This window comes from Leuresthes tenuis, unplaced genomic scaffold (assembly GCF_036924035.1).
Source record: "Leuresthes tenuis unplaced genomic scaffold, fLeuTen1.0.hap1 SCAF_5, whole genome shotgun sequence".
Taxonomy (NCBI): Eukaryota; Metazoa; Chordata; class Actinopteri; order Atheriniformes; family Atherinopsidae; genus Leuresthes; species Leuresthes tenuis.
In genome coordinates this window covers 23,915,472-23,976,419 of record NW_027325359.1, presented here as the reverse complement: position 1 = coordinate 23,976,419, position 60,948 = coordinate 23,915,472, and the positions used below count along the sequence as shown (strand labels likewise).

The 60,948-nt window shown below is 43.9% G+C and overlaps 10 non-coding genes across 10 annotated transcripts; all 10 read right to left on the bottom strand.

Moving 5' to 3' along the window:
• Nucleotides 1-11,038: 11,038 nt before the first annotated feature.
• On the bottom strand, nucleotides 11,039-11,152 carry LOC140308273 (U5 spliceosomal RNA). Its single transcript, XR_011916235.1, has one exon. It is a non-coding gene; the product is annotated as a U5 spliceosomal RNA (small nuclear RNA).
• A 411-nt stretch (nucleotides 11,153-11,563) lies between these two features.
• On the bottom strand, nucleotides 11,564-11,754 carry LOC140307972 (U2 spliceosomal RNA). The gene has a single exon (XR_011915989.1). It is a non-coding gene; the product is annotated as a U2 spliceosomal RNA (small nuclear RNA).
• Nucleotides 11,755-12,039: 285 nt separating this feature from the next.
• LOC140308125 (U5 spliceosomal RNA) lies at nucleotides 12,040-12,153 on the bottom strand. Its single transcript, XR_011916099.1, has one exon. It is a non-coding gene; the product is annotated as a U5 spliceosomal RNA (small nuclear RNA).
• Nucleotides 12,154-34,779: 22,626 nt separating this feature from the next.
• On the bottom strand, nucleotides 34,780-34,893 carry LOC140308272 (U5 spliceosomal RNA). The gene has a single exon (XR_011916234.1). It is a non-coding gene; the product is annotated as a U5 spliceosomal RNA (small nuclear RNA).
• Nucleotides 34,894-35,303: 410 nt separating this feature from the next.
• On the bottom strand, nucleotides 35,304-35,494 carry LOC140307957 (U2 spliceosomal RNA). Its single transcript, XR_011915975.1, has one exon. It is a non-coding gene; the product is annotated as a U2 spliceosomal RNA (small nuclear RNA).
• Nucleotides 35,495-35,802: 308 nt separating this feature from the next.
• LOC140308124 (U5 spliceosomal RNA) lies at nucleotides 35,803-35,916 on the bottom strand. The gene has a single exon (XR_011916098.1). It is a non-coding gene; the product is annotated as a U5 spliceosomal RNA (small nuclear RNA).
• Nucleotides 35,917-36,327: 411 nt separating this feature from the next.
• LOC140307895 (U2 spliceosomal RNA) lies at nucleotides 36,328-36,518 on the bottom strand. Its single transcript, XR_011915918.1, has one exon. It is a non-coding gene; the product is annotated as a U2 spliceosomal RNA (small nuclear RNA).
• Nucleotides 36,519-36,824: 306 nt separating this feature from the next.
• Nucleotides 36,825-36,940, bottom strand: LOC140308365 (U5 spliceosomal RNA). The gene has a single exon (XR_011916319.1). It is a non-coding gene; the product is annotated as a U5 spliceosomal RNA (small nuclear RNA).
• Nucleotides 36,941-37,352: 412 nt separating this feature from the next.
• Nucleotides 37,353-37,543, bottom strand: LOC140307894 (U2 spliceosomal RNA). The gene has a single exon (XR_011915917.1). It is a non-coding gene; the product is annotated as a U2 spliceosomal RNA (small nuclear RNA).
• Nucleotides 37,544-37,851: 308 nt separating this feature from the next.
• LOC140308346 (U5 spliceosomal RNA) lies at nucleotides 37,852-37,965 on the bottom strand. The gene has a single exon (XR_011916302.1). It is a non-coding gene; the product is annotated as a U5 spliceosomal RNA (small nuclear RNA).
• Between the last annotated feature and the right edge of the window lie 22,983 nt (nucleotides 37,966-60,948).

Sequence of the window (60,948 nt, the reverse complement as noted above, 5' to 3'; positions counted from 1 at the left end):
CTGAAAACAGTAGTAAGATCTTTAACCAGGTTTTCTCCTTAGCACCTGCCCTGTCCGGGGGTTCAGTCAGTGAGCTCGTCAGTAGCTTTAATACTAAAATGTTAAATGTTATGGATACTATTGCTCCCATTAAGGTGAAGGTTATCTCTGGAAGGAAGAAGTCTCCATGGCGAAATTCCACACTGGTGAAAAATGGGAAAAGAGTGTGTCGGAAAGCTGAGCGCCGATGGAGAAAAACAAATCTCCAGGTTCATTATGACATCTATAAAGAGAAACTTCACTCTTATAATTTACAACTGAGGAATGCAAGGAAATCCTACTTCCCTGACATCATCACCAAAAACAGTCATAATGCTCGGGCCTTATTTGCTACAGTTGACAGGCTAACAAACCCTCCTGTGTCAGTGGCAAATGAACTCCATTCCACCATGGCCTGCAATGACTTTGCCAAATTCTTCATAGACAAAGTCCAAAATATTAGACAAGCAGTTGGTACATCAGCAGCAGGTTCAGCATATGTACTGTGTCCACCGAAAACCGGTTTAAACACCATGACACTATTTCAACCCATTAACAGTAAAGACCTGGAGGACATCTTACGTCACCTGAAGTCCTCCTCTTGCTGTTTAGACATCCTACCAACAGGTTTTTTCAAAGGGGTCTCAAAGACTTTGGAGTCAGACCTGTTACTGATTGTGAACCTGTCCTTAACGTCAGGTGTGTTTCCAGAGCCACTAAAAACAGCTGTAATTAAACCTCTGCTGAAAAAGGACAATCTTGATAAGACGCAAATGAACAACTACAGGCCCATCTCAAATCTCCCATTTTTAAGTAAGATCATTGAAAAAGCGGTTTTTCAACAGCTTAATTACTTTTTAACACAAAATAACTGCTATGATACCTTCCAGTCAGGCTTTAGACAGCACCACAGCACTGAGACTGCTCTGACCAAAGTGTTTAATGACATATGTCTGAATACAGACAGTGGAAAAATGTCAGTCTTAGTTTTACTGGATCTCAGTGCTGCCTTTGATACAGTTGACCACAATATATTACTCAAACAACTGGAGAACTGGGCTGGTCTTTCCGGAACTGTACTAAACTGGTTCAAAACATACTTAGAGAACAGGAAGTACTTTGTGTCAATAGGTAACTTTACATCTGAGCAGACAAGAATCACAAGTTCCCCAAGGTTCCATCCTGGGACCTCTTCTGTTTAACATCTACATGCTCCCACTGGTACAGATTATAAAAAACAACCAAATAAACTACCATAGCTATGCAGATGACACACAGATGTATATAACAATGTCACCAGGAGACAGAGGGCCTGTACAGGCCCTTGGAAAATGCATTGAGGAGATTAATGACTGGATGTGCCACAACTTCCTCCAGCTAAACAAAAACAAAACTGAGGTAATTGTCTTTGGAGCCAAAGATAAACGATTGAAAGTCACCACAGAGCTTCAATCTATAAATCTAAAAACGACCAACCAGGCCAGAAATCTGGGTGTAGTGATGGACTCAGACCTAAATTTGGACAAACACATTAAGGCATTAACAAAGTCAGCCTACTATCACCTTAAGAATATATCAAGGCTAAAAGATCTGATGTCTCAGCAGGACCTGGAAAAACTAGTCCATGCATTCATCTTTAGTAGGCTTGATTATTGTAATAGCATCTTTACAGGTCTGCCTAAAAAGTCAGTTAGACAACTGCAGCTCATCCAGAACTCAGCTGCTCGAGTCCTCACTAAGACCAAAAAAGTGGAGCACATCACAGTCCAGCTCTCAAGTCTTTACACTGGCTGCCTGTCCATCAGAGGATAGACTTTAAAGTTCTGATGCTGGTCTATAAAGCTCTGAATGGTCAAGGACCAAAATACATCAGTGACCTCCTGACCCACTATGAACCTTCCAGACCCCTCAGGTCATCTGGATCCGGTATTTTATCAGTTCCCAGAGTCAAAACCAGACATGGAGAAGCTGCATTCAGCTTCTATGCTCCACATGTCTGGAACAAAGTCCCAGAAAGCCTCAGATCAGCTGAAACACTCAGTGTATTTAAGTCCAGGTTGAAGACACATCTATTTTCAGCTGCATTTGAATAAGCTTGAGTTTCAAAACGGAATCATGTTTTAACTATTGATTTTATCTTTCATATATATAATTTTTTCTGATTTTATCTATTGTTCTTATTTCCTTCTTTTGTTTAAATTTTAAATCATGCTTTTTATTTCTTCTGTTTTAATGTCTCTGTGAAGCACTTTGAATCACCTTGTTGTTGAATTGTGCTATACAAATATACTTGCCTTGTCTTGCCTTGCCTTACATTGTCGGGCATTCGCACCTTGTCTTACCCGCTTTTTACAAACTATAGTCAGACATCCACACCTTCTTGCAGCTGAACCACCTCCGCTTACTGTTTTGATCATGTATGGTCTGGCAATACTACCTTTTCTTACCCGTTTGTGAGTAATTATGGCTGGACATTCACACCTACTTTCAGCAGAACACCACCTCTCTCGCTTTTGATGATGTATGGACCGGCATTCTTACCTTTTCTAACACATTTTTCAGCAATTATGTTCGGAGATTCACACCTACTCACAGACGAACAACTCCGCTCCCGCATTTGATGGTGTATAGTCGGGCATTCTCACCCTTTCTCATCAGCTTTTTGCAAATTATGATCTGACATCCACACCTACTTGCAGTTGAACAGTTCTGCTCCCGCTTTTGATTATGTTTGGTTGGATATTCGAACCTTTTCTTAACTGCTTTTTACAAACTTTGGTTGGACGTTCACACCTTCTTGTAGCCGAACACATCCACAGCTGCTTTTGATGATGTATGGTTGGGCATTCGCACCTTTTTTTTTACCCATTTTTCAGGAATTATGGGTGGATATTCACACCTTCTTGCAGCTGAACACCTCCTCTCCCACTTATGATCATGTGCGGTTTGATTTTCGAAATTTTTACTTTCATGTTTTCTAGCAATTATTGATGGACATTCACACCTTCTTGCAGCTGAACACCTCCTCTCCCACTTATGATCATGCGCGGTTTGATATTAGAAATTTTTACTTTCATGTTTTCTAGCAATTATTGATGGACATTCAGACCTTCTTTGCAGCTGAACACCTCCGCTCCCGCTTTTGATCATACATTGTCGGGCATTCATAACTTGTCTTACCAGATTTTTACAAACTTTAGTCGAACATTCACACCTTCTTGCAGCTGAACACCTCCGCTCCCGCTTTTGATGGTGTAAAGTCGGGCTTTCGAGCCTTTTCTTACCCGGTTTTTAGAAATTATGGTTGGATATTCAGACCTTGATGCCGAACACCTCCGCTCCCTCTTTTGATCATACATTGTCGGGCATTCGCACCTTGTCTTACCCGCTTTTTACAAACTATAGTCAGACATTCACACGTTGCAGCTGAACCACCTCCGCTCCCTGTTTTGATCATGTATGGAGTGGCAATACTACCTTTTCTTACCCATTTGTGAGTAATTATGGCTGGACATTCACACCTACTTGCAGTCGAACAGCTCTGCTCCTGCTTTTGATTTTGTTTGGTTGGATATTCGAACCTTTTCTTAACTGCTTTTTACAAACTTTGGTCGGACGTTCACACCTTCTTGCAACCGAACACCTCCGCTTCCGCTTTTGATCGTATATATTCGGGAATTCGAACATTATCTTACCCGTTTTTTACAAACCATGGTCGGACTTTCACACCTTCTTGTAGCCGAACAACTCCACTCCCGCTATTGATTGTGTACAGTCGTGTAGTTTAACCTTTTCTTACCCGCTTTTTACCAACTATGGTCGGACATTCACACCGTCTACAGCGGAACACCTCCGCTTCCGCTTTTGATGGTGTATAGTCGGGCATTCGAACCTTTTCTTACCCGCTTTTTACAAACTATGGTCGGACATTCAAACCTTCTTGTAGCCGAAAAGCTCCGCTCCCTCTTTTGATCATACATTGTCGGGCATTTGCACCTTTTCTTACCCGCTTTTTACAAACCATGGTCGGACTGTCACACCTTCTTGTAGCCGAACACATCTGCTCCCGCTATTGATTGTGTACAGTCGGGTTTTTTTAACCTTTTCTTACCCGCTTTTTACCAACTCTGGTCGGACATTCACACCTTCTTACAGCGGAACACCTCCGCTCCCTCTTTTGATGGTGTATGTTCGGGCATTCGAACCTTTTCTTACCCGCTTTTTACAAGCTATGCTCGGACATTCAAACCTTCTTATAGCCGAACACATCCACTCCTGCTTTTGATGATGTGTGGTTGGGCATTCGAACCCACTTCTTGCCCGCTTTTCATTAATTATGGGTGGACATTCACACCTTGTCGCAGCCAAACACCTCCGCTCCCTGTTTTGATCACGTATGGTTGGACATTCGCACCTTTTCTCACCCGCTTTTTGCAAACTATGGTCAGCAATTCACAGCTTCCTCTCCACCATACTTGTATGGTGGGATATTCACACCCACTTGCATCCGAAGACCTCCGCCCCCACTTTTGTTGATATTTAGTCGGTCATTCGCACCTTACCCGCTTTTGGCAAACTATGGCCTTCTTGCAGCCAAACACCTCTGATCTCGCTTTTGATGATGTAAGGTTGGGCATTCAGACCTTGCTTCCCCTGCTTTTCACCAAATATAGTCGGACATTCACACCTTCTTGCAGCCGAACACTTCCGCTCCACCTTTTAGTGTTCTATCACACCTTTTTTTCACCGCATTTTATAGATTATGGTTGGAAATTCTCAACCACTCTCATCCGAAGACCTCTCCTCCCGCTTTTGTTAATATATTTGAACTTTAGTCGGACATTCACACCTTCTTGCAGCTGAACCACCTCCGCTCCCTGTTTTGATCATGTATGGTCTGGCAATACTACTTTTTCTTACCCGTTTGTGAGTAATTATGGCTGGACATTCACACCTACTTTCAGCAGAACACCACCTCTCTCGCTTTTGATGATGTATGGACCGGCATTCTTACCTTTTCTAACACATTTTTCAGCAATTATGGTCGGAGATTCACACCTACTCACAGACAAACAACTCCGCTCCCGCATTTGATGGTGTATAGTCGGGCATTCTCACCCTTTCTCATCAGCTTTTTGCAAATTATGATCTGACATTAACACCTGCTTTTGATGATGTATGGTTGGGTATTCGCACCTTTTTTTTACCCATTTTTCAGCAATTATGGGTGGACATTCACACCTTCTTGCAGCTGAACACCTCCTCTCCCACTTATGATCATGTGCGGTTTGATTTTCGAAATTTTTACTTTATTTTTTTCTAGCAATTATTGATGGACATTCAGACCTTCTTGCAGCTGAACACCTCCGCTCCCGCTTTTGATCATACATTGTCGGGCATTCGCACCTTGTCTTACCAGATTTTTACAAACTTTAGTCGAACATTCACACCTTCTTGCAGCTGAACACCTCCGCTCCCTCTTTTGATTATACATTGTCGGGCATTCGCACCTTGTCTTACCCGCTTTTTACAAACTATAGTCAGACATTCACACGTTGCAGCTGAACCACCTCCGCTCCCTGTTTTGATCATGTATGGTCTGGCAATACTACCTTTTCTTACCCGATTGTGAGTAATTATGGCTGGACATTCACACCTACTTTCAGCAGAACACCACCTCTCTCGCTTTTGATGATGTATGGACCGGCATTCTTACCTTTTCTAACACATTTTTCAGCAATTATGGTCGCAGATTCACACCTACTCACAGACAAACAACTCCGCTCCCGCATTTGATGGTGTATAGTCGGGCATTCTCACCCTTTCTCATCAGCTTTTTGCAAATCATGATCTGACATCCACACCTACTTGCAGTCGAAGAGTTCTGCTCCCGCTTTTGATTATGTTTGGTTGGATATTCGAACCTTTTCTTAACTGCTTTTTACAAACTTTGGTTGGACGTTCACACCTTCTTGTAGCCGAACACATCCACAGCTGCTTTTGATGATGTATGGTTGGGCATTCGCACCTTTTTTTTACCCATTTTTCAGGAATTATGGGTGGATATTCACACCTTCTTGCAGCTGAACACCTCCTCTCCCACTTATGATCATGTGTGGTTTGATTTTAGAAATTTTTACTTTCATGTTTTCTAGCAATTATTGATGGACATTCAGACCTGCTTGCAGATGAACACCTCCGCTCCCGCTTTTGATCATACATTGTCGGACATTCATACCTTGTCTTACCAGATTTTTACAAACTTTAGTCGAACATTCACACCTTCTTGCAGCTGAACACCTCCGCTCCCGCTTTTGATGGTGTAAACTCGGGCTTTCGAGCCTTTTCTTACCCGGTTTTTAGAAATTATGGTTGGATATTCAGACCTTGCAGCCGAACACCTCCGCTCCCACTTTTGATCATACATTGTCGGGCATTCGCACCTTGTCTTACCCGCTTTTTACAAACTATAGTCAGACATTCACACGTTGCAGCTGAACCACCTCCGCTCCCTGTTTTGATCATGTATGGAGTGGCAATACTACCTTTTCTTACCCGTTTGTGAGTAATTATGGCTGGACATTCACACCTACTTGCAGTCGAACAGCTCTGCTCCTGCTTTTGATTTTGTTTGGTTGGATATTCGAACCTTTTCTTAACTGCTTTTTACAAACTTTGGTCGGACGTTCACACCTTCTTGCAACCGAACACCTCCGCTTCCGCTTTTGATGGTATATATTCGGGAATTCGAACCTTTTCTTACCCGTTTTTTACAAACCATGGTCGGACTTTCACACCTTCTTGTAGCCGAACAACTCCACTCCCGCTATTGATTGTGTACAGTCGTGTAGTTTAACCTTTTCTTACCCGCTTTTTAACAACTATGGTCGGACATTCACACCGTCTACAGCGGAACACCTCCGCTTCCGCTTTTGATGGTGTATAGTCGGGCATTCGAACCTTTTCTTACCCGCTTTTTACAAACTATGGTCGGACATTCAAACCTTCTTGTAGCCGAAAAGCTCCGCTCCCTCTTTTGATCATACATTGTCGGGCATTTGCACCTTTTCTTACCCGCTTTTTACAAACCATGGTCGGACTGTCACACCTTCTTGTAGCCGAACACATCTGCTCCCGCTATTGATTGTGTACAGTCGGGTTTTTTAACCTTTTCTTACCCGCTTTTTACCAACTCTGGTCGGACATTCACACCTTCTTACAGCGGAACACCTCCGCTCCCTCTTTTGATGGTGTATGTTCGGGCATTCGAACCTTTTCTTACCCGCTTTTTACAAATTATGCTCGGACATTCAAACCTTTTTATAGCCGAACACATCCACTCCTGCTTTTGATGATGAGTGGTTGGGCATTCGAACCTACTTCTTGCCCGCTTTTCATTAATTATGGGTGGACATTCACACCTTGTCGCAGCCAAACACCTCCGCTCCCTGTTTTGATCACGTATGGTTGGACATTCGCACCTTTTCTCACCCGCTTTTTGCAAACTATGGTCAGCAATTCACAGTTTCCTCTCCACCATACTTGTATGGTGGGATATTCACACCCACTTGCATCCGAAGACCTCCGCCCCCACTTTTGTTGATATTTAGTCGGTCATTCGCACCTTACCCGCTTTTGGCAAACTATGGCCTTCTTGCAGCCAAACACCTCTGATCTCACTTTTGATGATGTAAGGTTGGGCATTCAGACCTTGCTTCACCTGCTTTTCACCAAATATAGTCGGACATTCACACCTTCTTGCAGCCGAACACTTCCGCTCCACCTTTTAGTGTTCTATCACACCTTTTTTTCACCGCATTTTATAGATTATGGTTGGAAATTCTCAACCAATCTATCCGAAGACCTCTCCTCCCGCTTTTGTTAATATATTTGAACTTTAGTCAGACATTCACACCTTCTTGCAGCTGAACCACCTCCGCTCCCTGTTTTGATCATGTATGGTCTGGCAATACTACTTTTTTTTACCCGTTTGTGAGTAATTATGGCTGGACATTCACACCTACTTTCAGCAGAACACCACCTCTCTCGCTTTTGATGATGTATGGACCGGCATTCTTACCTTTTCTAACACATTTTTCAGCAATTATGGTCGGAGATTCACACCTACTCACAGACAAACAACTCCGCTCCCGCATTTGATGGTGTATAGTCGGGCATTCTCACCCTTTCTCATCAGCTTTTTGCAAATTATGATCTGACATTAACACCTGCTTTTGATGATGTATGGTTGGGTATTCGCACCTTTTTTTTACCCATTTTTAAGGAATTATGGGTGGACATTCACACCTTCTTGCAGCTGAACACCTCCTCTCCCACTTATGATCATGTGCGGTTTGATTTTCGAAATTTTTACTTTAATTTTTTCTAGCAATTATTGATGGACATTCAGACCTTCTTGCAGCTGAACATCTCCGCTCCCGCTTTTGATCATACATTGTCAGACATTCATACCTTGTCTTACCAGATTTTTAAAAACTTTAGTCGAACATTCACACCTTCTTGCAGCTGAACACCTCCGCTCCCACTTTTGATGGTGTAAAGTCGGGCTTTTGAGCCTTTTCTTACCCGGTTTTTAGAAATTATGGTTGGACATTCAGACCTTGCAGCCGAACACCTCCGCTCCCTCTTTTGATTATACATTGTCGGGCATTCGCACCTTGTCTTACCCGCTTTTTACAAACTATAGTCAGACATTCACACGTTGCAGCTGAACACCTCCGCTCCCGCTTTTGATGGTGTAAAGTCGGGCTTTTGAGCCTTTTCTTACCCGGTTTTTAGAAATTATGGTTGGACATTCAGACCTTGCAGCCGAACACCTCCGCTCCCTCTTTTGATTATACATTGTCGGGCATTCGCACCTTGTCTTACCCGCTTTTTACAAACTATAGTCAGACATTCACACGTTGCAGCTGAACCACCTGCGCTCCCTGTTTTGATCATGTATGGTCTGGCAATACTACCTTTTCTTACCCGTTTGTGAGTAATTATGGCTGGACATTCACACCTACTTTCAGCAGAACACCACCTCTCTCGCTTTTGATGATGTATGGACCGGCATTCTTACCTTTTCTAACACATTTTTCAGCAATTATGGTCGCAGATTCACACCTACTCACAGACAAACAACTCCGCTACCGCATTTGATGGTGTATAGTCGGGCATTCTCACCCTTTCTCATCAGCTTTTTGCAAATCATGATCTGACATTCACACCTACTTGCAGTCGAAAAGCTCTGCTCCCGCTTTTGATTATGTTTGGTTGGATATTCGAACCTTTTCTTAACTGCTTTTTACAAACTTTGTTCGGAGGTTCACGTCTTCTTGAAGCCGAACACCTCCGCTTCCGCTTTTGATGGTGTACAGTCGGGCATTTTAACCTTTTCTTACCCGCTTTTTACCAACTATGGTCGGACATTCACACCTTCTTGCAGCTGAACACCTCCGCTCCCGCTTTTGATGGTGTATAGTCGGGCTTTCGAGCCTTTTCTTCCCCGGTTTTTACAAATTATGGTTGGACATTCAGACCTTGCAGCCGAAAACCTCCGCTCCCTCTTTTGATCATACATTGTTGGGCATTCGCACCTTGTCTTACGCGCTTTTTACAAACTTTAGTCAGAAATTCACACCTTGCAGCTGAACCACCTCCGCTCCCTGTTTTGATCATGTATTGTCTGGCAATACTACCATTTCTTACCCGTTTGTGAGTAATCTTCTAAAAGGTCATACCTGTCATTTTTTCCATTGAAACCATAAATATTTAAGAGGTTTAAGTCTTGCCCCATAAAATTCAAGTGTGCTAAAAGTGCCCGTCCGTCTCGCACCAGAACATGCGGATTTTTAATTAGAATGGCCACACCATCATTTTTAATTTGATTTGAGCCACTCCATATCGATAAATTGGGCCACATTTCCTCCCATTGTCTATGGTTTTTCAAAAAAGGTAGTCCACATTCTTGTATTAAAAACACATCTGATTTTATGGAGTCTAAGAAGGATATAATACTCTGGGCTCTTGTCTTTGATTTCACACTTCTCACATTTAGTGTTGAGAAGGTGAGAACCATTAAAAGGATAAAGGAAAGTAGGTATGTCATTTTCGTTTTTCTAAGTTATCAAAACAAATTACACACTCAGGTTATTTCTTGGGAAACTAGCTCTCCTTTTCGGACTCTCGTGTTGGCCTCTGATGCAATGTTGCATTTAACTTTGAGTCCCTGGGGGTTGATTGCAGAGCTAAAGGGAATCAGAGGACAACTCAGATGCCGTCCTCCTCGGCTGTTGACCTTCGGGGAGGTGAGTACCTTCACTAGACTCACCTGTCTGCTCTTCCTCCTCATTTAGCTTAGCTCCACCCTCTGCCTGTGAATTCTCACAGACTTCAGCACTGAGTGGTGAGGCCTCTACAGGCCCCTCTCCTTTTTGCTCCTCACTTCCAATCCAAGCTTTTAGCGGGAAGTTTGAATTTATTGGGTCAACCTCTTCACTTTGTTCACCAACTGCCACCTCTGGTCCTTCTCTTTGTTGGCTTGACTGTGGCTTTACCGTCTTTAATTTGTTGGCAAAAGATTTAGGGCAATCTCAGAAGAGGTGATTTAATTCTCCACAGAGATTACATTTCCTGCCATTTGGACACTCTCCAAAAGTGTCCCCAATTTCTCTGCACTTCCCACATATCACCTTGGTACAAGCCTCAACCAGGTGCCCATGCTCACCACACTTGCGGCAGAGCTTGGGCTGCCCCTGGTACTGGATGTAACCTCGGTTTTCGAGGTGGCCAGAGTGTCACTTTGCATCTCCGCCCACCCGCTGCACTGAGCACTCTTCAGCCCTTTTAAATGGTATAACTTTGCACTCCCGCACGCTCCAGCGAGCACCATTCAAGCAACAACTTTGCACTCCAGCTTCAAACATCGGCACAGTCGCAACAAGTAAGGCAACTCTACTCAGAGAAGTCACTCTGCACAGTAACAAGATTTCTTTTGCACAGACAGAAAGGGCTTCACCCGCAAAGGTAAAGCCTGCCAAAAATAGCAACAACTCATTAGTGCTGCTCTCCACGGAAGTCTTTAGTAAAAGGCGAAAGACTTGTACATTATGAAGAGAAACCAGAGTACGATTATCTGTCACTGCGGGAGCAGGGCATCAGGCTAGTTGGCATAGCCACCTTCCCCATGGTGAGCTTTGCTTGGTTGAGACGCTTGCTCCCCCTCCTTGCTCCTCGGCTGACCAAGTAGGAAAAATCGGGCCCTATTCGATGGCTGCCTTGTCTTTTACTCTGTGCAAAAGACAAGGCAGCCACAAACACCACGGGAACACTGTATTGAGGCTTTGTTCTGACCGCTCATTCAGTGTCGCGTTTCTTTCAAGTAATTCTCCCGGTTAGCCCGCACTCGGCTTGCCCCCAGAGCTGTGTTAAAGTATACTTCGCATTCACTCTCTTTTCTCAGCAGACTAAAAGAAAGTTTCATCTTGGGCTCCCTGAAACTTCCATCCTGCACCACTGTTTGCTTTTTCACAAGAGCAGAGAAGAGCGCACCGTTCCCAGCGGCACTGCAGTACCGGGTCGATGCTTGGAGTGAACGGAGCAAGCTCCTTTTTCAACTCCTATTGCTAAAAATCAATTTAATATGTAGTCCTCGTACAAAGGCCATATCAGATATTAAACTGATAAGAACAGGTACTACACTTGATCTTAGCCAAAAGGCCGAGAATTGATATCTGTCCACTGGTTCACGTCCAAGGGCCCTTCCTGGCACAATGCGCACTTGTAGCGGTGTTCTTTTTATGGCCATAGGTGGCCAGAGTGTCACTTTGCACCTCCGCCCACCCGCTGCACTGAGCACTCTTCAGCCCTTTTAAATGGTATAACTTTGCACTCCCGCACGCTCCAGCAAGCACCATCCAAGCAACATCGGCACAGTTGCAACAAGTAAGGCGACTCTACTCAGAGAAGTCACTCTGCACAGTAACAAGATTTCTTTTGCACAGACGGAAAGGGCTTCACCCGCAAAGGTAAAGCCTGCCAAAAATAGAAACAACTCATTAGTGCTGCTTTCCACGGAAGTCTTTAGTAAAAGGCGAAAGACTTGTACGTTATGAAGAGAAACCAGAGTACGATTATCCATCACTGCGGGAGCAGGGCATCAGGCTAGTTGGCATAGCCACCTTCCCCATGGTGAGCTTTGCTTGGTTGAGACGCTTGCTCCCCCCCTTGTTCCTCGGCTGACCAAGTAGGAACAATCGGGCCCTATTCGATGGCTGCCTTGTCTTTTACTCTGTGCAAAAGACAAGGCAGCAACAAAAACACCACGGGAAAACCGTATTGAGGCTTTGTTCTGACCGCTCATTCGGTGTCGCGTTTCTTTCAAGCAATTCTCCCGGTTAGCCCACACTCGGCTCGCTCCTAGAGCCGTGTTAAAGTCTACTTCTCATTCATTCTTGTTTCTCAGCAGACTCTTGGGATTTTATCTATAAAATGAATTCCTTCACTCAAACTATGTTAAAACTGCTTTGTCCTTCATATTTACCATGTCTAGAAAGATTTAAACAAAAAAAACAACGTTGTACTTTGCAGTAAAAGACAGAGCAAATCTAAAGTTTCATGAATCCGAGAATAAGCTTACTTTCATGAGTTCTTCACGATTTGGGATTTTGCTATAAAATGAATTCCTTCACTCAAACTAAATCGCTAATCTGTTACATGTAAGGCAGATGTCAAATTCACCGAAATAGGATCTAAGGGTATTCGGCCAATCGAGCTGTAGCAGCTTCGGTAAAAGAGTATAAGTTGAAGAGTTTGTGAATAAAGGTGTGCGCACACATAGTGAGCTGTAGGAAAATAGGCAGGGAGCAATGCCGGCTGGGGTATATGTTCTTGTATGTTGTCTGACTGTTTGATTTGAATGTGTTGTGTAAGTGTCCCGTTGAATGTTACATGTTTGGGCTTTGACACGCTTCACTGTGGTTGTTAACTGTGTGGTGTGTCCTGAAATGTTATATGTTTGGGCTGTGTGACATGCTTAATGCTTGTCAGTAGCTACCCCCTTATTCATATATAGCAACTGACAACATAAGAAGTCCGGACATACTTTGATAGTAGTTGTAGAAGTATCCTTATTGATAATAGATAAACTAATTCATAGTGATAGAACAGTAGATGAACAGGTGCCTGCACATGTCTCACGAAAATAAAATGGGTGTATGATTGCTGACGGCAGAGCAATACTGCCAAACTTATGAGTTCTTGTGGCAAACTTGATTCAGTGTCTTGACGTGTATACGCTGTTTCGCTGACTTGATTGTCACAAGAAACAAAGTGTGTTTGATAAGATCCGACCATTTTATTACGGGAGGATCAGTATCAGTATTCGGCTGCAAGTAGGTGTGAATGTCCAACCATAATTTGTAAAAAGCGGGTAAGAAAAGGTTCTCATGCCCGACTATACATTAACAAAAGCGGGAGGAGAGGTCTTCGGATGAGAGTGGGTGAGAATTTCCAACCATAATCTATAAAATGCGGTGAAGAAAAAGGTGTGAATGCTACATAGAACACTCAAAAGTGGAGCGGAAGTGTTCGGCTGCAAGAAGGTGTGAATGTCCGACTATATTTGGTGAAAAGTAGGTGAAGCAAGGTCTGAATGCCCAACCTTACATCATCAAAAGCGAGATCAGGTGTTTGGCTGCAAGAAGGCCATAGTTTGCCAAAAGCGGGTAAGGTGCGAATGACCGACTAAATATCAACAAAAGTGGGGGCGGAGGTCTTCGGATGCAAGTGGGTGTGAATATCCCACCATACAAGTATGGTGGAGAGGAAGCTGTGAATGGCCGACCATAGTAAAAAGCGGGTGAGAAAAGGTGCGAATGTCCACCATTATACACCATCAAAACAGGGAGCGGAGGTGTTTGGCTGCGACAAGGTGTGAATGTCCACCCATAATTAATGAAAAGCGGGCAACAAGTAGGTTTGAATGCCCAACCATACATCATCAAAATAAGGAGCGGAGGTGTTCCGTTGTAAGAAGTTATGAATGTCCGACCATAGTTGGTAAAAAGCGGGTAAGAAAAGGTTAAAATACCCGACTGTACACAATCAATAGCGGGAGCGGAGTTGTTCGGCTACTAAAAGGTGTGAAAGTCCGACCAAGTTTTGTAAAAAGCGGGTAAGAAAAGGTTCGAATGCCCGACAATTTATGATCAAAAGAGGGAGCGGAGTTGTTCAGCTGCAAGAAGGTCTGAATGTCCATCAATAATTGCTAGAAAAAATTAAAGTAAAAATTTTGAAAATCAAACCGCACATGATCATAAGTGGGAGAGGAGGTGTTCAGCTGCAAGAAGGTGTGAATGTCCACCCATAATTACTGAAAAATGGGTAAAAAAAAGGTGCGAATACCCAACCATACATCATCAAAAGCAGCTGTGGATGTGTTCGGCTACAAGAGGGTTTGAACGTCCAACCAAAGTTTGTAAAAAGCAGTTAAGAAAAGTTTCGAATATCCAACCAAACATAATCAAAAGCGGGAGCAGAACTGTTCGACTGCAAGTAAGTGTGAATGTCAGATCATAATTTGCAAAACAACAACTATACACCATCAAATGCGGGAGCGGAGTTGTTCGTCTGTTAGTAGGTGTGAATCTCCGACCATAATTGCTGAAAAATGTGTTAGAAAAGGTAAGAATGCCGGTCCATACATCATCAAAAGCGAGAGAGGTGGTGTTCTGCTGAAAGTAGGTGTGAATGTCCAGCCATAATTACTCACAAACAGGTAAGAAAATGTAGTATTGCCAGATCATACATGATCAAAACAGGGAGCGGAGGTGGTTCAGCTGCAAGAAGGTGTGAATGTCCGACTAAAGTTCAAATATATTCACAAAAGCGGGAGGAGAGGTCTTCGGATGAGAGTGGTTGAGAATTTCCAACCATAATCCATAAAATGCGGTGAAAAAAAGGTGTGATAGAACACTAAAAGGTGGAGCAGACGTGTTCCGCTGTAAGAAGGTGTGAATGTCCGACCATAGTTTGTAAAAAGCGGGTAAGAAAAGGTTAAAATACCCGACTGTACACCACCAATAGCGGGAGCAGGGTTGTTCGGGTACAAGAAGGTGTGAAAGTCCACCCATGGTTTGTAAAAAGCGGGTAACAAAAGGTTCGAATGCCCGAATATATACTATCAAAAGCGGAAGCGGAGGTGTTCGGCTGCAAGAAGGTGTGAACGTCCGACCAAAGTTTGTAAAAAGCAGTTAAGAAAAGGTTCGAATATCCAACCAAACAAAATCAAAAGCGGGAGCAGAGCTGTTCGACTGCAAGTAGGTGTGAATGTCCAGCCATAATTACTCACAACCGGGTAAGAAAAGGTAGTATTGCCAGACCATACATAATCAAAACAGGGAGCAGAGGTGGTTCAGCTGCAACGTGTGAATGTCTGACTATAGTTTGCAAAAAGCGGGTAAGACAAGGTGCGAATAACCGACAATGTATGATCAAAAGAGGGAGCGGAGGTGTTCGGCTGCAAGGTCTGAATGTCCAACCATAATTTCTAAAAACCAGGTAAGAAAAGGCTCGAAAGCCCGACTATACACCATCAAAAGCGGAAGCGGAGGTGTTCGGCTTCAAGAAGACGTGTACCTCCGAACAAAGTTTGTAAAAAGCAGTTAAGAAAAGGTTCGAATATCCAACCAAACATAATCAAAAGCGGGAGCAGAGCTGTTCGACTGCAAGTAGGTGTGAATGTCAGATCATAATTTGCAAAAAGCTGATGAGAAAGGGTGAGAATGCCCGACTATACACCATCAAATGCGGTAGCGGAGTTGTTCGGCTTTGAGTAGGTGTGAATGTCCAGCCAAAATTACTCACAAACGGGTAAGAAAAGGTAGTATTGCCAGACCATACATGATCAAAACAGGGAGCGGAGGTGGTTCAGCTGCAAGAAGGTCTGAATGTCCGACTAAAGTTTGTAAAAAGCGCGTAAGACAAGGTGCGAATGCCAGACAATGTATGATCAAAAGAGGGAGCGGAGGTGTTAGGTTGCAAGAAGGTCTGAATGTCCAACCATAATTTGTAAAAACCGGGAAGAAAAGGCTCGAAAGCCCTACTATACACCATCAAAAGCGCGAGCAGAGGGGTTCAGCTGCAAGAAGGTCTGAATGTCCATCAATAATTTCTTTAAAACATGAAAGAAAATTTTCGAATATCAAACCGCACATGATCATAAGCGGGAGAGGATGTTTTCAGCTGCAAGACGGTGTGAATGTCCACCCATAATTCCTGAAAAATGGGTAAAAAAAGGTGCGAATGCCCAACCATACATTATCAAAAGCAGCTGTGAATATCAGATTATAATTTGCAAAAAGCTGATGAGAAAGAGTGAGAATGCCCGACTATACACCATCAAATGCGGGAGCGGAAGTGTTCGGCTCTGAGTAGGTGGGAATGTCCGACCATAATTGCTGAAAAATGTGTTAGAAAAGGTAAGAATGCCGGTCCATACATCATCAAAAGCGAGAGAGGTGGTGTTCTGCTGAAAGTAGGTGTGAATGTCCAGCCATAATTACTCACAAACGGGTAAGAAAAGGTAGTATTGCCAGACCATACATGATCAAAACAGGGAGCGGAGGTGGTTCAGCTGCAAGAAGGTGTGAATGTCCGACTAAAGTTCAAATATATTAACAAAAGCGGGAGGAGAGGTCTTCGGATGACAATGGTTGAGAATTTCCAACCATAATCTATAAAATGCGGTGAAAAAAAGGTGTGATAGAACACTAAAAGGTGGAGCGGAAGTGTTCGGCTGCAAGAAGGTGTGAATGTCCGACTATATTTGGTGAAAAGCAGGTGAAGCAAGGTCTGATTGTCCAACCTTACATCATCAAAAACGAGATCAGTGGTGTTTGGCTGCAAGAAGGCCATAGTTTGCCAAAAGCGGGTAAGGTGCGAATGACCGACTAAATATCAACAAAAGTGGGGGCGGAGGTCTTCGGATGCAAGTGGGTGTGAATCTTCCACCATACAAGTATGGTGGAGAGGAAGCTGTGAATCGCTGACCATAGTTTGCAAAAAGCGGTTGAGAAAAGGTGCGAAGGTCCAACCATACATGATCAAAACAGGGAGCGGAGGTGTTTGGCTGCGACAAGGTGTGAATGTCCACCCATAATTAATGAAAAGCGGGCAAGAAGTAGGTTCGAATGCCCAACCACACATCATCAAAAGCAGGAGTGGATGTGTTCGGCTACAAGAAGGTTTGAATGTCCCAGCATAGTTTGTAAAAAGCGGGTAAGAAAAGGTTCGAATGCCCAAACATACACCATCAAAAGAGGGAGCGGACGTGTTCCGCTGTAAGAAGGTGTGAATGTCCGACCAGAGTTGGTAAGAAGCGGGTAAGAAAACGTTAAAAAACCTGACTGTACACAATCAATAGTGGGAGCGGATGTGTTCAGCTACAAGAAGGTGTGACAGTCCGACCATGGTTTGTAAAAAGCGGGTAAGAAAAGTTGCAAATGCCCGACAATGTATGATCAAAAGAGGGAGCGGAGCTTTTCGGCTACAAGAAGGATTGAATGTCCGACCATAGTTTGTAAAAAGCGGGTAAGAAAATGTTCGAATGCCCGACTATACACCATCAAAAGCGGAAGCGGAGGTGTTCCGCTGTAAGACGGTGTGAATGTCCAACCATAGTTGGTAAAAAGCGGGTAAGAAAAGGTTAAACTACCCGACTGTACACAATCAATAGCGTGAGTGGAGTTGTTCGGCTACAAGAAGGTGTGAAAGTTCGACCATGGTTTGTAAAAAGCGGGTAAGAAAAGGTTCGAATTCCCGAATATATACCATCAAAAGCGGAAGCGGAGGTGTTCGGTTGCAAGAAGGTTTGAACGTCCGACCAAAGTTTGTAAAAAGCAGTTAAGAAAAGCGTCGAATATCCAACCAAACAAAATCAAAAGCGGGAGCAGAGCTGTTCGACTGCAAGTAGGTGTGAATGTCCAGCCATAATTACTCACAAACGGGTAAGAAAAGCTAGTATTGCCAGACCATACATGATCAAAACAGGGAGCGGAGGTGGTTCAGCTGCAACGTGTGAATGTCTGACTATAGTTTGTAACAAGCGGGTAAGACAAGGTGCGAATGCCCAACAATGTATGATCAAAAGAGGGAGCGGAGGTGTTCGGCTACAAGAAGGTGTGAAAGTCCGACCATGGTTTGTAAAAAGCAGGTAAGAAAAGGTTCGAATGCCCGAACATACACCATCAAAAGAGGGAGCGGACGTGTTCCGCTGTAAGAAGGTGTGAATGTCCGACCATAGTTGGTAAAAAGCGGGTAAGAAAAGGTTAAAATACCCGACTGTACACAATCAATAGCGGGAGCAGAGTTGTTCGGCTACAAGAAGGTGTGAATATCCACCCATGGTATGTAAAAAGCGGGTAAGAAAAGGTTCGAATGCCCAAATATGTACCATCAAAAGCGGAAGCAGAGGTGTTCGACTGCAAGTAGGTGTGAATATCAGATCATATGCAAAAACTTGATGAGAAAGGGTGAGAATGCCTGACTAAACACCATCAAATGCGGGAGCGGAAGTGTTTGGCTGTGAGTAGGTGTGAATGTCCGACCATAATTGCTGAAAAATGTGTTAGAAAAGGTAAGAATGCTGGACCATACATCATCAAAAGCGGGAGAGGTGGTGTTCGGCTGCAAGAAGGTGTGAAAGTCCGACCATGGTTTGTAAAAAGCGGGTAAGAAAATGTTTGAATGCCCGAATATACACCATCAAAAGTGGAAGCGGAATTGTTCGGCTGCAAGAAGGTGTGAACGTCCGACCAGTTTGTAAAAAGCAGTGAAAAGCGAGAAAAAGCTTTTCGTTAGTTTTGCATGATTTGGGATTTTGCTTATAAAATGCATTCCTTCACTCAAACTATGTTAAAACTGATTTGTCCTTCATATTTACCTTGTCTAGAAAGATTTAAACAAAAAAAAAAACCCCAACGTACTTTGCAGTAAAAGAAAGAGCAAATCTAAGATCTAAAAGTTTCAGGAATCCGAGTATAAGCTTGCTTTCATGAGTTCTTCACGATTTCGGATTTTGCTACAAAATGAATTGCTTTGCTCAAACCAAGTTAAACCTGCTTTGTCCTTCCATATTTATCAATGTCGAGATAGATTTAAACAAAACAAAGAAAACACGTTGTACTTTGCAATATAACAAATAGCAACACTGAAGGATCAGGAATCCGAGAATAAGCTTTTCATGTGTTGTGCATGTTTTGAGATTTTGTTTTAAAATGAATTCCTTCACTCAAACTATGTTAAAACTGCTTTGACATTGATAAATATGAAGACAAAGCAATTTTAACTTGGTTTGAGCAAAGCAATTCATTTTATAGGAAAATCCGAAATCATGCAGAACGTATGAAAATAAGCTTATTCTCGGATTCCTGTTCCTTCAGTGTTGCTCTTTCTTCTACTGCAATATACAATGTTGTTCTTTGTTGAAGTCGATCTAGACATTGATAAATATGAAGTTAAAAGCAGTTTTAACATAGTTTGAGTGAAGGAATTCATTTTATAGCAAAATCCCAAATCATGCAGAACGTATGAAAAGAAGCTTATTCTCGGATTCCTGTTCCTTCAGTGTCTCTCTTTCTTCTACTGCAATATACAATGTTGTTCTTTGTTGAAGTCGATCTAGACATTGATAAATATGAAGGACAAAGAAGTTTTCACTTGGTTTGAGTGAAGGAATTCATTTTATACATAAAATCCCAAATCATGCAGAACGTATGAAAGTAAGCTTATTCTCGGATTCCTGTTCCTTCAGTGTTGCTCTTTCTACTACTGCAATATACAATGTTGTTCTTTGTTGAAGTCGATCTAGACATTGATAAATATGAAGGTAAAAGCCGTTTTACCATAGTTTGATTGAAGGAATGCATTTTATAAGCAAAATCCCAAATCATGCAGAACTCATGAAAAGCTTTTTCTCGGATTTCTGAACCTTTCTTTCTTTTACTGCAAAATACTACGTTGTTTTTTGTTCAAATCTATCTAGACATTTATAAATACCAGCCAAACATCTCTGCTGCCGCTTTTGATAATTTATGGTTTGGTATTCTTACCTTTTCTTACCCGTTTGTGAGTAATTATGGCTGGATATTCACACCTTCTTGCAGCCGAACACCACCTCTCCCGCTTTTGATGATGTATGGGCTGGCATTCTTACCTTTTCTAACACATTTTTCAGCAACTAGGGTGGGACATTCACACCTACTCACAGACAAACACCTCCGCTCTCGCATTTGATGGTGTATAGTAGGGCATTCTCACCCTTTCTCATCAGCTTTTTGCAAATTATGATCTGACATTCACACCTACTGCTTTTTACAAACTATGGTCAGACATTCACACCGTCTTACAGTGCAACACCTCCGCTCCCGCTTTTGATGGTGTATAGTCGGGCATTCAAACCTTTCTTACCCGCTTTTTACAAACTTTGGTCGGACATTCAGACCTTCTTGTAGCCGAAAACCTCCGCTCCCTCTTTTGATCATACATTGTCGGGCATTCGCACCTTTTCTTACCCGCTTTTTACAAACCATGGTGAGACTTTCACACCTTCTTGTAGCCGAACACATCCGCTCCCGCTATTGATTGTGTACAGTCGGATATTTGAACCTTTTCTTACCTTCTTTTTACCAACTATGGTTGGGCATTCACACCTACTTACAGCGGAACACGTCCGGTCTGTCTTTTGATGGTGTATGTTCGGGCATTCGAAGCTTTTCTTACCCGCTTTTTACAAACTATGCTCGGACATTCAAACCTTCTTGTAGCCGAACACATCCACTCCTGCTTTTGATGATGTATGGTCTGGCAATACTACCTTTTCTTACCCGTTTGTGAGTAATTATGGCTGGACATTCACACCTACTTTCAGCAGAACACCACTTCTCTCGCTTTTGATGATGTATGGACCGGCATTCTTACCTTTTCTAACACATTTTTCAGCAATTATGGTCGGAGATTCACACCTACTCACAGACGAACAACTCCGCTCCCGCATTTGATGGTGTATAGTTGGGCATTCTCACCCTTTCTCATCAGCTTTTTGCAAATTATGATCTGACATCCCTCCCTCCTGAGCTGTCACCTTATCGTGGTGGGGGAGTTTGCGTGCCCCAATGAGTCCGGGAGCTATGTTGCTCGGGGCTTTAAGCCCCTGGTAGGGTCACCCAAGGCAAGCAGATCCTAGATGAGGGACCAGACAAAGAACAGCTCAAAAGACCCCTTATGATGAACAAAAAATTTGGACCTCGTGATCCCTTGCCCGGATATGGGACACCGGGGCCTCCCCCGGAGCCAGGCCCGGGGGTGGGGCCCGGCAGCGGGCGCCTGGTGGCCGGGTCTGTGCCCATGGGGCTCGGTCGGGCATAGCCCGAAATGATGACGTGGGTCCCCCTTCCGACGGGCTCACCACCCGTGGGAGGGGCCAAGGGGGTCGGGTGCGATGTGAGCTGGGTAGCGGCCGAAGGCAGAGGCCTTGGCGGTCTGATCCTCGGCTACTGAAGCTAGCTCTTGGGACGTGGAATGTCACCTCTCTGTTGGGGAAGGAGCCGGAGCTGGTGCGCGAGGCTGAGCGGTTCCGGCTAGATATAGTCGGACTCACCTCGACGCACGGCTTGGGCTCTGGAACCAGTCCTCTTGAGAGGGGTTGGACTCTCTTCCACTCTGGAGTTGCCCGTGGTGAGAGGCGCAGAGCAGGTGTGGGCATACTTATTGCCCCCCGGCTGTGTGCCAGTACATTGGGGTTTACCCCAGTGAACGAGAGGGTAGCCTCCCTCCGCCTTCGGGTGGGGGGACGAGTCCTGACTGTTGTTTGTGCCTATGCGCCAAACAGCAGTTCAGAGTACCCACCCTTTTTGGAGTCTCTGGGGGAGGCACTGGAGAATGCTCCTACCGGAGACTCCCTCGTTCTGCTGGGGGACTTCAATGCTCACGTGGGCAATGACAGTGAGACCTGGAGGGGTGTGATTGGGAGGAACGGCCCCCCCGATCTGAACCAGAGTGGTGTTATGTTGTTGGACTTCTGTGCTGGTCATGGACTGTCCATAACGAACACCATGTTCAGACATAAGGGTGTCCATATGTGCACTTGGCACCAGGACACCCTTGGCCGCAGTTCGATGATCGACTTTGTGGTTGTATCATCGGACTTGCGGCCGTATGTCCTGGACACTCGGGTGAAGAGAGGGGCGGAGCTGTCAACTGATCACCACCTGGTGGTGAGTTGGCTCCGCTGGTGGGGGAGGATGCCGATCAGACCTGGCAGGCCCAAACGTATTGTGAGGGTCTGCTGGGATCGTTTGTCAGAATCCCCCGTCAGAAGGAGCTTTAACTCCCACCTCCGGCAGAGCTTCAACCATATCCCGGGGGAGGTGGGGGACATTGAGTCCGAATGGGCCATGTTCCGTGACTCCATTGCCGAGGCAGCTGATCGGAGTTGTGGCCGTAAGGTGGTCGGTGCCTGTCGTGGCGGCAACCCTCGAACCTGCTGGTGGACACCAGTGGTGAGGGAAGCCGTCAAGCTGAAGAAGGAGTCCTATCGGGCCTTTTTGGCCAGTGGGACCCTGGAAGCAGCTGATAGGTACCGACAGGCCAGACGGGCTGCGGCTTCGGCGGTTGCTGAGAAAAAAACTCGGGCCTGGGAGGAGTTCGGTGAGACCATGGAGAACGATTTCCGGACGGCCTCGAAGAGATTCTGGTCCACCATCCGGCGTCTCAGGGGGGGGAAGCGGCTCACAGTCAACACTGTTTACAGTGGGGACGGGGCTTTGCTGACCTCAACTAGGGATGTTGTGAGTCGGTGGGGGGAGTACTTCGAGGAACTCCTCAATCCTACCAACACGTGCTCGGAAGAGGCAGAGTCGGAGAGCTCGGAGACGGGGCCTCCCATTTCTGGGGCTGAGGTTGCCGAGGTGGTCAAAAAGCTCCTCGGTGGCAAGGCCCCGGGGGTGGATGAGGTCCGTCCTGAGTTTCCTGCTTTTGATTATGTTTGGTTGGATATTCGAACCTTTTCTTAACTGCTTTTTACAAACTTTGGTTGGACGTTCACACCTTCTTGTAGCCGAACACATCTACAGCTGCTTTTTATGATGTATGGTTGGGCATTCGCACCATTTTTTTCCCCTTTTTTCAGGAATTATGGGTGGATATTCACATCTTCTTGCAGCGGAACACCTCCTCTCCCACTTATGATCATGTGCGGTTTGATTTTCGAAATTTTTACTTTCATGTTTTCTAGCAATTATTGATGGACATTCAGACCTTCTTGCAGCTGAACACCTCCGCTCCCGCTTTTGATCATACATTGTTGGGCATTCGCACCTTGTCTTACCAGATTTTTACAAACTTTAGTCGAACATTCACACCTTCTTGCAGCTGAACACCTCCGCTCCCGCTTTTGATGGTGTAAAGTCGGGCTTTCGAGCCTTTTCTTACCCGGTTTTTAGAAATTATGGCTGGACATTCAGACCTTGCAGCCAAACACCTCCGCTCCCTCTTTTGATCATACATGGCAAATGGATTTAATTTTAACAAGTCAGGGGTGAAACTGTTCACCTCCAACATATTTTATTTCCTACGTCATCCATCTGTGCTCGGGGCCAAGGCTGAGATAAACAAGGAGTTATCTCATAGAGAGGAACAAACAAATCCCAGCAGAAACCTTGAGGAGGAACTCCATCTGCCCCCACCCAAGAGGAACTTTGGAAAGGAGAGACATCAGAGGCAAGAAGAGAGGTCTTTATTTGCCCCAAACCCTCTCAACAGCACTAATGACCAGGACCAGGGACCAGGACCAGGACCTTCCCCAGCCCCCCAAACCCCTGACAGGTCATTGTGCTCCTCACCCTCCCTTTCTCCCTCCTCCTCCCCTCACCTGAAATTCACTGAGGAGATGATGGAACGGGTCAATGCTGGGCTTAGATCTACCCCCCAGCCCAATCCCTTTTTATCCCCCATAAACCCCCCACCAAAGCGGCCAAAGGTTCCCCGCCGAGCCCCGCCCCTACTAGAGCAGCCGAAGCGACGGAGCCCAGCCCCACCCCCTTCTGTCCCTTCACGCTGCCACCATGTACTGTCTCCGCAGTCTGATGTGTGATGTGTGAGGGGTCCAGGCTGTGTGAATTCTGACAGTCGTGACTTTTCCCAGGACAAGCTGGGACCCTGTTTATTAGAAGATCTTAAAATTTCTGTACTTTTAGGTGACAGAAGGAGAAATGTGACCCAGTCAAAACACAGAGAGTTGCACTCAAAAAGATCTTTAAATAAAGTAAACATACCTTGTGTGCCACAGACTGCACCCAAACACGAGGGGGCAAATAATACCTCTAAAACACTTAAGTTGGCTTTATTAAATGTTAGGTCTTTAGCTGGGAAAACATTCTTAATTGATGATTTTATCACTGAGCACACCCTGGATTTTATGTTTTTAACTGAAACTTGGTTGGAACAAAATAACAGTGCTGCTGTTCTTATTGAGTCAACCCCTCCTGGTTACAGTTTTATCAGCGAGGCCAGAGTGAGCAGGAGAGGAGGAGGGGTCGCAGTCTTATTCAATGAATCCTTTCAATGTAAGCAGTTATCTCCTGGAAGTTTTCAGTCCTTTGAATATATGGCTATACAGGTGAAGGCCTCACCCAGTGTCCTGTTTCTGAATATTTACAGGCCCCCTAAATACTGTTCAGATTTTTCTGAAGACCTCAGTGAACTGCTGTCTATGATCTGTGTTGATTTTGACTGTATAATTATTGTTGGTGATTTTAACATCCATATGGACAATCCTCAGGACAGAGGGACTAAAGACCTGAGTAACACTCTGGACAACTTTGGGCTGACTCAGCATATAACAGAGCCTACGCACAATAGGGGGCACACTCTAGACTTAGTGATCTCCAAGGGTCTAAGCATTTCAAAGATTACTGTGTCTGATGTGGGCCTGTCTGACCATTCCTGTGTTTTCTTTGAGAGTACGATTTCAATGCACACAAATGTCTCAACAGCAGTGATCTCAAAACTGAAAACAGTAGTAAGATCTTTAACCAGGTTTTCTCCTTAGCACCTGCCCTGTCCGGGGGTTCAGTCAGTGAGCTCGTCAGTAGCTTTAATACTAAAATGTTAAATGTTATGGATACTATTGCTCCCATTAAGGTGAAGGTTATCTCTGGAAGGAAGAAGTCTCCATGGCGAAATTCCACACTGGTGAAAAATGGGAAAAGAGTGTGTCGGAAAGCTGAGCGCAGATGGAGAAAAACAAATCTCCAGGTTCATTATGACATCTATAAAGAGAAACTTCACTCTTATAATTTACAACTGAGGAATGCAAGGAAATCCTACTTCCCTGACATCATCACCAAAAACAGTCATAATGCTCGGGCCTTATTTGCTACAGTTGACAGGCTAACAAACCCTCCTGTGTCAGTGGCAAATGAACTCCATTCCACCATGGCCTGCAATGACTTTGCCAAATTCTTCATAGACAAAGTCCAAAATATTAGACAAGCAGTTGGTACATCAGCAGCAGGTTCAGCATATGTACTGTGTCCACCGAAAACCGGTTTAAACACCATGACACTATTTCAACCCATTAACAGTAAAGACCTGGAGGACATCTTACGTCACCTGAAGTCCTCCTCTTGCTGTTTAGACATCCTACCAACAGGTTTTTTCAAAGGGGTCTCAAAGACTTTGGAGTCAGACCTGTTACTGATTGTGAACCTGTCCTTAACGTCAGGTGTGTTTCCAGAGCCACTAAAAACAGCTGTAATTAAACCTCTGCTGAAAAAGGACAATCTTGATAAGACGCAAATGAACAACTACAGGCCCATCTCAAATCTCCCATTTTTAAGTAAGATCATTGAAAAAGCGGTTTTTCAACAGCTTAATTACTTTTTAACACAAAATAACTGCTATGATACCTTCCAGTCAGGCTTTAGACAGCACCACAGCACTGAGACTGCTCTGACCAAAGTGTTTAATGACATATGTCTGAACACAGACAGTGGAAAAATGTCAGTCTTAGTTTTACTGGATCTCAGTGCTGCCTTTGATACAGTTGACCACAATATATTACTCAAACAACTGGAGAACTGGGCTGGTCTTTCCGGAACTGTACTAAACTGGTTCAAAACATACTTAGAGAACAGGAAGTACTTTGTGTCAATAGGTAACTTTACATCTGAGCAGACAAGAATCACAAGTTCCCCAAGGTTCCATCCTGGGACCTCTTCTGTTTAACATCTACATGCTCCCACTGGCACAGATTATAAAAAACAACCAAATAAACTACCATAGCTATGCAGATGACACACAGATGTATATAACAATGTCACCAGGAGACAGAGGGCCTGTACAGGCCCTTGGAAAATGCATTGAGGAGATTAATGACTGGATGTGCCACAACTTCCTCCAGCTAAACAAAAACAAAACTGAGGTAATTGTCTTTGGAGCCAAAGATAAACGATTGAAAGTCACCACAGAGCTTCAATCTATAAATCTAAAAACGACCAACCAGGCCAGAAATCTGGGTGTAGTGATGGACTCAGACCTAAATTTGGACAAACACATTAAGGCATTAACAAAGTCAGCCTACTATCACCTTAAGAATATATCAAGGCTAAAAGATCTGATGTCTCAGCAGGACCTGGAAAAACTAGTCCATGCATTCATCTTTAGTAGGCTTGATTATTGTAATAGCATCTTTACAGGTCTGCCTAAAAAGTCAGTTAGACAACTGCAGCTCATCCAGAACTCAGCTGCTCGAGTCCTCACTAAGACCAAAAAAGTGGAGCACATCACAGTCCAGCTCTCAAGTCTTTACACTGGCTGCCTGTCCATCAGAGGATAGACTTTAAAGTTCTGATGCTGGTCTATAAAGCTCTGAATGGTCAAGGACCAAAATACATCAGTGACCTCCTGACCCACTATGAACCTTCCAGACCCCTCAGGTCATCTGGATCCGGTATTTTATCAGTTCCCAGAGTCAAAACCAGACATGGAGAAGCTGCATTCAGCTTCTATGCTCCACATGTCTGGAACAAAGTCCCAGAAAGCCTCAGATCAGCTGAAACACTCAGTGTATTTAAGTCCAGGTTGAAGACACATCTATTTTCAGCTGCATTTGAATAAGCTTGAGTTTCAAAACGGAATCATGTTTTAACTATTGATTTTATCTTTCATATATATAATTTTTTCTGATTTTATCTATTGTTCTTATTTCCTTCTTTTGTTTAAATTTTAAATCATGCTTTTTATTTCTTCTGTTTTAATGTCTCTGTGAAGCACTTTGAATCACCTTGTTGTTGAATTGTGCTATACAAATATACTTGCCTTGTCTTGCCTTGCCTTACATTGTCGGGCATTCGCACCTTGTCTTACCCGCTTTTTACAAACTATAGTCAGACATCCACACCTTCTTGCAGCTGAACCACCTCCGCTTACTGTTTTGATCATGTATGGTCTGGCAATACTACCTTTTCTTACCCGTTTGTGAGTAATTATGGCTGGACATTCACACCTACTTTCAGCAGAACACCACCTCTCTCGCTTTTGATGATGTATGGACCGGCATTCTTACCTTTTCTAACACATTTTTCAGCAATTATGTTCGGAGATTCACACCTACTCACAGACGAACAACTCCGCTCCCGCATTTGATGGTGTATAGTCGGGCATTCTCACCCTTTCTCATCAGCTTTTTGCAAATTATGATCTGACATCCACACCTACTTGCAGTCGAACAGTTCTGCTCCCGCTTTTGATTATGTTTGGTTGGATATTCGAACCTTTTCTTAACTGCTTTTTACAAACTTTGGTTGGACGTTCACACCTTCTTGTAGCCGAACACATCCACAGCTGCTTTTGATGATGTATGGTTGGGAATTCGCACCTTTTTTTTACCCATTTTTCAGGAATTATGGGTGGATATTCATACCTTCTTGCAGCTGAACACCTCCTCTCCCACTTATGATCATGTGCGGTTTGATTTTAGAAATTTTTACTTTCATGTTTTCTAGCAATTATTGATGGACATTCAGACCTTCTTTGCAGCTGAACACCTCCGCTCCCGCTTTTGATCATACATTGTCGGGCATTCATACCTTGTCTTACCAGATTTTTACAAACTTTAGTCGAACATTCACACCTTCTTGCAGCTGAACACCTCCGCTCCCGCTTTTGATGGTGTAAAGTCGGGCTTTCGAGCCTTTTCTTACCCGGTTTTTAGAAATTATGGTTGGATATTCAGACCTTGCAGCCGAACACCTCCGCTCCCTCTTTTGATCATACATTGTCGGGCATTCGCACCTTGTCTTACCCGCTTTTTACAAACTATAGTCAGACATTCACACGTTGCAGCTGAACCACCTCCGCTCCCTGTTTTGATCATGTATGGAGTGGCAATACTACCTTTTCTTACCCATTTGTGAGTAATTATGGCTGGACATTCACACCTACTTGCAGTCGAACAGCTCTGCTCCTGCTTTTGATTTTGTTTGGTTGGATATTCGAACCTTTTCTTAACTGCTTTTTACAAACTTTGGTCGGACGTTCACACCTTCTTGCAACCAAACACCTCCGCTTCCGCTTTTGATGGTATATATTCGGGAATTCGAACATTATCTTACCCGTTTTTTACAAACCATGGTCGGACTTTCACACCTTCTTGTAGCCGAACAACTCCACTCCCGCTATTGATTGTGTACAGTCGTGTAGTTTAACCTTTTCTTACCCGCTTTTTACCAACTATGGTCGGACATTCACACCGTCTACAGCGGAACACCTCCGCTTCCGCTTTTGATGGTGTATAGTCGGGCATTCGAACCTTTTCTTACCCGCTTTTTACAAACTATGGTCGGACATTCAAACCTTCTTGTAGCCGAAAAGCTCCGCTCCCTCTTTTGATCATACATTGTCGGGCATTTGCACCTTTTCTTACCCGCTTTTTACAAACCATGGTCGGACTGTCACACCTTCTTGTAGCCGAACACATCTGCTCCCGCTATTGATTGTGTACAGTCGGGTTTTTTAACCTTTTCTTACCCGCTTTTTACCAACTCTGGTCGGACATTCACACCTTCTTACAGCGGAACACCTCCGCTCCCTCTTTTGATGGTGTATGTTCGGGCATTCGAACCTTTTCTTACCCGCTTTTTACAAACTATGCTCGGACATTCAAACCTTCTTATAGCCGAACACATCCACTCCTGCTTTTGATGATGTGTGGTTGGGCATTCGAACCCACTTCTTGCCCGCTTTTCATTAATTATGGGTGGACATTCACACCTTGTCGCAGCCAAACACCTCCGCTCCCTGTTTTGATGGTGTATGGTTGGACATTCGCACCTTTTCTCACCCGCTTTTTGCAAACTATGGTCAGCAATTCACAGCTTCCTCTCCACCATACTTGTATGGTGGGATATTCACACCCACTTGCATCCGAAGACCTCCGCCCCCACTTTTGTTGATATTTAGTCGGTCATTCGCACCTTACCCGCTTTTGGCAAACTATGGCCTTCTTGCAGCCAAACACCTCTGATCTCGCTTTTGATGATGTAAGGTTGGGCATTCAGACCTTGCTTCACCTGCTTTTCACCAAATATAGTCGGACATTCACACCTTCTTGCAGCCGAAAACTTCCGCTCCACCTTTTAGTGTTCTATCACACCTTTTTTTCACCGCATTTTATAGATTATGGTTGGAAATTCTCAACCACTCTCATCCGAAGACCTCTCCTCCAGCTTTTGTTAATATATTTGAACTTTAGTCGGACATTCACACCTTCTTGCAGCTGAACCACCTCCGCTCCCTGTTTTGATCATGTATGGTCTGGCAATACTACTTTTTCTTACCCGTTTGTGAGTAATTATGGCTGGACATTCACACCTACTTTCAGCAGAACACCACCTCTCTCGCTTTTGATGATGTATGGACCGGCATTCTTACCTTTTCTAACACATTTTTCAGCAATTATGGTCGCAGATTCACACCTACTCACAGACAAACAACTCCGCTCCCGCATTTGATGGTGTATAGTCGGGCATTCTCACCCTTTCTCATCAGCTTTTTGCAAATTATGATCTGACATCCACACCTACTTGCAGTCGAAGAGTTCTGCTCCCGCTTTTGATTATGTTTGGTTGGATATTCGAACCTTTTCTTAACTGCTTTTTACAAACTTTGGTTGGACGTTCACACCTTCTTGTAGCCGAACACATCCACAGCTGCTTTTGATGATGTATGGTTGGGCATTCGCACCTTTTTTTTACCCATTTTTCAGGAATTATGGGTGGATATTCACACCTTCTTGCAGCTGAACACCTCCTCTCCCACTTATGATCATGTGTGGTTTGATTTTAGAAATTTTTACTTTCATGTTTTCTAGCAATTATTGATGGACATTCAGACCTGCTTGCAGCTGAACACCTCCGCTCCCGCTTTTGATCATACATTGTCGGACATTCATACCTTGTCTTACCAGATTTTTACAAACTTTAGTCGAACATTCACACCTTCTTGCAGCTGAACACCTCCGCTCCCGCTTTTGATGGTGTAAAGTCGGGCTTTCGAGCCTTTTCTTACCCGGTTTTTAGAAATTATGGTTGGATATTCAGACCTTGCAGCCGAACACCTCCGCTCCCTCTTTTGATCATACATTGTCGGGCATTCGCACCTTGTCTTACCCGCTTTTTACAAACTATAGTCAGACATTCACACGTTGCAGCAGAACCACCTCCGCTCCCTGTTTTGATTATGTATGGAGTGGCAATACTACCTTTTCTTACCCGTTTGTGAGTAATTATGGCTGGACATTCACACCTACTTGCAGTCGAACAGCTCTGCTCCTGCTTTTGATTTTGTTTGGTTGGATATTCGAACCTTTTCTTAACTGCTTTTTACAAACTTTGGTCGGACGTTCACACCTTCTTGCAACCGAACACCTCCGCTTCCGCTTTTGATGGTATATATTCGGGAATTCGAACCTTTTCTTACCCGTTTTTTACAAACCATGGTCGGACTTTCACACCTTCTTGTAGCCAAACAACTCCACTCCCGCTATTGATTGTGTACAGTAGGGTAGTTTAACCTTTTCTTACCCGCTTTTTAACAACTATGGTCGGACATTCACACCGTCTACAGCGGAACACCTCCGCTTCCGCTTTTGATGGTGTATAGTCGGGCATTCGAACCTTTTCTTACCCGCTTTTTACAAACTATGGTCGGACATTCAAACCTTCTTGTAGCCGAAAAGCTCCGCTCCCTCTTTTGATCATACATTGTCGGGCATTTGCACCTTTTCTTACCCGCTTTTTACAAACCATGGTCGGACTGTCACACCTTCTTGTAGCCAAACACATCTGCTCCCGCTATTGATTGTGTACAGTCGGGTTTTTTAACCTTTTCTTACCCGCTTTTTACCAACTCTGGTCGGACATTCACACCTTCTTACAGCGGAACACCTCCGCTCCCTCTTTTGATGGTGTATGTTCAGGCATTCGAACCTTTTTTTACCCGCTTTTTACAAATTATGCTCGGACATTCAAACCTTCTTATAGCCGAACACATCCACTCCTGCTTTTGATGATGAGTGGTTGGGCATTCGAACCTACTTCTTGCCCGCTTTTCATTAATTATGGGTGGACATTCACACCTTGTCGCAGCCAAACACCTCCGCTCCCTGTTTTGATGGTGTATGGTTGGACATTCGCACCTTTTCTCACCCGCTTTTTGCAAACTATGGTCAGCAATTCACAGCTTCCTCTCCACCATACTTGTATGGTGGGATATTCACACCCACTTGCATCCGAAGACCTCCGCCCCCACTTTTGTTGATATTTAGTCGGTCATTCGCACCTTACCCGCTTTTGGCAAACTATGGCCTTCTTGCAGCCAAACACCTCTGATCTCGCTTTTGATGATGTAAGGTTGGGCATTCAGACCTTGCTTCACCTGCTTTTCACCAAATATAGTCGGACATTCACACCTTCTTGCAGCCGAACACTTCCGCTCCACCTTTTAGTGTTCTATCACACCTTTTTTTCACCGCATTTTATAGATTATGGTTGGAAATTCTCAACCACTCTATCCGAAGACCTCTCCTCCCGCTTTTGTTAATATATTTGAACTTTAGTCAGACATTCACACCTTCTTGCAGCTGAACCACCTCCGCTCCCTGTTTTGATCATGTATGGTCTGGCAATACTACTTTTTCTTACCCGTTTGTGAGTAATTATGGCTGGACATTCACACCTACTTTCAGCAGAACACCACCTCTCTCGCTTTTGATGATGTATGGACCGGCATTCTTACCTTTTCTAACACATTTTTCAGCAATTATGGTCGGAGATTCACACCTACTCACAGACAAACAACTCCGCTCCCGCATTTGATGGTGTATAGTCGGGCATTCTCACCCTTTCTCATCAGCTTTTTGCAAATTATGATCTGACATTAACACCTGCTTTTGATGATGTATGGTTGGGTATTTGCACCTTTTTTTTACCCATTTTTCAGGAATTATGGGTGGACATTCACACCTTCTTGCAGCTGAACACCTCCTCTCCCACTTATGATCATGTGCGGTTTGATTTTCGAAATTTTTACTTTAATTTTTTCTAGCAATTATTGATGGACATTCAGACCTTCTTGCAGCTGAACACCTCCGCTCCCGCTTTTGATCATACATTGTCGGGCATTCGCACCTTGTCTTACCAGATTTTTACAAACTTTAGTCGAACATTCACACCTTCTTGCAGCTGAACACCTCCGCTCCCGCTTTTGATGGTGTAAAGTCGGGCTTTCGAGCCTTTTCTTACCCGTTTTTTAGAAATTATGGTTGGACATTCAGACTTTGCAGCCGAGCACCTCCGCTCCCTCTTTTGATTATACATTGTCGGGCATTCGCACCTTGTCTTACCCGCTTTTTACAAACTATAGTCAGACATTCACACGTTGCAGCTGAACCACCTCCGCTCCCTGTTTTGATCATGTATGGTCTGGCAATACTACCTTTTCTTACCCGTTTGTGAGTAATTATGGCTGGACATTCACACCTACTTTCAGCAGAACACCACCTCTCTCGCTTTTGATGATGTATGGACCGGCATTCTTACCTTTTCTAACACATTTTTCAGCAATTATGGTCGCAGATTCACACCTACTCACAGACAAACAACTCCGCTCCCGCATTTGATGGTGTATAGTCGGGCATTCTCACCCTTTCTCATCAGCTTTTTGCAAATTATGATCTGACATCCACACCTACTTGCAGTCGAAGAGTTCTGCTCCCGCTTTTGATTATGTTTGGTTGGATATTCGAACCTTTTCTTAACTGCTTTTTACAAACTTTGGTTGGACGTTCACACCTTCTTGTAGCCGAACACATCCACAGCTGCTTTTGATGATGTATGGTTGGGCATTCGCATCTTTTTTTTATCCATTTTTCAGGAATTATGGGTGGACATTCACACCTTCTTGCAGCTGAACACCTCCTCTCCCACTTATGATCATGTGCGGAATGATTTTCGAAATTTTTACTTTAATTTTTTCTAGCAATTATTGATGGACATTCAGACCTTCTTGCAGCTGAACACCTCCGCTCCCGCTTTTGATCATACATTGTCGGGCATTCGCACCTTGTCTTACCAGCTTTTTACAAACTTTAGTCGAACATTCACACCTTCTTGCAGCTGAACACCTCCGCTCCCGCTTTTGATGGTGTATAGTCGGGCTTTCGAGCCTTTTCTTACCCGGTTTTTAGAAATTATGGTTGGACATTCAGACCTTGCAGCCGAACACCTCCGCTCCCTCTTTTGATCATACATTGTTGGGCATTCGCACCTAGTCTTACGCGCTTTTTACAAACTTTAGTCAGAAATTCACACCTTGCAGCTGAACCACCTCCGCTCCCTGTTTTGATCATGTATTGTCTGGCAATACTACCATTTCTTACCCGTTTGTGAGTAATCTTCTAAAAGGTCCTCCTCGGCTGTTGACCTTCGGGGAGGTGAGTACCTTCACTAGACTCACCTGTCTGCTCTTCCTCCTCATTTAGCGTAGCTCCACCCTCTGCCTGTGAATTCTCACAGACTTCAGCACTGAGTGGTGAGGCCTCTACAGGCCCCTCTCCTTTTTGCTCCTCACTTCCAATCCAAGCTTTTAGCGGGAAGTTTGAATTTATTGGGTCAACCTCTTCACTTTGTTCACCAACTGCCACCTCTGGTCCTTCTCTTTGTTGGCTTGACTGTGGCTTTACCGTCTTTAATTTGTTGGCAAAAGATTTAGGGCAATCTCAGAAGAGGTGATTTAATTCTCCACAGAGATTACATTTCCTGCCATTTGGACACTCTCCAAAAGTGTCCCCAATTTCTCTGCACTTCCCACATATCACCTTGGTACAAGCCTCAACCAGGTGCCCATGCTCACCACACTTGCGGCAGAGCTTGGGCTGCCCCTGGTACTGGATGTAACCTCGGTTTTTGAGGTGGCCAGAGTGTCACTTTGCATCTCCGCCCACCCGCTGCACTGAGCACTCTTCAGCCCTTTTAAATGGTATAACATTGCACTCCCGCACGCTCCAGCGAGCACCATTCAAGCAACAACTTTGCACTCCAGCTTCAAACATCGGCACAGTCGCAACAAGTAAGGCAACTCTACTCAGAGAAGTCACTCTGCACAGTAACAAGATTTCTTTTGCACAGACAGAAAGGGCTTCACCCGCAAAGGTAAAGCCTGCCAAAAATAGCAACAACTCATTAGTGCTGCTCTCCACGGAAGTCTTTAGTAAAAGGCGAAAGACTTGTACATTATGAAGAGAAACCAGAGTACGATTATCTGTCACTGCGGGAGCAGGGCATCAGGCTAGTTGGCATAGCCACCTTCCCCATGGTGAGCTTTGCTTGGTTGAGACGCTTGCTCCCCCTCCTTGCTCCTCGGCTGACCAAGTAGGAAAAATCGGGCCCTATTCGATGGCTGCCTTGTCTTTTACTCTGTGCAAAAGACAAGGCAGCCACAAACACCACGGGAACACCGTATTGAGGCTTTGTTCTGACCGCTCATTCAGTGTCGCGTTTCTTTCAAGCAATTCTCCCGGTTAGCCCGCACTCGGCTCGCCCCAGAGCTGTTTTAAAGTCTACTTCGCATTCACTCTCTTTTCTCAGCAGACTAAAAGAAAGTTTCATCTTGGGCTCCCTGAAACTTCCATCCTGCACCACTGTTTGCTTTTTCACAAGAGCAGAGAAGAGCGCACCGTTCCCAGCGGCACTGCAGTACTGGGTCGATGCTTGGAGTGAACGGAGCAAGCTCCTTTTTCAACTCCTATTGCTAAAAATCCATTTAATATGTAGTCCTCGTACAAAGGCCATATCAGATATTAAACTGATAAGAACAGGTACTACACTTGATCTTAGCCAAAAGGCCGAGAAGCGATAACTGTCCACTGGTTCACGTCCGAGGGCCCTTCCTGGCACAATGCGCACTTGTAGCGGTGTTCTTTTTATGGCCAGAGGTGGCCAGAGTGTCACTTTGCACCTCCGCCCACCCGCTGCACTGAGCACTCTTCAGCCCTTTTAAATGGTATAACTTTGCACTCCCGCACGCTCCAGCAAGCACCATTCAAGCAACAACGTTGCACTCCAGCTTCAAACATCGGCACAGTCGCAACAAGTAAGGCGACTCTACTCAGAGAAGTCACTCTGCACAGTAACAAGATTTCTTTTGCACAGACGGAAAGGGCTTCACCCGCAAAGGTAAAGCCTGCCAAAAATAGAAACAACTCATTAGTGCTGCTTTCCACGGAAGTCTTTAGTAAAAGGCGAAAGACTTGTACGTTATGAAGAGAAACCAGAGTACGATTATCCGTCACTGCGGGAGCAGGGCATCAGGCTAGTTGGCATAGCCACCTTCCCCATGGTGAGCTTTGCTTGGTTGAGACGCTTGCTCCCCCTCCTTGCTCCTCGGCTGACCAAGTAGGAAAAATCGGGCCCTATTCGATGGCTGCCTTGTCTTTTACTCTGTGCAAAAGACAAGGCAGCCACAAACACCACGGGAACACCGTATTGAGGCTTTGTTCTGACCGCTCATTCAGTGTCGCGTTTCTTTCAAGTAATTCTCCCGGTTAGCCCGCACTCGGCTCGCCCCCAGAGCTGTGTTAAAGTCTACTTCGCATTCACTCTCTTTTCTCAGCAGACTAAAAGAAAGTTTCATCTTGGGCTCCCTGAAACTTCCATCCTGCACCACTGTTTGCTTTTTCACAAGAGCAGAGAAGAGCGCACCGTTCCCAGCGGCACTGCAGTACCGGGTCGATGCTTGGAGTGAACGGAGCAAGCTCCTTTTTCAACTCCTATTGCTAAAAATCCATTTAATATGTAGTCCTCGTACAAAGGCCATATCAGATATTAAACTGATAAGAACAGGTACTACACTTGATCTTAGCCAAAAGGCCGAGAAGCGATAACTGTCCACTGGTTCACGTCCGAGGGCCCTTCCTGGCACAATGCGCACTTGTAGCGGTGTTCTTTTTATGGCCATAGGTGGCCAGAGTGTCACTTTGCACCTCCGCCCACCCGCTGCACTGAGCACTCTTCAGCCCTTTTAAATGGTATAACTTTGCACTCCCGCACGCTCCAGCAAGCACCATCCAAGCAACAACGTTGCACTCCAGCTTCAAACATCGGCACAGTTGCAACAAGTAAGGCGACTCTACTCAGAGAAGTCACTCTGCACAGTAACAAGATTTCTTTTGCACAGACGGAAAGGGCTTCACCCGCAAAGGTAATGCCTGCCAAAAATAGAAACAACTCATTAGTGCTGCTTTCCACGGAAGTCTTTAGTAAAAGGCGAAAGACTTGTACGTTATGAAGAGAAACCAGAGTACGATTATCCGTAACTGCGGGAGCAGGGCATCAGGCTAGTTGGCATAGCCACCTTCCCCATGGTGAGCTTTGCTTGGTTGAGACGCTTGCTCCCCCCCTTGCTCCTCGGCTGACCAAGTAGGAACAATCGGGCCCTATTCGATGGCTGCCTTGTCTTTTACTCTGTGCAAAAGACAAGGCAGCAACAAAAACACCACGGGAAAACCGTATTGAGGCTTTGTTCTGACCGCTCATTCAGTGTCGCGTTTCTTTCAAGCAATTCTCCCGGTTAGCCCGCACTCGGCTCACCCCCAGAGCTGTGTTAAAGTCTACTTCGCATTCACTCTCTTTTCTCAGCAGACTAAAAGAAAGTTTCATCTTGGGCTCCCTGAAACTTCCATCCTGCACCACTGTTTGCTTTTTCACAAGAGCAGAGAAGAGCGCACCGTTCCCAGCGGCACTGCAGTACCGGGTCGATGCTTGGAGTGAACGGAGCAAGCTCCTTTTTCAACTCCTATTGCTAAAAATCCATTTAATATGTAGTCCTCGTACAAAGGCCATATCAGATATTAAACTGATAAGAACAGGTACTACACTTGATCTTAGCCAAAAGGCCGAGAAGCGATAACTGTCCACTGGTTCACGTCCGAGGGCCCTTCCTGGCACAATGCGCACTTGTAGCGGTGTTCTTTTTATGGCCATAGGTGGCCAGAGTGTCACTTTGCACCTCCGCCCACCCGCTGCACTGAGCACTCTTCAGCCCTTTTAAATGGTATAACTTTGCACTCCCGCACGCTCCAGCAAGCACCATTCAAGCAACAACGTTGCACTCCAGCTTCAAACATCGGCACAGTCGCAACAAGTAAGGCGACTCTACTCAGAGAAGTCACTCTGCACAGTAACAAGATTTCTTTTGCACAGACGGAAAGGGCTTCATCCGCAAAGGTAAAGCCTGCCAAAAATAGAAACAACTCATTAGTGCTGCTTTCCACGGAAGTCTTTAGTAAAAGGCGAAAGACTTGTACGTTATGAAGAGAAACCAGAGTACGATTATCGGTCACTGCGGGAGCAGGGCATCAGGCTAGTTGGCATAGCCACCTTCCCCATGGTGAGCTTTGCTTGGTTGAGACGCTTGCTCCCCCCCTTGCTCCTCGGCTGACCAAGTAGGAACAATCGGGCCCTATTCGATGGCTGCCTTGTCTTTTACTCTGTGCAAAAGACAAGGCAGCAACAAAAACACCACGGGAAAACCGTATTGAGGCTTTGTTCTGACCGCTCATTCGGTGTCGCATTTCTTTCAAGCAATTCTCCCGGTTAGCCCACACTCGGCTCGCTCCTAGAGCCGTGTTAAAGTCTACTTCGCATTCATTCTTGTTTCTCAGCAGACTCTTGGGATTTTATCTATAAAATGAATTCCTTCACTCAAACTATGTTAAAACTGCTTTGTCCTTCATATTTACCATGTCTAGAAAGATTTAAACAAAAAAAACAACGTTGTACTTTGCAGTAAAAGACAGAGCAAATCTAAAGTTTCATGAATCCGAGAATAAGCTTACTTTCATGAGTTCTTCACGATTTGGGATTTTGCTATAAAATGAATTCCTTCACTCAAACTAAATTAAAACTGCTAAACCGCTAATCTGTTACATGTAAGGCAGATGTCAAATTCACCGAAATAGGATCTAAGGGTATTCGGCCAATCGAGCTGTAGCAGCTTCGGTAAAAGAGTATAAGTTGAAGAGTTTGTGAATAAAGGTGTGCGCACACATAGTGAGCTGTAGGAAAATAGGCAGGGAGCAATGCCGGCTGGGGTATATGTTCTTGTATGTTGTCTGACTGTTTGATTTGAATGTGTTGTGTAAGTGTCCTGTTGAATGTTACATGTTTGGGCTTTGACACGCTTCACTGTGGTTGTTAACTGTGTGGTGTGTCCTGAAATGTTATATGTTTGGGCTGTGTGACATGCTTAATGCTTGTCAGTAGCTACCCACTTATTCATATATAGCAACTGACAACATAAGAAGTCCGGACATACTTTGATAGTAGTTGTAGAAGTATCCTTATTGATAATAGATAAACTAATTCATAGTGATAGAACAGTAGATGAACAGGTGCCTGCACATGTCTCACGAAAATAAAATGGGTGTATGATTGCTGACGGCAGAGCAATACTGCCAAACTTATGAGTTCTTGTGGCAAACTTGATTCAGTGTCTTGACGTGTATACGCTGTTTCGCTGACTTGATTGTCACAAGAAACAAAGTGTGTTTGATAAGATCCGACCATTTTATTACGGGAGGATCAGTATCAGTATTCGGCTGCAAGTAGGTGTGAATGTCCAACCTTAATTTGTAAAAAGCGGGTAAGAAAAGGTTCTCATGCCCGACTATACATTAACAAAAGCGGGAGGAGAGGTCTTCGGATGAGAGTGGGTAAGAATTTCCAACCATAATCTATAAAATGCGGTGAAGAAAAAGGTGTGAATGCTACATAGAACACTCAAAAGTGGAGCGGAAGTGTTCGGCTGCAAGAAGGTGTGAATGTCCGACTATATTTGGTGAAAAGTAGGTGAAGCAAGGTCTGAATGCCCAACCTTACATCATCAAAAGCGAGATCAGGTGTTTGGCTGCAAGAAGGCCATAGTTTGCCAAAAGGTGCGAATGACCGACTAAATATCAACAAAAGTGGGGGTGGAGGTCTTCGGATGCAAGTGGGTGTGAATATCCCACCATACAAGTATGGTGGAGAGGAAGCTGTGAATGGCCGACCATAGTAAAAAGCGGGTGAGAAAAGGTGCGAATGTCCACCATTATACACCATCAAAACAGGGAGCGGAGGTGTTTGGCTGCGACAAGGTGTGAATGTCCACCCATAATTAATGAAAAGCGGGCAACAAGTAGGTTTGAATGCCCAACCATACATCATCAAAATAAGGAGCGGAGGTGTTCCGTTGTAAGAAGTTATGAATGTCCGACCATAGTTGGTAAAAAGCGGGTAAGAAAAGGTTAAAATACCCGACTGTACACAATCAATAGCGGGAGCGGAGTTGTTCGGCTACTAAAAGGTGTGAAAGTCCGACCAAGTTTTGTAAAAAGCGGGTAAGAAAAGGTGCGAATGCCCGACAATTTATGATCAAAAGAGGGAGCGGAGTTGTTCAGCTGCAAGAAGGTCTGAATGTCCATCAATAATTGCTAGAAAAAATTAAAGTAAAAATTTTGAAAATCAAACCGCACATGAGAGGAGGTGTTCGGCTGCAACAAGGTGTGAATGTCCACCCATAATTACTGAAAAATGGGTAAAAAAAAGGTGCGAATACCCAACCATACATCATCAAAAGCAGCTGTGGATGTGTTCGGCTACAAGAAGGTTTGAACGTCCAACCAAAGTTTGTAAAAAGCAGTTAAGAAAAGTTTCGAATATCCAACCAAACATAATCAAAAGCGGGAGCAGAACTGTTCGACTGCAAGTAAGTGTGAATGTCAGATCATAATTTGCAAAAAGCTGATGAGAAAGGGTGAGAATGCCCGACTATACACCATCAAATGCGGGAGCGGAGTTGTTCGTCTGTTAGTAGGTGTGAATCTCCGACCATAATTGCTGAAAAATGTGTTAGAAAAGGTAAGAATGCCGGTCCATACATCATCAAAAGCGAGAGAGGTGGTGTTCTGCTTAAAGTAGGTGTGAATGTCCAGCCATAATTACTCACAAACGGGTAAGAAAAGGTAGTATTGCCAGACCATACATGATCAAAACAGGGAGCGGAGGTGGTTCAGCTGCAAGAAGGTGTGAATGTCCGACTAAAGTTCAAATATATTCACAAAAGCGGGAGGAGAGGTCTTCGGATGAGAGTGGTTGAGAATTTCCAACCATAATCCATAAAATGCGGTGAAAAAAAGGTGTGATAGAACACTAAAAGGTGGAGCAGACGTGTTCCGCTGTAAGAAGGTGTGAATGTCCGACCATAGTTTGTAAAAAGCGGGTAAGAAAAGGTTAAAATACCCGACTGTACACCACCAATAGCGGGAGCAGGGTTGTTCGGGTACAAGAAGGTGTGAAAGTCCACCCATGGTTTGTAAAAAGCGGGTAAGAAAAGGTTCGAATGCCTGAATATATACTATCAAAAGCGGAAGCGGAGGTGTTCGGCTGCAAGAAGGTGTGAACGTCCGACCAAAGTAAGTAAAAAGCAGTTAAGAAAAGGTTCGAATATCCAACCAAACATAATCAAAAGCGGGAGCAGAGCTGTTCGACTGCAAGTAGGTGTGAATGTCAGATCATAATTTGCAAAAAGCTGATGAGGAAGGGTGAGAATGCCCGACTATACACCATCAAATGCGGTAGCGGAGTTGTTCGGCTGTGAGTAGGTGTGAATGTCCAGCCAAAATTACTCACAAACGGGTAAGAAAAGGTAGTATTGCCAGACCATACATGATCAAAACAGGGAGCGGAGGTGGTTCAGCTGCAAGAAGGTCTGAATGTCCGACTAAAGTTTGTAAAAAGCGGGTGAGACAAGGTGCGAATGCCCGACAATGTATGATCAAAAGAAGGAGCGGAGCTGTTAGGTTGCAAGAAGGTCTGAATGTCCAACCATAATTTGTAAAAACCGGGAAGAAAAGGCTCGAAAGCCCGACTATACACCATCAAAAGCGGGAGCGGAGGTGTTCAGCTGCAAGAAGGTCTGAATGTCCACCAATAATTACTGAATAATGGTTAAGAAAAGGCGCGAATGCCCAACCATACATCATCAAAAGCAGGAGTGGATGTGTTCGGCTACAAGAAGGTTTGAATGTCCGACCATAGTTTTTAAAAGGCGGGTAAGAAAAGGTTCGAATGCCCGATCATACAACATCAAAAGAGGGAGCGGAGGTGTTCCGCTGTAAGAAGGTGTGAATGTCCGACCATAGTTGGTAAAAAGCGGGTAAGAAAAGGTTAAAATGCCCGACTGTACACCATCAAAAGCGGATGCGGAGGTGTTCGGCTTCAAGATGACGTGAACCTCCGAACAAAGTTTGTAAAAAGCAGTTAAGAAAAGGTTCGAATATCCAATCAAACATAATCAAAAGCGGGAGCAGAGCTGTTCGACTGCAAGTAGGTTTGAATGTCCGACCATAGTTTTTAAAAGGCGGGTAAGAAAATGTGCGAATGCCCAAATATACATCATCAAAAGAGGGAGCGGAGGTGTTCGGCTACAAGAAGGTTTGAATGTCCAACCATGGTTGGTAAAAAGCGGGTAAGAAAAGGTTCGTATGCCCGAATATACACCATCAAAAGCGGAAGCGGAGGTGTTCGGCTTCAAGAAGACGTGAACGTCAAATGCGGGAGCGGAAGTATTCGGCTGTGAGTAGGTGTGAATATCCGACCATAATTGCTGAAAATGTGTTAGAAAAGGTAAGAATGCCGGACCATACATCATCAAAAGCGAAAAGGTGCGAATGCCCGACATTGTATGATAAAAAGAGGGAGCGGAGGTTTTCGGCTGCAAGGTCTGAATGTCCAACCATAATTAGTAAAAACGGGGGAAGAAAAGGCTCGAAAGCCCGACTATACACCATCAAAAGCGGGAGCGGAGGTGTTCAGCTGCAAGAAGGTCTGAATGTCCACCAATAATTACTGAAAAATGGTTAAGAAAAGGCACGAATAGCCAACCATACACCATCAAAAGCAGGAGTGGATGTGTTCGGCTACAAGAAGGTTTGAATGTCCGACCATGGTTTTTAAAAGGCGGGTAAGAAAAGGTTCGAATACCCGAACATACACCATCAAAAGAGGGAGCAGAGGTGTTCCGCTGTAAGAAGACGTGAACCTCCGAACAAAGTTTGTAAAAAGCAGTTAAGAAAAGGTTCGAATATCCAACCAAACAAAATCAAAAGCGGGAGCAGAGCTGTTCGACTGCAAGTAGGTGTGAATGTCCAGCCATAATTACTCACAACCGGGTAAGAAAAGGTAGTATTGTCAGACCATACATAATCAAAACAGGGAGCAGAGGTGGTTCAGCTGCAACGTGTGAATGTCTGACTATAGTTTGTAAAAAGCGGGTAAGACAAGGTGCGAATGCCCGACAATGTATGATCAAAAGAGGGAGCGGAGGTGTTCGGCTGCAAGGTCTGAATGTCCAACCATAATTTCTAAAAACCAGGTAAGAAAAGGCTCGAAAGCCCGACTATACACCATCAAAAGCGGAAGCGGAGGTGTTCGGCTTCAAGAAGACGTGTACTTCCGAACAAAATTTGTAAAAAGCAGTTAAGAAAAGGTTCGAATATCCAACCAAACATAATCAAAAGCGGGAGCAGAGCTGTTCGACTGCAAGTAGGTGTGAATGTCAGATCATAATTTGCAAAAAGCTGATGAGAAAGGGTGAGAATGCCCGACTATACACCATCAAATGCGGTAGCGGAGTTTTTCGGCTTTGAGTAGGTGTGAATGTCCAGCCAAAATTACTCACAAACGGGTAAGAAAAGGTAGTATTGCCAGACCATACATGATCAAAACAGGGAGCGAAGGTGGTTCAGCTGCAAGAAGGTCTGAATGTCCGACTAAAGTTTGTAAAAAGCGCGTAAGACAAGGTGCGAATGCCAGACAATGTATGATCAAAAGAGGGAGCGGAGGTGTTAGGTTGCAAGAAGGTCTGAATGTCCAACCATAATTTGTAAAAACCGTGAAGAAAAGGCTCGAAAGCCCTACTATACACCATCAAAAGCGCGAGCAGAGGGGTTCAGCTGCAAGAAGGTCTGAATGTCCATCAATAATTTCTTTAAAACATGAAAGAAAATTTTCGAATATCAAACCGCACATGATCATAAGCGGGAGAGGATGTTTTCAGCTGCAAGACGGTGTGAATGTCCACCCATAATTCCTGAAAAATGGGTAAAAAAAGGTGCGAATGCCCAACCATACATTATCAAAAGCAGCTGTGAATATCAGATCATAATTTGCAAAAAGCTGATGAGAAAGAGTGAGAATGCCCGACTATACACCATCAAATGCGGGAGCGGAGGTGTTCGGCTCTGAGTAGGTGTGAATGTCCGACCATAATTGCTGAAAAATGTGTTAGAAAAGGTAAGAATGCCGGTCCATACATCATCAAAAGCGAGAGAGGTGGTGTTCTGCTGAAAGTAGGTGTGAATGTCCAGCCATAATTACTCACAAACGGGTAAGAAAAGGTAGTATTGCCAGACCATACATGATCAAAACAGGGAGCGGAGGTGGTTCAGCTGCAAGAAGGTGTGAATGTCCGACTAAAGTTCAAATATATTAACAAAAGCGGGAGGAGAGGTCTTCGGATGACAATGGTTGAGAATTTCCAACCATAATCTATAAAATGCGGTGAAAAAAGGTGTGATAGAAAACTAAAAGGTGGAGCGGAAGTATTCGGCTGCAAGAAGGTGTGAATGTCCGACTATATTTGGTGAAAAGCAGGTGAAGCAAGGTCTGATTGTCCAACCTTACATCATCAAAAACGAGATCAGTGGTGTTTGGCTGCACGAAGGCCATAGTTTGCCAAAAGCGGGTAAGGTGCGAATGACCGACTAAATATCAACAAAAGTGGGGGCGGAGGTCTTCGGATGCAAGTGGGTGTGAATCTTCCACCATACAAGTATGGTGGAGAGGAAGCTGTGAATTGCTGACCATAGTTTGCAAAAAGCGGTTGAGAAAAGGTGCGAATGTCCAACCATACATGATCAAAACAGGGAGCGGACGTGTTTGGCTGCGACAAGGTGTGAATGTCCACCCATAATTAATGAAAAGCGGGCAAGAAGTAGGTTCGAATGCCCAACCACACATCATCAAAAGCAGGAGTGGATGTGTTCGGCTACAAGAAGGTTTGAATGTCCGAGCATAGTTTGTAAAAAGCGGGTAAGAAAAGGTTCGAATGCCCAAACATACACCATCAAAAGAGGGAGCGGACGTGTTCCGCTGTAAGAAGGTGTGAATGTCCGACCAGAGTTGGTAAGAAGCGGGTAAGAAAACGTTAAAAAACCTGACTGTACACAATCAATAGCGGGAGCGGATGTGTTCAGCTACAAGAAGGTGTGACAGTCCGACCATGGTTTGTAAAAAGCGGGTAAGAGAAGGTGCAAATGCCCGACAATGTATGATCAAAAGAGGGAGCGGAGCTTTTCGGCTACAAGAAGGTTTGAATGTCCGACCATAGTTTGTAAAAAGCGGGTAAGAAAAGGTTCGAATGCCCGACTATACACCATCAAAAGCGGAAGCGGAGGTGTTCCGCTGTAAGACGGTGTGAATGTCCAACCATAGTTGGTAAAAAGCGGGTAAGAAAAGGTTAAACTACCCGACTGTACACAATCAATAGCGTGAGTGGAGTTGTTCGGCTACAAGAAGGTGTGAAAGTCCGACCATGTTTTGTAAAAAGCGGGTAAGAAAAGGTTCGAATTCCCGAATATATACCATCAAAAGCGGAAGCGGAGGTGTTCGGTTGCAAGAAGGTGTGAACGTCCGACCAAAGTTTGTAAAAAGCAGTTAAGAAAAGCGTCAAATATCAAACCAAACAAAATCAAAAGTGGGAGCAGAGCTGTTAGACTGCAAGTAGGTGTGAATGTCCAGACATAATTACTCACAAATGGGTAAGAAAAGGTAGTATTGCCACTCCATACATGATCAAAACAGGGAGCGGAGGTGGTTCAGCTGCAACGTGTGAATGTCTGACTATAGTTTGTAAAAAGCGGGTAAGAGAAGGTGCAAATGCCCGACAATGTATGATCAAAAGAGGGAGCGGAGGTGTTCGGCTACAAGAAAGTGTGAAAGTCCGACCATGGTTTGTAAAAAGCGGGTAAGAAAAGGTTCGAATGCCCGAACATACACCATCAAAAGAAGGAGCGGACGTGTTCCGCTGTAAGAAGGTGTGAATGTCCGACCATAGTTTGTAAAAAGCGGGTAAGAAAAGGTTAAAATACCCGACTGTACACAATCAATAGCGGGAGCAGAGTTGTTCGGCTACAAGAAGGTGTGAAAGTCCACCCATGGTATGTAAAAAGCGGGTAACAAAAGGTTCGAATGCCCAAATATATACCATCAAAAGCGGAAGTGGTGGTGTTCGACTGCAAGTAGGTGTGAATATCAGATCATATGCAAAAAGTTGATGAGAAAGGGTGAGAATGCCTGACTAAACACCATCAAATGCGGGAGCGGAAGTGTTTGGCTGTGAGTAGGTGTGAATGTCCGACCATAATTGCTGAAAAATGTGTTAGAAAAGGTAAGAATGCTGGACCATACATCATCAAAAGCGGGAGAGGTGGTGTTCGGCTGCAAGAAGGTGTGAAAGTCCGACCATGGTTTGTAAAAAGCGGGTAAGAAAAGGTTTGAATGCCCGAATATACACCATCAAAAGTGGAAGCGGAATTGTTCGGCTGCAAGAAGGTGTGAACGTCCGACCAGTTTGTAAAAAGCAGTGAAAAGCGAGAAAAAGCTTTTCGTTAGTTTTGCATGATTTGGGATTTTGCTTATAAAATGCATTCCTTCACTCAAACTATGTTAAAACTGATTTGTCCTTCATATTTACCTTGTCTAGAAAGATTTAAACAAAAAAAAAACCCAACGTACTTTGCAGTAAAAGAAAGAGCAAATCTAAGATCTAAAAGTTTCAGGAATCCGAGTATAAGCTTGCTTTCATGAGTTCTTCACGATTTCGGATTTTGCTACAAAATGAATTGCTTTGCTCAAACCAAGTTAAACCTGCTTTGTCCTTCCATATTTATCAATGTCGAGATAGATTTAAACAAAACAAAAAAAAAACACGTTGTACTTTGCAATATTCACTCAAACTATTCACTCAAACTATGTTAAAACTGCTTTGACATTGATAAATATGAAGACAAAGCAATTTTAACTTGGTTTGAGCAAAGCAATTCATTTTATAGGAAAATCCGAAATCATGCAGAACGTATGAAAATAAGCTTATTCTCGGATTCCTGTGCCTTCAGTGTTGCTCTTTCTTCTACTGCAATATACAATGTTGTTCTTTGTTGAAGTCGATCTAGACATTGATAAATATGAAGTTAAAAGCAGTTTTAACATAGTTTGAGTGAAGGAATTCATTTTATAGCAAAATCCCAAATCATGCAGAACGTATGAAAAGAAGCTTATTCTCGGATTCCTGTTCCTTCAGTGTCTCTCTTTCTTCTACTGCAATATACAATGTTGTTCTTTGTTGAAGTCGATCTAGACATTGATAAATATGAAGGACAAAGAAGTTTTCACTTGGTTTGAGTGAAGGAATTCATTTTATACATAAAATCCCAAATCATGCAGAACGTATGAAAGTAAGCTTATTCTCGGATTCTTGATCCTTCAGTGTTGCTCTTTCTTCTACTGCAAAATCCAATGTTGTTCTTTGTTGAAGTCGATCTAGATATAGATAAATATGAAGTTAAAAGCAGTTCTAACATAGTTTGAGTGAAGGAATTCATTTTATAGCAAAATCCCAAATCATGCAGAACTCATGAAAAGAAGCTTATTCTCGGATTCCTGATCCTTCAGTGTCTCTCTTTCTTCTACTGCAAAATCTAATGTTGTTCTTTGTTGAAGTCGATCTAGACATTAATAAATATGAAGGTAAAAGCCGTTTTACCATAGTTTGATTGAAGGAATGCATTTTATAAGCAAAATCCCAAATCATGCAGAACTCATTAAAAGAAGCTTATTCTCGGATTCCTGATCCTTCAGTGTCTCTTCTTTCTTCTACTGCAATATACAATGTTGTTCTTTGTTGAAGTCGATCTAGACATTGATAAATATGAAGGACAAAGAAGTTTTCACTTGGTTTGAGTGAAGGAATTCATTTTATAGCAACATCCCAAATCATGCAGAACGTATAAAAATAAGCTTATTCTCGGATTCCTGTTCCTTCAGTGTTGCTCTTTCTTCTACTGCAATATACAATGTTGTTCTTTGTTGAAGTCGATCTAGACATTGATAAATATGAAGGTAAAAGCAGTTTTAACATAGTTTGAGTGAAGGAATTCATTTTATAGCAAAATCCCAAATCATGCAGAACGTATGAAAATAAGCTTATTCTCGGATTCCTGATCCTTCAGTGTCTCTCTTTCTTCTACTGCAAAATCTAATGTTATTCTTTGTTGAAGTCGATCTAGACATTGATAAATATGAAGGTAAAAGCCGTTTTACCATAGTTTGATTGAAGGAATGCATTTTATAAGCAAAATCCCAAATCATGCAGAACTCATGAAAAGCTTTTTCTCGGATTTCTGAACCTTTCTTTCTTTTACTGCAAAATACTACGTTGTTTTTTGTTCAAATCTATCTAGACATTTATAAATACCAGCCGAACATCTCTGCTGCCGCTTTTGATAATTTATGGTTTGGCATTCTTACCTTTTCTTACCCGTTTGTGAGTAATTATGGCTGGATATTCACACCTTCTTGCAGCCGAACACCACCTCTCCCGCTTTTGATGATGTATGGGCCGGCATTCTTACCTTTTCTAACACATTTTTCAGCAACTAGGGTGGGACATTCACGCCTACTCACAGACAAACACCTCCGCTCTCCCATTTGATGGTGTATAGTAGGGCATTCTCACCCTTTCTCATCAGCTTTTTGCAAATTATGATCTGACATTCACACCTACTGCTTTTTACAAACTATGGTCGGACATTCACACCGTCTTACAGTGCAACACCTCCGCTCCCGCTTTTGATGGTGTATAGTCGGGCATTCAAACCTTTCTTACCCGCTTTTTACAAACTTTGGTCGGACATTCAGACCAAAGCCGAAAACCTCCGCCTGTAGCCGAAAACCTCCGCTCCCTCTTTTGATCATACATTGTCGGGCATTCGCACCTTTTCTTACCCGCTTTTTACAAACCATGGTGATACTTTCACACCTTCTTGTAGCCGAACACATCCGTTCCCGCTATTGATTGTGTACAGTCGGATATTTGAACCTTTTCTACCTTCTTTTTACCAACTATGGTCGGGCATTCACACCTACTTACAGCGGAACACGTCCGCTCTGTCTTTTGATGGTGTATGTTCGGGCATTCGAAGCTTTTCTTACCCGCTTTTTACAAACTATGCTCGGACATTCAAACCTTCTTGTAGCCGAACACATCCACTCCTGCTTTTGATGATGTATGGTTGGGCATTGGAACCTACTTGTTGCCCGCTATTCATTAATTATGGGTGGACATTAAAACCTTGTCGCAGCCAAACACGTCCGCTCCCTGTTTTGATCATGTATGGTTGGACATTCGCACCTTTTCTCACCCGCTTTTTGCAAACAATGTTCAGCAATTCATAGCTTCCTCTCCACCATACTTGTATGGTGGGATATTCACACCCACTTGCATCCGAAGACCTCCGCCCCCACTTTTGTTGATATTGAGTTGGTCATGTGCACCTTACCCGCTTTTGGCAAACTATGGCCTTCTTGCAGCCAAACACCTCTGATCTCGCTTTTGATGATGTAAGGTTGAGCATTCAGACCTTGCTTCACCTGCTTTTCACCAAATATATTCGGACATTCACACCTTCTTCACACTTCCGCTCCACCTTTTAGTGTTCTATAACACCTTTTTTTCACCGCATTTTATAGATTATGGTTGGAAATTTTCAACCACTCTCATCCGAAGACCTCTCCTCCCGCTTTTGTTAATATATTTGAACTTTAGTCGGACATTCACACCTTCTTGCAGCTGAACCACCTCCGCTCCCTGTTTTGATCATGTATGGTCTTGCAATACTACCTTTTCTTACCCGTTTGTGAGTAATTATGGCTGGACATTCACACCTACTTTCAGCAGAACACCACCTCTCTCGCTTTTGATGATGTATGGACCGGCATTCTTACCTTTTCTAACACATTTTTCAGCAATTATGGTCGGAGATTCACACCTACTCACAGCCGAACAACTCCGCTCCCGCATTTGATGGTGTATAGTCGGGCATTCTCACCCTTTCTCATCAGCTTTTTGCAAATTATGATCTGACATTCACACCTATTTGCAGTCGAACAGTTCTGCTCCCGCTTTTGATTATGTTTGGTTGGATATTCGAACCTTTTTTAACTGCTTTTTACAAACTTTGGTTTGCTCATCCACAGCTGCTTTTGATGATGTATGGATGGGCATTCGCACATTTTTTTTACCCATTTTTCAGTAATTATGGGTGGACATTCACACCTTCTTGCAGCTGAACACCTCCTCTCCCACTTATCATGTGCGGTTTGATTTTCGAAATTTTTACATTCATGTTTTCGAGCAATTATTGATGGACATTCACACCTTCTTGCAGCTGAACACCTCCGCTCCCGCTTTTGATGGTGTATGGTTGGGCATTGGAACCTACTTGTTGCCCGCTATTCATTAATTATGGGTGGACATTAAAACCTTGTCGCAGCCAAACACGTCCGCTCCCTGTTTTGATCATGTATGGTTGGACATTCGCACCTTTTCTCACCCGCTTTTTGCAAACAATGTTCAGCAATTCATAGCTTCCTCTCCACCATACTTGTATGGTGGGATATTCACACCCACTTGCATCCGAAGACCTCCGCCCCCACTTTTGTTGATATTGAGTTGGTCATTTGCACCTTACCCGCTTTTGGCAAACTATGGCCTTCTTGCAGCCAAACACCTCTGATCTCGCTTTTGATGATGTAAGGTTGAGCATTCAGACCTTGCTTCACCTGCTTTTCACCAAATATAGTCGGACATTCACACCTTCTTCACACTTCCGCTCCACCTTTTAGTGTTCTATAACAACTTTTTTTCACCGCATTTTATAGATTATGGTTGGAAATTTTCAACCACTCTCATCCGAAGACCTCTCCTCCCGCTTTTGTTAATATATTTGAACTTTAGTCGGACATTCACACCTTCTTGCAGCTGAACCACCTCCGCTCCCTGTTTTGATCATGTATGGTCTTGCAATACTACCTTTTCTTACCCGTTTGTGAGTAATTATGGCTGGACATTCACACCTACTTTCAGCAGAACACCACCTCTCTCGCTTTTGATGATGTATGGACCGGCATTCTTACCTTTTCTAACACATTTTTCAGCAATTATGGTCGGAGATTCACACCTACTCACAGCCGAACAACTCCGCTCCCGCATTTGATGGTGTATAGTCGGGCATTCTCACCCTTTCTCATCAGCTTTTTGCAAATTATGATCTGACATTCACACCTATTTGCAGTCGAACAGTTCTGCTCCCGCTTTTGATTATGTTTGGTTGGATATTCGAACCTTTTTTAACTGTTTTTTACAAACTTTGGTTTGCTCATCCACAGCTGCTTTTGATGATGTATGGATGGGCATTCGCACATTTTTTTTTACCCATTTTTCAGTAATTATGGGTGGACATTCACACCTTCTTGCAGCTGAACACCTCCGCTCCCGCTTTTGATGGTGTATAGACGGGCTTTCGAGCCTTTTCTTACCCGGTTTTTAGAAATTATGGTTGGACATTCAGACCTTGCAGCCGAACACCACCGCTCCCTCTTTTGATCATACATTGTCGGGCATTCGCACCTTGTCTTACCCGCTTTTCACAAACTATAGTCAGACATTCACACGTTGCAGCTGAACCACCTCCGCTCCCTATTTTGATCATGTTTGGTCTGGCAATTCTACCTTTTCTTACCCGTTTGTGAGTAATTATGGCTGGACATTTACACCTACTTGCAGTCGAACAGCTCTGCTCCCGCTTTTGATTTTGTTTGGTTGGATATTCGAACCTTTTCTTAACTGCTTTTTACAAACTTTGGTCGGACGTTCACACCTTCTTGCAGCCGAACACCTCCGCTTCCGCTTTTGATCATACATTGTCGGGCATTCGCACCTTTTCTTACCCGCTTTTTACAAACCATGGTCGGACTGTCACACCTTCTTGTAGCCGAACACATCCGCTCCCGCTATTGATTGTGTAGAGTCGGGTTTTTTAACCTTGTCTTACCCGCTTTTTACCAACTCTGGTCGGACATTCACACCTTCTTACAGCGGAACACCTCCGCTCCCTCTTTTGATGGTGTATGGTCGGGCATTCTAACCTTTTCTTACCCGCTTTTTACAAACTATGCTCGGACATTCAAACCTTCTTGTAGCCGAACACATCCACTCCTGCTTTTGATGATGTGTGTTTGGGCATTCGAACCTACTTCTTGCCCGCCTTTCATTAATTATGGGTGGACATTCACACCTTGTCGCAGCCAAACACCTCCGCTCCCTGTTTTGATCATGTATGGTTGGACATTCGCACCTTTTCTCACCCGCTTTTTGCAAACTATGGTCAATAATTCACAGCTTCCTCTCCACCATACTTGTATGGTGGGATATTCACAGCCACTTGCATCCGAATACCTCCGCCCCCACTTTTGTTGATATTTAGTCGGTCATTCGTACCTTACCCGCTTTTGGCAAACTATGGCCTTCTTGCAGCCAAACACCTCTGATCTCACTTTTGATGATGTAAGGTTGGGCATTCAGACCTTGCTTCACCTGCTTTTCACCAAATATAGTCGGACATTCACAGCTTCTTGCAGCCGAACACTTCCGCTCCACCTTTTAGTGTTCTATAACACCTTTTTTTCACCGCATTTTATAGATTATGGTTGGAAATTCTCAAACACTCTCATCCGAAGACTTCTCCTCTCGCTTTTGTTAATATATTTGAACTTTAGTCGGACATTCACACCTTCTTGCAGCTGAACCACCTCCGCTCCCTGTTTTGATCATGTATGGTCTGGCAATACTACCTTTTCTTACCCGTTTGTGAGTAATTATGGCTGGACATTCACACCTACTTTCAGCAGAACACCACTTCTCTAGCTTTTGATGATGTATGGACCGGCATTCTTACCTTTTCTAACACATTTTTCAGCAATTATGGTCGGAGATTCACACCTACTCACAGACGAAAAACTCCGCTCCCGCATTTGATGGTGTATAGTTGGGCATTCTCACCCTTTCTCATCAGCTTTTTGCAAATTATGATCTGACATCCACACCTACTTGCAGTCGAACAGTTCTGCTCCCGCTTTTGATTATGTTTGGTTGGATATTCGAACCTTTTCTTAACTGCTTTTTACAAACTTTGGTTGGACGTTCACACCTTCTTGTAGCCGAACACATCTACAGCTGCTTTTGATGATGTATGGTTGGGCATTCGCACCATTTTTTTCCCCTTTTTTCAGGAATTATGGGTGGATATTCACACCTTCTTGCAGCTGAACACCTCCTCTCCCACTTATGATCATGTGCGGTTTGATTTTCGAAATTTTTACTTTCATGTTTTCTAGCAATTATTGATGGACATTCAGACCTTCTTGCAGCTGAACACCTCCGCTCCCGCTTTTGATCATACATTGTCGGGCATTCGCACCTTGTCTTACCAGATTTTTACAAACTTTAGTCGAACATTCACACCTTCTTGCAGCTGAACACCTCCGCTCCCGCTTTTGATGGTGTAAAGTCGGGCTTTCGAGCCTTTTCTTACCCGGTTTTTAGAAATTATGGTTGGACATTCAGACCTTGCAGCCGAACACCTCCGCTCCCTCTTTTGATCATACATGGCAAATGGATTTAATTTTAACAAGTCAGGGGTGAAACTGTTCACCTCCAACATATTTTATTTCCTACGTCATCCATCTGTGCTCGGGGCCAAGGCTGAGATAAACAAGGAGTTATCTCATAGAGAGGAACAAACAAATCCCAGCAGAAACCTTGAGGAGGAACTCCATCTGCCCCCACCCAAGAGGAACTTTGGAAAGGAGAGACATCAGAGGCAAGAAGAGAGGTCTTTATTTGCCCCAAACCCTCTCAACAGCACTAATGACCAGGACCAGGGACCAGGACCAGGACCTTCCCCAGCCCCCCAAACCCCTGACAGGTCATTGTGCTCCTCACCCTCCCTTTCTCCCTCCTCCTCCCCTCACCTGAAATTCACTGAGGAGATGATGGAACGGGTCAATGCTGGGCTTAGATCTACCCCCCAGCCCAATCCCTTTTTATCCCCCATAAACCCCCCACCAAAGCGGCCAAAGGTTCCCCGCCAAGCCCCGCCCCTACTAGAGCAGCCGAAGCGACGGAGCCCAGCCCCACCCCCTTCTGTCCCTTCACGCTGCCACCATGTACTGTCTCCGCAGTCTGATGTGTGATGTGTGAGGGGTCCAGGCTGTGTGAATTCTGACAGTGGTGACTTTTCCCAGGACAAGCTGGGACCCTGTTTATTAGAAGATCTTAAAATTTCTGTACTTTTAGGTGACAGAAGGAGAAATGTGACCCAGTCAAAACACAGAGAGTTGCACTCAAAAAGATCTTTAAATAAAGTAAACATACCTTGTGTGCCACAGACTGCACCCAAACACGAGGGGGCAAATAATACCTCTAAAACACTTAAGTTGGCTTTATTAAATGTTAGGTCTTTAGCTGGGAAAACATTCTTAATTGATGATTTTATCACTGAGCACCCCCTGGATTTTATGTTTTTAACTGAAACTTGGTTGGAACAAAATAACAGTGCTGCTGTTCTTATTGAGTCAACCCCTCCTGGTTACAGTTTTATCAGCGAGGCCAGAGTGAGCAGGACAGGAGGAGGGGTCGCAGTCTTATTCAATGAATCCTTTCAATGTAAGCAGTTATCTCCTGGAAGTTTTCAGTCCTTTGAATATATGGCTATACAGGTGAAGGCCTCACCCAGTGTCCTGTTTCTGAATATTTACAGGCCCCCTAAATACTGTTCAGATTTTTCTGAAGACCTCAGTGAACTGCTGTCTATGATATGTGTTGATTTTGACTGTATAATTATTGTTGGTGATTTTAACATCCATATGGACAATCCTCAGGACAGAGGGACTAAAGACCTGAGTAACACTCTGGACAACTTTGGGCTGACTCAGCATATAACAGAGCCCACGCACAATAGGGGGCACACTCTAGACTTAGTGATCTCCAAGGGTCTAAGCATTTCAAAGATTACTGTGTCTGATGTGGGCCTGTCTGACCATTCCTGTGTTTTCTTTGAGAGTACGATTTCAGTGCACACAAATGTCTCAACAGCAGTGATCTCAAAACTGAAAACAGTAGTAAGATCTTTAACCAGGTTTTCTCCTTAACACCTGCCCTGTCCGGGGGTTCAGTCAGTGAGCTCGTCAGTAGCTTTAATACTAAAATGTTAAATGTTATGGATACTATTGCTCCCATTAAGGTGAAGGTTATCTCTGGAAGGAAGAAGTCTCCATGGCGAAATTCCACACTGGTGAAAAATGGGAAAAGAGAGTGTCGGAAAGCTGAGCGCAGATGGAGAAAAACAAATCTCCAGGTTCATTATGACATCTATAAAGAGAAACTTCACTCTTATAATTTACAACTGAGGAATGCAAGGAAATACTACTTCCCTGACATCATCACCAAAAACAGTCATAATGCTCGGGCCTTATTTGCTACAGTTGACAGGCTAACAAACCCTCCTGTGTCAGTGGCAAATGAACTCCATTCCACCATGGCCTGCAATGACTTTGCCAAATTCTTCATAGACAAAGTCCAAAATATTAGACAAGCAGTTGGTACATCAGCAGCAGGTTCAGCATATGTACTGTGTCCACCGAAAACCGGTTTAAACACCATGACACTATTTCAACCCATTAACAGTAAAGACCTGGAGGACATCTTACGTCACCTGAAGTCCTCCTCTTGCTGTTTAGACATCCTACCAACAGGTTTTTTCAAAGGGGTCTCAAAGACTTTGGAGTCAGACCTGTTACTGATTGTGAACCTGTCCTTAACGTCAGGTGTGTTTCCAGAGCCACTAAAAACAGCTGTAATTAAACCTCTGCTGAAAAAGGACAATCTTGATAAGACGCAAATGAACAACTACAGGCCCATCTCAAATCTCCCATTTTTAAGTAAGATCATTGAAAAAGCGGTTTTTCAACAGCTTAATTACTTTTTAACACAAAATAACTGCTATGATACCTTCCAGTCAGGCTTTAGACAGCACCACAGCACTGAGACTGCTCTGACCAAAGTGTTTAATGACATATGTCTGAATACAGACAGTGGAAAAATGTCAGTCTTAGTTTTACTGGATCTCAGTGCTGCCTTTGATACAGTTGACCACAATATATTACTCAAACAACTGGAGAACTGGGCTGGTCTTTCCGGAACTGTACTAAACTGGTTCAAAACATACTTAGAGAACAGGAAGTACTTTGTGTCAATAGGTAACTTTACATCTGAGCAGACAAGAATCACAAGTTCCCCAAGGTTCCATCCTGGGACCTCTTCTGTTTAACATCTACATGCTCCCACTGGCACAGATTATAAAAAACAACCAAATAAACTACCATAGCTATGCAGATGACACACAGATGTATATAACAATGTCACCAGGAGACAGAGGGCCTGTACAGGCCCTTGGAAAATGCATTGAGGAGATTAATGACTGGATGTGCCACAACTTCCTCCAGCTAAACAAAAACAAAACTGAGGTAATTGTCTTTGGAGCCAAAGATAAACGATTGAAAGTCACCACAGAGCTTCAATCTATAAATCTAAAAACGACCAACCAGGCCAGAAATCTGGGTGTAGTGATGGACTCAGACCTAAATTTGGACAAACACATTAAGGCATTAACAAAGTCAGCCTACTATCACCTTAAGAATATATCAAGGCTAAAAGATCTGATGTCTCAGCAGGACCTGGAAAAACTAGTCCATGCATTCATCTTTAGTAGGCTTGATTATTGTAATAGCATCTTTACAGGTCTGCCTAAAAAGTCAGTTAGACAACTGCAGCTCATCCAGAACTCAGCTGCTCGAGTCCTCACTAAGACCAAAAAAGTGGAGCACATCACAGTCCAGCTCTCAAGTCTTTACACTGGCTGCCTGTCCATCAGAGGATAGACTTTAAAGTTCTGATGCTGGTCTATAAAGCTCTGAATGGTCAAGGACCAAAATACATCAGTGACCTCCTGACCCACTATGAACCTTCCAGACCCCTCAGGTCATCTGGATCCGGTATTTTATCAGTTCCCAGAGTCAAAACCAGACATGGAGAAGCTGCATTCAGCTTCTATGCTCCACATGTCTGGAACAAAGTCCCAGAAAGCCTCAGATCAGCTGAAACACTCAGTGTATTTAAGTCCAGGTTGAAGACACATCTATTTTCAGCTGCATTTGAATAAGCTTGAGTTTCAAAACGGAATCATGTTTTAACTATTGATTTTATCTTTCATATATATAATTTTTTCTGATTTTATCTATTGTTCTTATTTCCTTCTTTTGTTTAAATTTTAAATCATGCTTTTTATTTCTTCTGTTTTAATGTCTCTGTGAAGCACTTTGAATCACCTTGTTGTTGAATTGTGCTATACAAATATACTTGCCTTGTCTTGCCTTGCCTTACATTGTCGGGCATTCGCACCTTGTCTTACCCGCTTTTTACAAACTATAGTCAGACATCCACACCTTCTTGCAGCTGAACCACCTCCGCTTACTGTTTTGATCATGTATGGTCTGGCAATACTACCTTTTCTTACCCGTTTGTGAGTAATTATGGCTGGACATTCACACCTACTTTCAGCAGAACACCACCTCTCTCGCTTTTGATGATGTATGGACCGGCATTCTTACCTTTTCTAACACATTTTTCAGCAATTATGTTCGGAGATTCACACCTACTCACAGACGAACAACTCCGCTCCCGCATTTGATGGTGTATAGTCGGGCATTCTCACCCTTTCTCATCAGCTTTTTGCAAATTATGATCTGACATCCACACCTACTTGCAGTCGAACAGTTCTGCTCCCGCTTTTGATTATGTTTGGTTGGATATTCGAACCTTTTCTTAACTGCTTTTTACAAACTTTGGTTGGACGTTCACACCTTCTTGTAGCCAAACACATCCACAGCTGCTTTTGATGATGTATGGTTGGGCATTCGCACCTTTTTTTTACCCATTTTTCAGGAATTATGGGTGGATATTCACACCTTCTTGCAGCTGAACACCTCCTCTCCCACTTATGATCATGTGCGGTTTGATTTTAGAAATTTTTACTTTCATGTTTTCTAGCAATTATTGATGGACATTCACACCTTCTTGCAGCTGAACACCTCCTCTCCCACTTATGATCATGCGCGGTTTGATATTAGAAATTTTTACTTTCATGTTTTCTAGCAATTATTGATGGACATTCAGACCTTCTTTGCAGCTGAACACCTCCGCTCCCGCTTTTGATCATACATTGTCGGGCATTCATAACTTGTCTTACCAGATTTTTACAAACTTTAGTCGAACATTCACACCTTCTTGCAGCTGAACACCTCCGCTCCCGCTTTTGATGGTGTAAAGTCGGGCTTTCGAGCCTTTTCTTACCCGGTTTTTAGAAATTATGGTTGGATATTCAGACCTTGCAGCCGAACACCACCGCTCCCTCTTTTGATCATACATTGTCGGGCATTCGCACCTTGTCTTACCCGCTTTTTACAAACTATAGTCAGACATTCACACGTTGCAGCTGAACCACCTCCGCTCCCTGTTTTGATCATGTATGGAGTGGCAATACTACCTTTTCTTACCCATTTGTGAGTAATTATGGCTGGACATTCACACCTACTTGCAGTCGAACAGCTCTGCTCCTGCTTTTGATTTTGTTTGGTTGGATATTCGAACCTTTTCTTAACTGCTTTTTACAAACTTTGGTCGGACGTTCACACCTTCTTGCAACCGAACACCTCCGCTTCCGCTTTTGATGGTATATATTCGGGAATTCGAACATTATCTTACCCGTTTTTTACAAACCATGGTCGGACTTTCACACCTTCTTGTAGCCGAACAACTCCACTCCCGCTATTGATTGTGTACAGTCGTGTAGTTTAACCTTTTCTTACCCGCTTTTTACTAACTATGGTCGGACATTCACACCGTCTACAGCGGAACACCTCCGCTTCCGCTTTTGATGGTGTATAGTCGGGCATTCGAACCTTTTCTTACCCGCTTTTTACAAACTATGGTCGGACATTCAAACCTTCTTGTAGCCGAAAAGCTCCGCTCCCTCTTTTGATCATACATTGTCGGGCATTTGCACCTTTTCTTACCCGCTTTTTACAAACCATGGTCGGACTGTCACACCTTCTTGTAGCCGAACACATCTGCTCCCGCTATTGATTGTGTACAGTCGGGTTTTTTTAACCTTTTCTTACCCGCTTTTTACCAACTCTGGTCGGACATTCACACCTTCTTACAGCGGAACACCTCCGCTCCCTCTTTTGATGGTGTATGTTCGGGCATTCGAACCTTTTCTTACCCGCTTTTTACAAACTATGCTCGGACATTCAAACCTTCTTATAGCCGAACACATCCACTCCTGCTTTTGATGATGTGTGGTTGGGCATTCGAACCCACTTCTTGCCCGCTTTTCATTAATTATGGGTGGACATTCACACCTTGTCGCAGCCAAACACCTCCGCTCCCTGTTTTGATCACGTATGGTTGGACATTCGCACCTTTTCTCACCCGCTTTTTGCAAACTATGGTCAGCAATTCACAGCTTCCTCTCCACCATACTTGTATGGTGGGATATTCACACCCACTTGCATCCGAAGACCTCCGCCCCCACTTTTGTTGATATTTAGTCGGTCATTCGCACCTTACCCGCTTTTGGCAAACTATGGCCTTCTTGCAGCCAAACACCTCTGATCTCGCTTTTGATGATGTAAGGTTGGGCATTCAGACCTTGCTTCCCCTGCTTTTCACCAAATATAGTCGGACATTCACACCTTCTTGCAGCCGAACACTTCCGCTCCACCTTTTAGTGTTCTATCACACCTTTTTTTCACCGCATTTTATAGATTATGGTTGGAAATTCTCAACCACTCTCATCCGAAGACCTCTCCTCCCGCTTTTGTTAATATATTTGAACTTTAGTCGGACATTCACACCTTCTTGCAGCTGAACAACCTCCGCTCCCTGTTTTGATCATGTATGGTCTGGCAATACTACTTTTTCTTACCCGTTTGTGAGTAATTATGGCTGGACATTCACACCTACTTTCAGCAGAACACCACCTCTCTCGCTTTTGATGATGTATGGACCGGCATTCTTACCTTTTCTAACACATTTTTCAGCAATTATGGTCGGAGATTCACACCTACTCACAGACAAACAACTCCGCTCCCGCATTTGATGGTGTATAGTCGGGCATTCTCACCCTTTCTCATCAGCTTTTTGCAAATTATGATCTGACATTAACACCTGCTTTTGATGATGTATGGTTGGGTATTCGCACCTTTTTTTTACCCATTTTTAAGGAATTATGGGTGGACATTCACACCTTCTTGCAGCTGAACACCTCCTCTCCCACTTATGATCATGTGCGGTTTGATTTTCGAAATTTTTACTTTAATTTTTTCTAGCAATTATTGATGGACATTCAGACCTTCTTGCAGCTGAACATCTCCGCTCCCGCTTTTGATCATACATTGTCGGACATTCATACCTTGTCTTACCAGATTTTTACAAACTTTAGTCGAACATTCACACCTTCTTGCAGCTGAACACCTCCGCTCCCACTTTTGATGGTGTAAAGTCGGGCTTTTGAGCCTTTTCTTACCCGGTTTTTAGAAATTATGGTTAGACATTCAGACCTTGCAGCCGAACACCTCCGCTCCCTCTTTTGATTATACATTGTCGGGCATTCGCACCTTGTCTTACCCGCTTTTTACAAACTATAGTCAGACATTCACACGTTGCAGCTGAACACCTCCGCTCCCGCTTTTGATGGTGTAAAGTCGGGCTTTTGAGCCTTTTCTTACCCGGTTTTTAGAAATTATGGTTGGACATTCATACCTTGCAGCCGAACACCTCCGCTCCCTCTTTTGATTATACATTGTCGGGCATTCGCACCTTGTCTTACCCGCTTTTTACAAACTATAGTCAGACATTCACACGTTGCAGCTGAACCACCTCCGCTCCCTGTTTTGATCAAGTATGGTCTGGCAATACTACCTTTTCTTACCCGTTTGTGAGTAATTATGGCTGGACATTCACACCTACTTTCAG